Below are 72,089 nucleotides of genomic sequence, written 5' to 3'. Positions count from 1 at the left end.
TCAGTATAGACCAAAGGATTGTAACAAATAAACATTGGGTATCATCAGGAAGTTTAGAGTTAGGTTCAATAAGCCATAACAACAACTGTTCGGTGAAAGTGTGATTTCTGAAGGCCTGAGTATTGACACACAGAGAAGATAAGAATCAAACACGACTCGCAAAGGATCATAAGACCAAAACATGCATGGAAATTTCATTAGGATGAGACACCTATAACAATCAACCCTTAAAATAGGCATTCTAGTTTGAAGAAGGGTTATAGCAGGGCAGCTTTCCGAATAAAAGTTTGAATCCTATGGGTACTCTAATTTTCCATATGCACTTCCGAATTTTACTACATGGGGAGGTTCTAAGTCCTATTATTCCCAAGTAAGCAGATTTAGAAGTAAATGTGTCGTTCTTCGGAAGTTCCCAAGCCCTCCTATTAGGAGTGCACAACTGGCTTAAGGGAATAGTGACAATCTTCTTAATAGCAGCGTCATCAAAATGAGTGTTTAATATACTCATGTCCCAAGTTTTATCAGTAGGGTTAATGAAGTAGGAACTTTAATGCTGGGGTCAGGTGGAACTAGAGGATTGGGGGTGGCAGATCCTAAACTAGGGATCAATAAACTGAACATTCCCCACAATCCAGGAGATAAAAGGCTTAATAATCTCCTTTATAACATGTAAACATTTCCAAGTCCAAGAGATAGTACTAGGACACTTAGCATTAAGAAAATCAGTTTGAGGAAAATATTTAACTTTAAGAATCTGAGCTAATAAGAAATCAGGGTTTTCAATAATTTTCCAAGCATTTCTGGATAGCATGGCCAGATTATTCAACCCATCCTTCCTAAAGCCAAGGCCACCTTCATATTTAGTAGACCAAGAATATCCCAACCTAACATATGAATTTTTCTATCATTTGGATCCAGAGATTCCCTCACCAGAATTTACAAAGGTGAGAGTCAATTTTCTTACACAAATATTTTGGTATAAGAAAATCACCCGTATGGTATAGAGGGATAGATTGACCAACATGTTTGATAAGAGTAGATATAACAGCTTGAGATAACAACTTATGAAACCAGATAGAGATTCTGGCATCTACAACTTTCAAAATGCTCATGTGGGTCTGACTTTGGAATTTTGAAAAGAAGCAGGATTTCTTAAATATTGCTCACCTATATCTCCACAATGAATTCCCGGAGTATTATCCAAATTATTTTTCAAAGGTTCAGTAAAAAAAATCCTGAATGACTATATGATAAAAAGATAAGGAGACAGGGGTCTCCTTGTACCAAACCTCTTTCAGGTTTAATAATTCCAGAAGGACTACCATTCAGAAGGAAAGAATAAGAGACAGTTGACAAACACTGACCTATAAGGTTGACCCAGTGATTAGAGAGACCCATTTTTTTAAAACTTTTTTGAGGAAGGACTATTTCAGATTATCATAAGCTTTGGACATATCAATTTAATAACAACAATACCATCAATCACTGGTTAGCACCATAGATAGCCTCATTAGCCAGAGGAATGTTATCAGAAATACTCCTCTTAGGGATAAAAGCACTCTGGTTTTTGGAAATAAGATCATTCATAAAGGGTGAGTCTATTAGATAGGGTATTATAAAGGATTTTTTAAATAAAATTACATAGACTAATTGGTTTATAATGAAAGACTAATTCAGGGAGAGAAATCTTTGGGATGAGGGCTATATTGGTATTATTGAACACTTTAGCAATATATCACGTACGAAATAAAGTCTGAGTCATATCAATAACTTCCTTTCAAACATTATCCCAGTGCCTCTAGTAGTAAAGGCCAGTAAACCCATTAGGGCCCGGGGCCTTTTTACCACCCATTTGGAAGACTGCATTTTTTATTTCTTCAGCCGAAAGAGGGGTATTATAGATGCAAATTTTATTCATCATTGAATTTCACATGAAGTTATTGAAGAAATTCATCTTTGAGAAGAGCATGAGTTTTAAAAATAATCAACAAAGGAATATTCAATGCTTTCTTTTGCAGTAACAATAGTACCACTAGAGTTATTAACCCAACTTATCGCATTTCGTTTCCTTCCAAAAAGAGTGACTCTATGGAAATAAGGAGAATTCCTATCTTCTTCCATCACCCAAACTTCTCTAGATTTGTCCTTCCATTAAAACTAATCAAGGTTGTATATATACTTTTATCTGGCTTTAAGTCTAGAGATGAAAATAGAATCAGTAGGATTAGAATTTTGAATAACATCTAAGTCACTTCTAGTAGTTTGGATATTAGTTTGGATGTTACCAAAGGAATTTTATTCCAATCACGTAGGCCTTTTTTAGTGCTAAGAATCTTGTCTCTTAGCTTAAACGCATGAGAACCAACCATATTGATAGACCAAGAATTAGCTATGATGTCTCTACAGGTAGGGTCTTCAATCCACATAGACATAAAATGAAAATGTCGAGGCGTGCATAAATCATCATAATGAAAACCTATATGCATTGGGCAATGGTCATATGAGTCTCTAGGAAAATTATTGACATATAATTTACTGAACAATTGTTCAGCAATTTCATTAATAAGACATCTTCCTAATATTTCCAGAATCATATCATTTCCTTGTTGCATGTTAGACCAAGTGAATCTAGGACCAGAGAAGCCAGGGTCCTGAAGATGAAAAGCATCACAAAAATTACGCAGGTTACTAAAGTCGAAGTCTTCTACTTATAGACCACCATTCTTATCCTCAATATCTATCAAAGCATTGAAATCACCAACATTGAAAAGTTGTTCATTATGGATGAATGAGGTAATTGATATTAAGAGTCCTAAAAGGCTTGTCTAAGACCACTATTAATCTCACCATATATGAAGTGAACATGACAGGTTTTAGAGTGAATAATATCTTCAGTCGTGACATAGATGCCCCTAGAGTTGGAGGATAAAATAGCAAAACAAATTTATTTTTCCAAGCAAGCACCATACCACCACTTATCCCAATATAATGGACATTGAAAGTACAAGGAAAACCCATATTCTTCATTTTTCTAGCAGCCATGTCTTTCTTCATTTTGGTTTCCGATATGAAAACAATGTCAGGGTTGATATTCCTATAGAGAAGGTTGAGTTCCTTATTAGCCGATTTTTTTCTAGGCCTCTAACATTCCATAAGAGCATATTAACATTATTAACATGGAAGGATATTGAAGAATTAATTTTGGAGAATTGATAGTACGCAACTAGTATCAATTTTGGAGTTTTTGGCGAGTTGCGCTCTGAGAATCAGGCGACTAACTCGGAGATTTTTTTTTTCGTTTTCAACATCAATTTTTCGATCTTCATCCTCATTAATTCAGGTATTCTGGGGATTTCAAGGTTTAATTCAATGATTGGTGGTGATTTTAATTTGATATCTTGTCTGAATACAATTTTCTATTGAGATTTATTTCATTTTGGTTAGATTTTGAGATTTCTTCATGGAATATGGATCTACGATGAATAATAATAATTTTAATTTATTTCTTCTGAATCAAATCTGAAGAGGATTGATAATGAATTACCATATGTAGTACCATCGTGCTATATTTTTGATGAAGATATAGATGAGAGTTAGAATGAATGGTAGTTTAGTTTAATTGGGAGATTGGATTTAGTTAAGATGAAATTTGCTGCAGAAGAGTCTTTGAGAAGACAATGTAAAACTTCAGGAAATTATCAATTGATACCTCTTGGAAAGGCTTTTTATCATCAAGTTAACCAATAAAAATGATATGAAGTATATTTGGAATGGGTATTGGGAAGTTGAATCTCAAATTATCAAATTAAGATTTTGGGAACCAACTTTTAATCCTACAACTCAAAGAACTACTACTGCTTTTTTTTGGATTGATTTTTCTGGTTTAGGAATGGAGTACTGGAAGGAAAAAACTCTTATGTCTTTAAGTGATACTTTTGGTAGAGTTATAAAAGTTGATGAAACAACTCTTAAAAGAGAGGTAGGTTACTATACAAGTGTTCTTTTTGAAGTGGATTTAGCTAATACTATACCAAATCAAATATTGGTTAAATCTAAGTATGGCAGTTTTGAACATGATGTGCAAGTTCCAAATTCTGCAGGTTATTGCGGGCATTGCAAAATGATGGGGCATTGCAAAATATAGGTTGAAGAGGAAATAAGAGGAAAAGGAGGATAGTAATGAAGGTAACACTAATTTGGTAACAAGGAAAGTTTGGAATAAGAAAGATAAGAAACAATCACAGCAAGGTGGTTTTGATATTTGTAATTCTCCAAAAACTCCAAAGTTACCTGAAGTTGAGAAGATTATCTTAAGTAAAGATGGGATTAATGAAAACCCTGATTATTCTGGAAGTGGAGGTACAATTTTTCTCATGATGAATTTCCACCATTATCAGCAGAAGGTTTGCTTAAGGTTTCTACAAGCATTCCATCATTGATGACCTCTGAATTGCATAACCAAGATAAGTTGGTAACTCCAGTTTTTAAATTTACAAAACAATCATGTTGTACATTTTTGTACATTGGAATCTTTTGCTTCTGTAAGTAAATTTCAAGTACTGGTTGAAGTACCTGAGGAACAAAGTTCAGAAGAAATTTTGAAAGCTTTAAAGCAAAGTACAAAAAGTGTAGTAAATGGAAAAGAAGCTAAGGATTGTAAAGCAGCTCAGTCTAAAGGTATATCTCTTATAACTACAAGGAAACTTGCTGGGAAAAATTTAGTTAAAAATAAAGGTATGAGAGGACCTGAACCTTATAAATTTAATTCTTCTCAATGAGAGTGGCCTACTGGAATATCATAGGTCTTAAAATAATAAGAGAAAAAAATAAATTAAGATCTTTAGTGAATCAATTTAGTCCTTATTTGATGTGGTTAGCTGAGTCTAAAATAAGAGTCAATTTTGTTAAAAATTTGAGATTATATGGAATGAGTTATATGTTGATTCATAATTCAAATGATACTGGTAAAGAGAACATTTGTTTATTATGGAATTCTTCTTTGTCAACACCAAGAGTAGTATGTAGTACTAAAACAAGCAATTACTGTCATAATTAGAGAGGTTTTGGTTACAGGTATTCATGTTGCATGTCTAACAGTTGATAAAAGAATTCTTTGGGGAGAATTAATGAAGATCAGTCAAATGAATTTTCCATGGCTTGTAATTGGAGATTTTAACACTGTTTTAAACTGTGATGAGAAAGTTGGAGGTAGAAGTCCTTTAAGAGTTTCAGTTTCAGATTTCAACAAGTGTTTAGATTACTGTGGTCTTTTACAACCTCAAAGATCAGGAATTAAATACTCTTGGTTCAACAATAGAGTGGGTAAGAAGAGGATATTATGCGATCTGGATAAAGCTTTTTTCAATGTTAAATGGATGGAAAAGTATGCTGATTGGAGATATAAAGTTGGAGTTAGGGGAATCTCACATCATGGTGCATTGCTGGGAAGGACTAATGAATTTCCTAAGCCAAATAATATACCTTTAAAGTATAAAAATGTATGGACTTCTCATCCTGATTTTAAAAAACTTATACAAATATCTTGGGAAAAAGAATGTTCAGGAAATCCAGCTTTTAGATTTATGAGCAAGCTTAAAAGATTTAAAGTATTTGTTAAGAAATTGAATTGGGACGTTTTTGGAAACTTAAGAACTAAAATTAAAGAAACTGAAGAGGAAGTGCTCAATGCTTCCTTACTCCCAGATGCTTAGCCAGAAAATTTGGAATTACTTAATAAGTTGGTTACTGCAAGAGGCAAGCATGAGTTAGTATCTAATCAGTATAATGAATTGATGAGGTCAAAGTCAAGAAAAAAATGGGTGAAAGAAGTTGGTGCAAATACTGATTTTTTTCATACTTCAATGAAGATTAGAAGAGCACATAATAATATTGTTGAACTTGAAGATGTTTCTGGTAATATTGTAACAAAACAAGAAAACATGGCAGAGTTACTAGTACGTCATTTTAAGAAGAAATTTGAATATAACGAAGTCATACTAGAGGAAGAACTTTTGACACTATTCCAAGAGTAATAACAAATGAAGATAATGCTCAAATGGATAAGCTGCCATCAGATCAAGCAATTAAAGAAGCTGCATTCTCAATGGATCAGAATAGCTCTCCTGGTCCTGATGGCTTTCTCGGGAGCTTCTATAGATTTCATGGGACATTATTGGTAAGGATTTGATAGAGGCAATACAATTTTGTTGGAGATGCAGATTCATACCAAAAGGGATGAGTTCTAGTTTTTTATTCTTATTACCTAAAGTTCTAGGAGCCAAAAGAACTGAGCAATTTAGACCAATTGGTTTGTAAAATTTTATCTTTAAAATCATTGCAACAAGAATGCATGGTGTGCTACATAAAGTGATATCTAATCAATAAGGAGCTTTTATCAAAGGAAGAAATATTCAAGAAAAGATTGTTCTAGCTTCTGAGTTAGTAAATGAGTTTGATACTAAAAGAAGAGGTGGTAATATTGGTTTGAAGCTAGACATCACACAATCCTTTGATTACATGAGCTGGGAATTCATCTTCAAAACACTTAAGCATTTTGGTTTTTTTGAAGTTGGTATACAATGGCTGAAGACTATTGTTGAGTGTGCAATAATTTCAATTTTAGTTAATGGTGGGCCATTTGGAATCTTTGATATAGGAAGAGGGCTCAGACAAGGAGACCCACTTTCTCCCATGCTATTTGTGATTGCAGAGGAGGTATTGAGTAGGAATATAACAAAAATGGTTCAAGATGGTCTAGTAAAAGAAATGGTTAATAGAAATGGTTGTCATACATCTCATCTGATGTTTGCTGATGACATTTTTATTTTTTGTAATGGACATAAAAGATATTTGGAAAATCTAATGAAACTACTAATGAGATATCAAACAGCTTCAGGGAAAACAATTAACAGAGAAAAAAGTAAGTGTTTTGTAGGTAGAGTTACTGAAGACAGAAGACATGCTATAGCTGAAAATCTGCAAATGAAAATTTCTGAATTCCCAGACAAATACTTGGGAGTAATGTTGAAACCTGGAAGAGTTAAATCTGTTCACGTTTGGGGAATAGTTGAAATGTTACCAAAGAAATTGGCAGGTTGGATTGGAAAACTGCTTGCATTCTCAGCCAGATCAACATTAGTGAAGTTTGTGCTATGTAGCATACCACTTTATACTATGTCAGTATATAAATGGCCCAAAACAATGATAAAGGAATGTGAGAGGATAATAAGAAATTTTTATGGACTGGTGATCCATCAGTGAAGAAGCTAATAACAATAAAATGGGAAGAAGTTAATCCACCGTTTAAGGAAGGAGGGCTTGACATAAGGAGATTAGAGATGATGAATAAGGCTCTGTTACTGAAATTACTTTGGAAGATTGAAACTGAAAATGAAGAGTGGACCAGATTTATGAAGAAAAAGTATAAGAACAAGAAGGGTGAATGGACAACTAGTTACAAAAAATCATCAATTTGGCCTGGGTTGAAATGGGTTATAAATGAGCTCAAAAAAGGGAGTCGATGGCTGGTGGTGGATGGAAAGAATATATAGTCTTGGAAGAGAAGTGGGTGAAAGATTATGCACTCATAGAGCATTATAGTTATGACATATTTGTACAACAATACAAAGACTTAAAAGTAAGTGATCTAATAACAGATGGTGAATGGAATGTTCCTGAAGAAATGAAGAAATTTTTTGATCTAAAAGAGTTGCCAAATTTAGGGAAAGGAGGTGATAAAAGGATATTTGATGCTGATTTAACTGGAAAATTTTCTATTGCAAATGCAGTGCAACAGATAAGAGTGAAGTATCAAAAGGTGCAATGAGCTAAATATGTTTGGAGTCCTTACATACATCCTTATACATCTTGTAATGTTTGGAATATTCTCAGAGGAGCTTGTGCAACTGAAGAGAGTGTCAGAAAGATAGGGTATGGCACAGTATCCAAATGCTACTTATGTGGAAATGGTCAAGACAATATGAATCATATTTTATGGGAATTCTCTTTCAGTAAAGAAATTTGGAATTGGCTGGGAGGTATGTTTACTCTTAATGCTCCTACACAGTTTGATGAATTAATAGCATGTGTAAAGAATCAAAGCTCTGCAATTAGACAGATATGGTAAATAAGTTCATTTTTAGTGATGGTGTAGTTGTGGATGACAAGAAACTTGAAAGTATATGAGAATATCAATCCCAATGCTATGAAGTTATAAAACAAGATCAAGAACTTTACTAAGGAGTGTGGAGTCAGAGTAAATGGGTTCATGAAGAACATTATGTACGATCTGAGCATTATAGTAATTTTTAGTATAAAAGGAATTCAGAGCAAATGTGTTGCTATGAAGAAAGTGTTTTCCAGACTTCCTCAAGTAAACTAAACTCTAATGTGTTGTGATGGTGCTGCAAAAGGTAACCCTGGAGCTGCAGAATTGGTTTTATTGCAAGAAAAAGTGAGGAAGTTGCTTGGGAGCTGGAAGTGGAGGACTGAGAACTGCAACAAATTATATTGCAGAGTTAATGGCACTGATAAAAACAGGTGAATGGGATGTGAACAAGAAATTATTGGATATATGTTTCAGCCTAGACTTTAAAGCAGTCATTTTGGTGTTCAGTAGTAGAAAAATTATTTGGATAGTAAAGAACAGATGGGAGAAAATTACTGCAATTCTATGGGGTATCACTTTCAGACATGCATACAGGGAAATAAAATTTTCAGCTGACCAACTTGCAAAAGATGGAACTAAACTTGGTAGAGGAGTACTAATATTATATGAGGGAAGGCTTGATTCTTTGAGAATAATGGAGCATGAGGATGCACACTACTTCAGATTTTCTTGAATAACCTTGTAAAAGATATCTCCTGTTTCAGTTTTTTGTTTTTATTTTGTATTCTTTTAGTTAGTCTTGGTCTGTCAAGACTAACCTTATAACTTTCAGTTCCATTTTTGGTAATAAAATTTTATGATTGAGAAAAAAAAAGGATATTTGAGAATTAGGAATATGCATGTAAGTACTTAGAACAAGAGCATGAGAGATGTTTACCTGATTGGTAGGAGTAGACCCACCACCAAGCTGAGAATCCATAGAGCCACCATTTTAAGAAATATCTTGGGTAGAATTGAGACTCAAAGTAGCAGCATCGTGACGAGAATAATTGCGGACACCATCATTACTTGGAGAAGCATCAATAGGGATATTATAGTTACCATAGGTATCAACTAGTGAATGGATGTTGAGGGTTCAATTTTTTAAGTTGATAGATGGTAATTCACCCATATTAGTAATGGGAGGACATAATTTGGTGGAATCCGGTTCAGAAAGATCAACTTGCTCGGAACCACCACAATGCTAGTTAGTTGAGAATTGCTGGCTCTTACACACTTTCTAATATCCGATCTAGGATTGATTTTCCTTTTAAGATTATACATAGCATTATTCTCAGTTGCTAGCTATACCGCTTCATCTCTAGTAATATTATTATTATAAGATGGAGTCACACCCGATTTAAATCGTCCAGTTATGTTGGTGGTACGAATCAGTCCCCGATTTGGGTTTTCATAAGGGACATTTAAGACATCAACTGTAACATTCTGGGTATTGACTTTCTTGAAAATAACTGAAAGACCATTCTTTTGTTGGTTAGTATTATATTGAATCAGATCAACATCAAATTCTTGAGAGCGGCAGAACAGGTGACAAAAGGACTCATATGCAAATTACTTGACATACCTTTTTGGATAATATTATCAGAATTTTGGATAACTTCCTTTGCCTTTCCTTTATCATGAAGATTATCATTGGAAAAATCGATTTGTGAGTCAGGAAAAATATCAGTATGAGTCATGAGAGTATCCTCAGCAATAAGACCAGCCATTGAGGAAGTTGTTTTGACCATTATTTTTGGAGGCATCATGAGTTTTGAGATAGCAAGCAGAGTATACCTTGAACTGGATGAAGCTGCTTCTTGAATAACTTTCTGTTTGGACTTTCAAGATTGACAATTAGCATCTTTATGATCAATAACACGTCAAGAGTTGCGTAAATTCCTACGAACTTTGTTATAACGATATTCAGTGAGATATGGTTAATCTTTTCCACTAGTAAACAGATGAATGACAGTTGGTAAATCCATTTGCACTGGAATCATAACATATACTCTAATGTTTTTATTTAGAGGATGATTTCCAAAGGGTATTGAGGCATCAATAAACTCGCCAAACTTGAGGGTTAGCTTTTGAAGATCTTCAAATTCAGTGCATTCCTTTGGCACATTACAAAGAATCAACCGCATAAGTTCTTCAGTAAAATTAATTTTTTGATTAGCTGATTAGCCGGTTGGTGGGGAATGCTCTCATAACTATTACATAACTGATATACGCATTTATGTGTCTATTTTCATCTCTTTTGTGTATTTTGTTAGTACCTATTTTTGCTTATTGTGGTGCTTTTATGTTTGTTTAGGTGTTTTTGGAGAAATACCTTTGTGTAGAAAGAATTGCTCAATAAGTGATGTTTTACGCCCTGGAGAAAATTACTAAAGGCGCCCCAGAAATGTACCGGAGGCAGCCCAGAAATGCACCGGAAACGTCCCAGAAATGTACCGGAGGAACCCAGAAAAATTACCATTTCCACCCCAAAATTACTATTTCCACCCAAATTGATATTCGCACCCCAGCACTTTGGATAAGGGGTGACCTTCTTCCAAAATTCAAAATTTGTTTTGGCTGGAAAATATGCATGATAACTGGTAGATTTTCAATCAACATTTGGACGTGATTTTGTGCGATTCATTCGCTGAAATTTGGTGGAAAGTTGTGAAATGACATAATTAAGCTATTGTGGGTGTTCGTTTAGCCCAGAATTGGCTAGGATTGTCTAGTTAACTCACGGATTGAAAACAGGGAAAATATACAGGAGGAATTTATTCACGGGATTGGAGACGTTGTGAACGTGTCTGAGGGATCTATAAACTCTGTGTAACGTGTTTACAGTATCCAGGAAGGAAATATACGCGTGAAGAGCGAACTTTGGAAGAAATATATCCGAAAATATTTTCTTCATCAATGCCGAATAATGGAGGATTATACGAAGTTATGGCGATATTAAACGCGCCTGTTGGGTATAAAAGGACCCCTTGGGTCGAGTAGAAGAGGTGTGGAGAGTCTGGGAGTCTTAGCAGGAGTATAGAAGCCGTAAAAGTTGAGAGAAAAATTTCCAGAGAAAACTGTTGTTGCTGCTGCTCTGAAGAACAAGGAATCGGCCACGGTTTCTTCATCCGATTCGCAAGAGTTTCTTCATCTTCACAACAGTTTCTTTAACCGATTTGCAACAGCATATTTATCCAGAGAACCTTAGTTTCCGTCACCATTTGTTTCTTTGTAACAGTCCAACATCGTCTTCGCAACAGGAACTTCCGTTGCGACTTCTCTGTTGCATTGTTTACTCATTTGTAATCAACTTTGGAGCAATAATAATATATTTTGAGATGAATTACACCATGATGAGCTAATCTTAATCTCTGGGGCCACGGAGGAAGCAATTCCACCAATAATAAAAATTTGATAATTTCTATTTTTATTATTTATGCAATTAAATTTATTTAATTATTTGCCTTGAGTATATAGAATTTTTCCGAAGATTTTTTATTAAATAATTGTTATTTTGATTGATGGATTATGCTGGACTTAGAAGTTTTTGATACTCCATGCTTTTAACTTACAATTATTATTTTACAAAATCAATTTTTGCAATAATTAAAACTATTTAAAAAAGGAAAAATCTGCATAATGAATATTAGAAATCTCATTTTTATTTGGTAGAAAAGTGGAATCCTTATCCCCAGTTTCCCCCAAAAAGACTTCAATCACTTTGCTATTTTTGTGTTATTTATAAAATTTATTTAAATCTAAAAGAAAAAAAGTTACCTTCACAAGTTCGAAAGAACCTCTTTTACCACTATTACAAAACAACTTTGAGTCACATCAATAACCACTAGTGAACCAAGATGTTGGTACCCTGTTGAAATCATTCTCAGCTAAGAATCTTATAAGAACTTTGTTCCTTAATTAAATAAATGTTGTATCGTAGGAGTTTGATCAAGTGGACATTGAGTACACATGTGATAACGAATGGAAGAAGTAGAAACAAGGGTTTCACAACACATATAACCAACCATACACCATTTCCAATTGTTATCGGATTCAACTAGAGTAACAGTCTTATATATGAAAATTGGTTCAGATAGGGTAGTAGGTAAAGAGAGTTTTTCTACCATTTGCAGGGTAAGGTTTTGAATGTCTTGGTTTGTAGTTTGTGAAATATCTTGAGGTTTTGGAGAACCCATATAACGTATGAGATCAATAGAAATAACGAGAGAAAGTTGATGGTATTCGATTAAAATATGTATTTAAAAATGGAGAAAAATAACAAGGTTATCATTTTGACTTGTCACAGATATGTTCATTGATAGGCATATCTTATCTATGACCAAAGATTGAAACTTAAAAAGTAAGGTATATTTGGGTTGAAAAGTTTTCCTAGTATGAACCAAATCAAAAGTGTAAGCATGTGATACAAGATTTATTTATCTGTTGATATATGAGTACGTTGATAGTCTTTTTATCTAGTTCCATATAGCTTTTTTGATAAGCAAAAAGGGATTGAGGCTTGAGATTCGCGTGCGTATGATAGCAAAGCGACAAATCAACTAGGTGCGCTATAGACCAAACCTGATGATTTTTTCTTACATGTATCATATACGTAAGCATGGGGGAGGTAAAATTTGGTGAATATTTAAGGCGTTTGTTCTTTTTGGTAGAAACAAATTTGCATAACATTCCAAATGCAATTAAGGACAATTGGTGGTGGTGGGGTTTGGTTGCATTTTTGGTTTATTGAGTGTGAAGGTTAGGTTAAAATTTGGTGCGATAATTTTTTGTTTGGGATATTGAAGAAATATTTTATAGTGTAACCAAAGTAGTTAATATCGCGTATCAGTGTCGTATATGTTAGAGCATTACTCAGTCGAACTCGCATGTGTTTCTATCTCAAGCATTTTTGTCAAGTTTAGTTGTCAAAACTATATGTCTTGATTTCTAGACTACTTATAGATAAGTCTCAGACTAGGAAAGTTAAGTGTAGTTGAGCTCCAGACTCCACGGTGATCATCTTACGAAGAAGAATAACTACTCAAGAAACCAGTGGAACTTCATCCGACTAAAATGTATGTGGAGATTTGAACTTATATATCACTCAAAAGACTACCTCTCTATCTCTTACTCTTGAGACAAAGTCGAACGAGTATAATAGTTTATATACATGCACATTTTCTATTTCGAGCCGAGTTTACTCGCCTATCTTTTTCTCGAAATATGTGTTGGTAAGCTTTCGCTTTAACCAGTTTTCATCTTTACCCTTGACGAAAGTCATGATGACATTTCAATCTTGAAAATAACCTTCATGACATAGTTGTGAATAACGACTGTTACATCATTATAGAAGATGTTTCAATGATTGAAATGTAGAGTTCAGATTACGTAACCATCTATGGATATAAGCATATATAGTGTGTTCGAACATTAGTGCATAAATCCATGTGCTAAAAACCAAGTGTATGCATATGTGTGCATATTGTATTGGTAAAGGAGATAGGCTGGGTACACGTACCCGTACGCGTACCAGCGGAATTTTTCGAACCGAAAATTTTTCCTGAGTTTGTAATTTGCAAACTAGTAAACCAGACACCTTGGGTACACGTACTCACAGAAGTTTTCAAACCGAAATTTCTGCTGAGTTTGTAAACCCAAATCCGGTAGCTAAGGGTACCCAAGCTGGTTATATTTCTCAAATTAGAAGTTCATGAACTTAAACAATAATTCAATAAGGAATACAATCTTTGCAAACCATGGATATCTTGTTCACGAATTGATTCAAGTGAATCAAACCGATTTTGTTTCAATTGTGTCTATGCATAAAGACCTAAGAAATTGAAAAAATCTTCAACTAGTTCTTTTGAAGTCATTTGACCTAGATGTGAAGAAGATGAATACGGTTAGTATGAAAGTGCTCATATGGCTAACCATTGGTTAACTATTTGTGAACCAACTAAGTGTACACGTTTATGAGAACTCTAGCAACTGGAAAAAATAATCCCCATACCTCCTATGTGATACTAAATGATTTTGCTAGAGTCGGTTCTCCTTTAACCTTAGGTTTCTTCTAGAGACACCATAGTTTAACTGAAAGACTTCATTGGGATTGTGAAGCAATACGAAAATACTTCTCTTGTGGTTGTGCGATCTTATCTTGTCATCTTTTATTGTACGAGTTCAATCAAAAAATTGACTTGAGACTATATCTTCGATAGGGCAAGATAAAAAGAAATTACAAACATCTTCGTCTCATCGTTTGTGATTCCGAAATATCTAGTTTCGCTACCATACAATTTAGATTATTGTGAGGTGATTGATAATTCTTGGCTTTTCTTCTGGAATATAAGTCTGGGTTATTGATTGGTTCTTCTTCACCTTGATTTTATGAAAATTCGGAACAAAACTCTTAGGTTTATCTGTGGGAGACAGATTTATCTATTATCGTAGACTTTTCTGTGTGATACATATTTGTTTATTAAAGTCTTCGACTTTGGGTCGTATAAACCGTTAGTTGCGGGTGAGATCAGCTAAGGGCATCAAGTGTGTATCATCCTGCTGGGATCAGAGACGTAAGGAGAGAAAATGTACCTTGAATCAGTGTGAATGGGGTTCAACTACAGTCCAGATCGAAGTTAGTATGTAGTAAGCTAGTGTCTGTATCGGCTTAATACGGTGTGGTGTTCAATCTGAACTAGGTCCCAGGGTTTTTCTGCATTTGCAGTTTCCTCATTAACAAAACTTTTGGTGTCTGTGTTATTTATGTTCCGCGTTATATTTTGTTATATAATTGAAATATCACAGGTTGTGCGTTAAGATCAATCAATTAGAATATCCTACCTTTGGTTGTTGATTTAAAATTAATTGACACTTGGATATTGGTCTTTGGTACCATCCAAGTTATCTCTCTTGTATTTGATAAAGACTCGCAAATTTCTATTTGCTTGAGTATAGATCAAATCGAGAGATCGAGATAGTAACTCCTTGATTGAGTCTGTCTGTTTATTTGATTCTCTTGAAAGTATATTGGTGTTTGTCCATACAGATTGCTAATCAAAATATTGGGTGATCTTGTTAGACCCCCGCATTTTCAATTGGTATCAGAGCAGGCAAACACGTTCAAGACCTTAAAAGTCTGTGTTTGTGGCGATCTGACTCTATGGGCAGTAGTGATATCTCTATCTTCGAATAACCAAATCAGGATCCTCTTGATGATGATAAGTGTTCTGAGACCTCTAATAAATCTATCGTGACTTCCCACCCGTTAGAAACCGATGTCAACTGGGAAAATCGCCTAGACGAACAACTGGATGAACTTTCAGATGAAAGTGACTCATACGAGGGACCAAGTATTGATGAAGAAGTCTCACGGTATATTATACTCTTTGATGATATCATAGAAAAAAGGGATCAACTCCCTACTTCGCAGAATATCTGTTTCCTCTCTGTCGTGAAAACATAAACTAAAAAAAAAATTTAAGCGATACGATAGTGGTTATAAACTTTTACAATCCATCCTTAAAGATCGTGATGAAGAAGTCCATTCAAAGGTTGCTGAATGTGAAAAACTTCAGAAGAGTTTCTGTGTGCTGAGAGAAAGACTTGCTGAATCTGAGACAATGTATGACTCTCAACAGATCTACTATAATGACAGAGAATGTTTTTTCTTTCCAAAGAAAAAAAAATTGAAGAATGATCTAGTTACAACTGTCGACAAGGTAAAATCACTGGAAGAGAATCTGAAAAGATTCAGCACTGGCTCTACAAAATTATCTTCCCTGTTAGGAGCATGTAAAGAACATCGTGATACACGTGGTATGGGCTATAAAGGAATAGACACTTCAAGCACTGGAAAGATCAATTTTGTATCTGCTAGTGATAACTCGTTATGTGAAAATTCACCTACTACAACTGATGTTTCTGTAAAGAAAGATTGTCATACTTCAAAGACAGGGTATAGGAGAACCGTTAAAAACGTTACTTAACTGATACTATTGTGGAAACAAAGGTCATGTTGAACGGAAATTCCGCTTTCGGATAAGGAATTAAAAACATCATAACATTCTTATATGGATGTAAAAAGAAGTAATCAAGCATGTTTCTCTCCGTACTGAGAACATCCATGCCTAAAATCCGAAAGAGCATTGTGATAAGTACTCTCTTAGTTATATGTATGATACTAACTCCTTGTACAATTATAGAAGAAAGAAAGTCATATGGACAACTAAGTAGGTTGACGTTCCAGTAAAGAGACAAAGACGCCAAAGGAAGAAGGATAGTTCAATCAAGGAAGGAAAATTTTCTATTGGCAAAGATCACACTGTTTCTTAAGTATCGGGCTCTGATTATTTGCACATCAATAATCATGCATATGATCTAAGGACCAGTGTAAACAATCTCGGGCGGAAAATAAAAAAATTGAGAAAGAAAACATCTTCAGGTATGACTTGTCCTCCTTGTAATAATTCTTTTGAAAGTATTCTCGCTACTCCTCCTTGTATCCAGAGAAGGAAAACGATGATGAGCTACATGCTCAGATTACAACTTAACCAGTTTTTTAATTGTGCATTCTCATACCAACCTTAGGATAATGCAAATAAAGTTCAAGATATAACTTGTCTTGAAAAAAAATGGTTGTTGTAATACTCGTTTGATTCTTTAGAAATAATTCCTTCTATGGAGAATTCTTTTCTGGCCTTCTTTTGATAATAACGCATAGTTGATCAATCTAAACTCTTGAGAAAACCATCCCTTGTTAAAACAATTATTTTTTCAGTGATCCTTCCTTGCTTTAAAATCCTGTGACAAAGCCTTTTTTAAATAAGGCTCCCTTTCTTACACGGTTTAGAACCTAGTTCATAACCGTGAGTTTTTGCATACCTGGCCCATTACCGATTCTTAAACAAGTAACTCTAGGGTTTAACTATATATGTCCTACACATGTATATATATATATATATATATATATATATATATATATATATATATCATGAAGTTCTTCTTGGTATATACTCCCTCGGTAACTGAAATAGTCTCATGTGAGATAATGGTGCAAACTATGGATGAACGCGAAAAGGAAGTTGAAAATAAAAGAAACAACATTGCTGAGTTTTATGAGAACCCTGTTCTTATAAATTGCTATCATGCAATTGATCATGTAAACAAACAACCAGTTCAATTGCCGCAACAACTGGTTGGAAACCTTCTCCAAGATTTCGAGGTTGTACGTGAACAATTCGTGATTTCCATGAAGAATATCGAGTTTGTGAAGACTAAGCTGAAGGAAGCTAATGAGGAACTCGCTTGTGTTCGATCTCTTATTGCACGTCTTGGTTAGATGGTTTACTTTTGTCTAGAAAACTTCTTAAAAGAATTTTTATTCTTGTTTTTGTTTAAGAAGGATAACTAGGGTTTGGAATAGCCATTATTGTGAGTACACGTAGATATGTCCAACATTTTCATCTTGCAATGTTTTTAGATTTATTTATTTAAATTCTAAAGTGATTTGAAAGATAATTTCTGCAGTATTAATCTTTATGGTTTTATATATTGAAATATGTTATGGGATATGTGTGTTTGCGTCCATGAACTATTATTGTCCCATACAATGTCAAAAGTTATCTCTTTCATATGTCGATATGCATGTATTGATACAAGATCGATGAACTTTTGACAAACAAAAGTTAAGCCTATTATATCAATTCTTTGACGGAAGATAGGTTAAAATCTTTTGTTTACAAAGATTATGTCTATTATATGTCGTTATGCAAATAGTGATGAAGATAGAATGAATCTTTGTATATTCCGAAGTATTGATCTTCCCTGATCCATATTTTATGTATATACTGTGTGGCTCCATAAGTCTTCTTATGTGAGCATTTCCAACTAAACAAAGCATGAATTCGTTTATGATTAATTTGGTTGTGTATTCCGATTAAATTAATCATGGGTTCTTTTGTGATTAATTTAATTGAGAATTTTGGATACAAAATCATTTCTTTTGTGGTTTTTGGTGTCCAAAGAAATCCTTATTTTCTTGTAAAAGTAAGGTCGCTCTTGTTGTTCTTTCGGGAATGACATCAAATGGGGGAGAGTACTTTTGAACTTGCGCTTAATTTTCATATCTTTGTGGGGAGTGCGGCTGTGGAATATTTTAGGAGTTATCTTGTATTTTTATAAACTCCTCCGCTGAATACATTTACCTTAGGCTATTTGATTGAATATAAATAAAGTTTATATGTACTTTTCTTTGGTCTTGAAGCATCTCCGTGGAGATTTCATTAGGATCCCGTTTTCGTACCTTTGCCAATTTTATTGACAAAAAAGGGGAGAACTAATATTTAGTTCACACAACAAATACATATGGTTTGCGTGGTTTACAGATCATTATGTAAGAGGGAGTGTTTTCATGTTGAGATGAAAGTATTGACTAAGGGGTAGTGATACATATCACCATAGTATTGTTGTCAAAGTTGTGATACAATTGAACTTTGATACTGTGTAATAATATTATGACGCTGTATAAAAATGATCGAGATATTTTGTTTTCTCATTGTTATGGCTACGGATATTCAACAACTATGATGCTGAATTGCAAATCTATGGAATCATGGGAGTAATTGGAAAACACAAAGTTTTCGAGTAATGTTTAAGCACCAAGGAGATCAAGCATGCGGACGAGAAGCTACAAAGTTTTATTTATTTTGTAATCCATATGTATTGATAGTTTTGCCACTAAATTGACAAAGGGGGAGATTGTTAGAGAATTGCTCGGTCGAACTCGCATGCGTTGCTATCTCAACCCATGTTTGTCAATTTTAGTTCTCAAAACTATATTTCTTGATTTCTAGACTACTTATACCTAAATTTCGGTTTAGGACAGATTAGCGTAGTTGAGCTCCAGACTCCATTGCGATCATCTTACAAATACAAAGAACTATACAAGGAACCAGTGGAACTTCATCCGACTAAAAGGTATGTGGAGACTTGAACTTATATGTCACTCAAAAGTCTACCTCTCTATCTCCTACTCTTGAGACAAAGTCTTATAAGTATGATAATTTTCATACATGTGCATTTGCTATTTTGAGCCAAGTTTACTCGCCTATGTTTTTCTCGAAATATGTGTTGGTAAGATTTCACTTTAACCACTTTTCATCTTTACTCGTGACGAAATTCATGATGACGTTTCACTCTTGAAAATAGGTTTGATGACTATAGTTGTAAATAACGACTGTTATAAAATTATAGAAGAATGTCTCAATGATTGAAATGTAGAGTTGAGAGTACGTAACCATATTTGGGATAAACATATATAGTGTGTTCGCCATTAGTGTATAAATCCTTATGCCAGAAACAAAGTGTGTGCATATGTGTGCATACGATATTGGCAAAGGAGACAGGTTGGGTACCCGTACCCATTGAAGTTTTCGAACCGAAAATTTCTGCTGAGTTTGTAGTTTGCAAACTAGTAACCGGACACCTTAGGTACGCATACCTGTACGCATACTCACGGAAGTTTTCAAACCGAAAATTTCTGCTGAGTTTGTAAAAAAAATCCGGTAGCTAAGGGTACCCAAGCTGGTTATATTTCTCAAATCGGAAGTTCATGAACTTAAACAATAATTCAATAAGGAATGAAATCATTGCTGACCGTGGTTATATTTTTCATGAATTGATTCAAGTGAATCAAACCGATTTTGTTTCAATTGTGTCTATGTATAAATACCTAAGAAATCGAACAACTCTTCAACTAGTTATTTTGAAGTCATTTTAACTAGTTATGAAGAAGATGAATACATTTAATATGAAAGTGCTCATATGGCTAACCATTGGATAACTATTTGTGAACCAGCTAAGTGTACACGTTTAGGTACGGTTACTTAAACCTAAATGAAATACATTTCATTTGTGTATAACAAACTAATTTTCGATCTAACGGTTGAAAGATATTAGCTTGGTTAAATCAGTTTTTTCATCTAATGGTGAATATTGAATGCTTTGTTACCAAGGTAACTTAGATTGCAAACCCTGATTTGAAAACTATATGAAGGGGAACTCTAGCAACTGGAAAAACTAATCCCCACACCTCATGTGTGATAATAAATGGTTTTGCTAGAGTCGGTTCTCCTTTAACCATAGGTTTCTTCTCAGTACCCTGTAGGTTAACGACTGAAAGACTTCATTGGGATTGTGAAGCCAAACGAAACTACTTCTCTTGTAGTTGTGCGATCTGATCTTTCCATTTTTTATCGTACTAGTTCAATTTAATAATTGACTTGAGATTATATCTTCTATGGGGCAGGATAAAAAGAAATAATAAGCATCTTCGTCTCATCGTTTGTGATTCCGCAATATCTAGTTTCGCTACCATATGATTTAGATTATTGTGAGGTGATTGATAATTCTAGGTTGTTATTCAGGAATATAAGTCTGGATTATCGATTTTTCCTGTTCACCTTGATTTTATCAAAATACAGAACAAAACTCTTAGGTGTATCCGTGGGAGAAAAATTTATCTTTCATCGAAGACTTTTCTGTGTGATACAAATTTGTTTATTAAAGTCTTCGACTTTGGGTCGTAGCAACTCTTAGTTGTGGGTGAGATCATCTAAGGGAATCAATTGCATAATATCCTGCTAGGATCAGAGATGTGAGGAGCACAACTGTACCTTGAATCAGTGCGAGATTGATTGTGGTTCAACTACAGTCCAGACCGAAGTTAGTTTGTAGTAGGCTAATGTCTGTAGCGGCTTAATACAGTCTGGTATTCAATCTGGACTAGGTCCCAGGGTTTTTCTGCATTTTTGGTTTCCTCGTTAACAAAACTTCTGGTGTCTGTGTTATTTCTATTCCGCATTATATTTTGTTATATGATTGAAATATCACAGGTTGTGCGTTAAGATCAATAAATTAGAATATCCGACCTTTGGTTGTTGATTTAAATTGATTGGCACTTGGATATTGGTTTTTGGTACCATCCAAGTTATCTCTCTTGTATTTTATAAAGACTCGCATGTTTCTATTTGCTTGAGTATAGATCAAATCGAGAGATCGAGATCATAACTCCTTGATATAATTTTTATTAAGATTGAGTCTAACTTTCTAGTTGATTCTCTTAAAAGTATATTAGAGTTTGTCCATATAGATTGCTAATAGAAATATTGGGTGAGGTTGTTAGACCCTCGCACTTTCAAGATCGTGCGAGTCTGATACACCTATACAAAAGATATTATCGTTTTTTATCGGCGACATATCATTAAAATTATAATTTCAAATATATATAAAATTATAATAAAAAAATTATAATAATAAATATTTCTCAAACTTCCAAACAAGAGGAAGTTCTCATACCTAGAAATTTCCTATACACAATCAAAACTTAATGATAACACCCTAACAAGTTAAGGGTTGCATAAAACTTCTGAAACAAATAAGGCAATCAATTTTTCGCACCATTAATGATTATGGATCAATATGTTTTCCGAAACAAAAAAAATGTCCTAACTCGTTCGTGTTTAGTTTAGTGGATCTTTACCACATATGATACTGATATGCTTAATTTTCCTTTCATAGATTTCATCTTTACCAAAAATGATACTGGAACCGAGAATATCCGTGTATAGGTAAAACCGATATATCGGTCTGTACCGGCAAATACGAACGTTTTTTTATCGTTCCATCTAATACCCGATAAAAACCTGTAATATCGGCCTGTATAACCGATATTGACTACCTTGGGTGTAACACCAGGTTAGTCATTCTGATACAAATTATAATCTTCCTATCTGAAGTGCCCTAAAAATGGTGCCTCTCTCCAAGTGTTGTATTTTTTGAATCTGCAAAAAATCAATAGTTTCAATTAGACCCCCATTAATATTCACAAGAAATAGTGACCTACCGATAAACCTCTTATTGACAGTTCTAAAAATTATAACGATTAATGAAACGTCTAGAGTTAGGTTTTGAAAAAATGGTTTTTTAGTGTAATGACAGTCTTGAAATTGGTAAATGTGGCTTTGAAGGGGCTGTTAGAGCATTGCTCGGTCTAACTCGCATGCGTTTCTATCTCAAGCATGTTTGTCAATGTTAGTGATCAAAACTATAAGTCTTGATTTCTGGTCTACTATAGCTAAGTCTCGGACTAGGATAGAAAGTGTAGTTTAGCTCAAGAACTCCATGGCGATTCATCATACAAGACAAAGAACTATTCAAGGAACCGGTGGAACTTCATCAATAAAAAGGCATGTAGAGACTTGAACTTATCTATCACTCAAAAGTCTATCTACTCTATCTCCTACTCTTTGAGACGAAAGTCATTTGCTATATAGACTTTGATTATACACATTTGGTATTTAGAGCCGAGTATACCTCGCCTATCTATATCTCGAAATATTTGTTGGTAAGATTTCGCTACAACCGAGTTTATCTTAACCTAGTGACGAAAGTCATGTTATGTTTCAATCACTTTGAAAATTTCTTTGACGAGAAATGGTGTAATAACTATATAACGTCATCTAAGAATGTTTCAATGATTGAAATGAGAGTTTAGATTATATAACCAATGGTGGACATAAGCATTGTTGTGGAAACAAATATATGTATAAGTCATATTCCTTGAACCAAAGTTAACGAACTTTATTGATCAAGAGAAACGAAATGTGGCGTGAGCCAAGTCCACGAACTGGCGGAAGTTTTCGTCCGAGAATTTCTGCTGGAGTTTGTGAACTCCTTCCGTGAACTTAAATCTGTGAACCCAGTCCACGAACTTGAGTAGGTTATATCTAAAGATGATGATCATGAACTAATACTTATAAATACTAAGGAATGCAGTATACAAACCGTGGCTATAAAGTTCATGAACCGATTCAAGTGAATCTCATCATCTTTGCTTCAATTGTGTCTTGTGTAGTACATGAGATTTCCTTGCAATTGAACAACTCTCTAACTAGTTCATTTGAAGTCATTTGAATTACTTATGGTGAAGAAGAACATGGTTGATATGAAATGTTCATATGGCTAACCATTTGGTTAACTATTATTGAACCAACAAGTACATACATTTGGGTATGGTTAACAAACCTAGAAACGTGCATTTCATTTGTGTGTAACAAGCTAAGTTTTTGATCTAATGGTTGAAAGATATTGGCTTGAATCTAAATCGGGTTTTCATCCGGTGAATATTGAATGCTTTGTTACTAAGCTAACATTATTGCAAACCCTGATTTCAAAGACTATATAAGGGAAACTCTAGCATCTGTGCAAAACCAATCCCACACCTTACGTATGATGCTAGTTTGCATGTTAGAGTCGATTATCCTTTAATCTTTGGTTTTCTTCTTCTAAAACCAGGTTAACGACTTAAAGACTTCATTGGGATTGTGAAGCCATACCGATACTACTTTTATCATAGTTGTGGGATCAGATCTTGCATCTTCTATCGTACGAGTATAATCAAATTGATTGGCTTGAGATTGATATCTCTGATAGGCAAGATATAAAAGTAATCACAAACATCTTCGTCTCATTTTTTGTGATTCCGTAACATCTTGTTTCCCTACCATACGATTAAGAATGTTGTGACGTGATTGATAACTCTAGGATGTTCTTCGGGAATATAATACCAGATTATCAATTGGTTCATGTTCACCTTGATTTATCAAAAGCCGGAACAAAAACCTTTAGGGTTTATCTATGGGAGACAGATTGATCCTTTGATAGACTTGTCTGTGTGAGACAAATTTGTTTATTATCAAGTCTTCGACTTTGGGTAGTAGCAACTCTTAGTTGTGGGTGAGATCAGCTAAGGGAATCAAGTACGTAGTATCCTGCTGGGATCAGAGATGTAGGGAGTACAATTGTACCTTGAATCAGTGGGAGATTGATTGGGGTTCAACTACAGTCCAGTCCGAAGTTATATTGGAGTAGGCTAGTGTCTTTAGTGGGTTAATACAGTGTGTATTCAATCCGGGCTAGGTGGTTTTTCTGCATTTGTAGTTTCCTCGTTAACAAAATTCTGGTGTCTGTATTATTTCTATTTCCGCATTATATTGTTTATCTTTATAATTTAAATACTACAGGTTGTGCATTGTAGATCATCAATTAGAATATCCAACCTTTGGTCGTCGATTTAAATTGATTGATCCTGAGATATTGGCCTTTGGTACCATCCAAATTATTCCTTGTATTTGATAAAGACTCTCTGATTGTTATTAGCTTGAGTAAAGATCAAATCAAGAGAGAGATATTAACTCCTCGATATACTTTAATATAGATTGAGTCTGCTTGTCTAGTTGATTCTCTAGCAAAGTATATTGGAGTCAGTCCATACAGATTGCTAAGCGAAATATTGAGTGGTGTTGTTAGACCCCCGATTTTTCAGGGCGTGTATAGACCAGCGACAAAACACTTGACCAAAGGCCTTAGATGGCTATTAATGGGTTAAATGAGGTCTTTAAAAAGGGGTTTAGCAGAGAGATTATCATAACAAATATCAATTTTACCAGGAAAGGAAAAATGATAAGGGAAAGAGATATAAATGGAAAACTATGGTGATGGTATTTCATAAATTCCTCCATCTTCTGCAGAGTACAATCAAGCCAAGGGTCTTGCGATCTTACAAAGTGATCAAGAGATAAAGACTAAGGATTGAACTTATAAATGGTGGATCTTCGACAAAGGCTAAAATCGTAAAACCATAATTATACATACTCTTGATCCAGCAATCAGATGAGTATTGGGGATCATGTCTCTCATCGAAGCATGAAAGCTCATGCCACAAGAATCTCTGACTGAGAATACTATCTCTTAGAGTATACGTAGATGTGTAGTCTCTCAGACGAGGCAACGACATATCTCATGAATACTTAGCAATTTCAATAATTACTTATATATAGAATCGAAAGATTTGATGGCTCCTAGACATCCTGTCTTCTAGTATAGATCAATAACGTCTTCAGGATGTAACAATGTTTTCCCTGACTATATAAAAGAAATATGACGCTTCAACAAGTCCATATTTCTCAATTCTCAGATAATTAATGCTCCTACAAAGCATGCCTACTAATATATATCCATCAATTAATTATCTCTAATCCTTAAATTCATTAACTGAATATTCAGGAATATTCTATGTTCTTCAAATATTTCGTTACTTCAATTCGTGGTTCTTCCCAGCAGAATTCCATGGGTTAGTGATAAATGTTCAACGTACGGGCGTCTGAGCCGCTATAGAGTAAGCCCCGACCAAAATGGTGCAAGTGTACTCAGCAATAAGTGTAATTGAATATTTGTCCCTACTTTTGATAGTCTATATAAATATCCTTATCACACAATAAATATGTCCCTCTTCATCCCTAAGCCCATCATAGGTCTAATAAGGTTTTTATTTGTTCCAAAGTTTCCCTCTTATCTATTGTTTTTATCTATCCCGACTTACTTATTCTTCTTCTCCATTTAGCGGTGAACTCTCCATTTCTCCACCACCACCAACATCATCTTCATCGTCACCACCACCACCATCTCCATATCCATCACCACCAACATCGAACCCTCCATTGCTCCACCACCACCATCACCATAACTACCACCACCATCTTCTTAATCACGATATATATCTCCATCTTTCCAGATCGAAAATTACTTTCTCCTTCTCTTCTTAGAAAATCCATCCCCACCACCACCACCATCTCCGTCGTTTTTCCTGATTTTTTTCGCTGCTGTTACAATCGAATTATTCTTTGAGAGAGATTTCAATCGAAATATCGATTGAAATTTATTTTAGGTTTCATTTTAGGTTTCAGAGATTTTTCAAAATTGATTTTGTGTTGATTTCAGTTGGGAAGAAAACATAATATGGTGGATCTAAGATAACTCATGAAGGAAATGTCGTTGTTGTGTGTCGATTCAGCTTGATTTCATGACCTTGTGCTGAAGTTGAGAATGAAGCAGAAATGGTAATTTCGTGAAACTAGGATTTGATTTTGTGATTTTGAAGAAATTGAAGCTAGGGTTTGAGCTCATGGTGGTTCAGATGGTTCGAATTGGTGTTGAAGCTTCAGAGCAGACAATGGTGGTGCTGCTGTGGATTATAGATGGTGTTTGATGGATTTGTTGGTGGATCTGAAACTGCATTTTGTGGAAAAATGGGTCTGTGTTTTAGCATATATGAATTGCTGCTAATGTATGTCAGAATGGATTGGAGATAAATAGATGTATGTTAGGGTAAAGTTGAGCAGAGGATGATGTTGGTGGCTACTGCAATGAAGGAGATGAAACTGTTGTTATTTCTGAAGCTACAGGTGATGATCAATTTTTGTTTGTTTATATATTTTTATGGGATCAACTCCTGTTGTTAACCCAATTTTTTATTGGATAAACTATGGTTGTTGATCCATCTATGGGATCAACTCCTGTTGTTGATCCAATTTTTATTGGGTCAACTATGGTTGTTTATCCATCTATATGGATCAACTCTTGTTATTGACCCAATTTTTTATGGGATCAACTACTGTTGTTGATCCTTTGAACTCCTATTGTTGACGATATTTCCTTGGATAAGTATAATCATGCTTGTAGTTTAAATCATGCTTTGTAGTTTAAATCATGTAAATTTCTTCCGATGTTGAACTTCTGGTGCAATGGTAGCATGACTGACTCCATGTAATATGATGCATGTTCGACTCACGCCAAGTTCACTCCATTTTACATGGTTCAACTTCTACTGTTGATCCATTTTTTAGATCAACTATCGTTGTTAATCCCCTAAACTAGATCAACTTCTATTGTTGGTTCTATTTTTATTTGGATCAACTACTGTTGTTGATAGAAAAATATCTGAACCAGTGGTGGCGGCGGCGAAGGCGGTGACGGTGGCGTCGGCGACAAACTAGTGGTGGTGGAGACAACAGACTAGTGGTGGTGGAGGACTGGTGTTGGTGTAATGGTGGTTCTTAAGGAGTGGTGTTAAAATATTAGTGGTGGCGGCGGTTGGTAGGTGGTGGTTGTTGAACGGTGGTGGTGGAATGGTAGTTGAATGTTGGCGGTGGTGGTGAAGTGGTAGAGGAAGAAATTTGTTCCATTTTGAAATAAAGAAAAATATTATATTGGTGAGGGTATTAAGGTAATGTAATATTAAATAGATAAGGTTATAAAAAAGTAGGGACATATTTATTGTTGAATAAGGACATATTTATTGGGTGTCAAAAGTAGGGACATATAATTAATATACCCAAGCAATAATGCACAAACGAGCACCTGAATGCACGAACGAGCATTCCAAAACACGAAGGAACGATGAACCTATGCAAAATAAGAAGAAAAATAATAATAATAAAATATTAGAAAATGCGCTAGGGGACTAGGCCCACCGGCCGGCCAGTCACGCCGTGGCCAGTCCCACGCACAATTCTATACTTTATTATTTTTCCCCGATCTCATGAAAATCCTTTCATTTGAGCAAATCTCCTTAGTCTCAAGGAAACTGCTCAGTTTCATGGTGTTTCCTCGTATCAAAGAAATAATAAAAATTAGGAAAAGTATCGTGGACCACGCCTATTAGCCAGCTGGCCATGCCCTAGCGGTGGTCGGTCCCACACCCCATGACTCCTTATTATTTTATTATTATTTCCCTCATTCCATGGAAATTCCCTGATTTCATGATATTACCCTCAACTCATGAAAATTACATAAAATTAGGGAAAAGCTCACGGGACCGGGCTCATTGGCCAGCCGATCATGCCCTAGCCGTGGCCAGTCCCACATGCCCTTGTCTCATTATTTTAATATTATTTATTTTCTTCATCTCATGGAAACTCCTTCACTTAAAGGAAATTTCCTAGTTTCAGCAAACTCCTTGATTTCATGATATTTCCCTGAAATTATGAAAATAATATAAAATTAGGGAAAGTGTCATGGGACCGTGCTCATTGGATGGCCGACCATGACTTGGGCATACTCGGTCCCACACTTCATGACTCCCTATTTTATTATTATTATTTCCATAATCTCATGGAAAGTCCTTAACCTCATGAAATTCCTCAGTTTCATGGTATTTCCTTCACATCATGGAAAATACATAAAATTGGGAAAGGTGTTGCGGGACCGAGCTTGCTAGCTGTCCGGCCATGCCCTAGCCATGGACGGTCCGACACCTTGTAATTCCCTATTTTATTGATTATTTTTCATCATCTCATGAAGATTTCTCAGTTTCAGCAAAACCCTGAATCCTTCATATTTTCTCGAAATGTTGCTCAAACGCGCATCAGAAAATATCGAAACTCTCAGGACTGATACAAGGACATTATGGTAACGCAGACATGTCTCCTTGACCGACCAAGGTTGACCCTAGGACTTGCAAATAGCCGGTTCCACATGTTTTAACAATTTTGACATAATTTGCTCATATTGGGTCCAAACTCCTCAAACAACTTGGAGTTTTCTCAAACGACCATCATTTGTTCCCACGACCACCAAGAGCCGATCTCATGCTTTCTTGGACGGTCCCTTATCTCTTGATAATTAGGTATCATCATCTAAAGCTGAGACGAGCACTATTTTAATAAATGATTAAACCAGCATTTAATCATTCTTTCACCAACTGGTCTTCAAGAGACTTTGATATTTTGCTCATTTGAGCATCTGGGTGTTACATGGTCGACTCGTCATCCCATGTAGTCGGTTCCTCCCTCACTATGTGGTTGATTTTCAATAAATCATCAATTGATCAAAAATTAGAGTTTCGAATCCAAAGCTCTGCAAAAACATAATTCTGAGAAGATTCAAACACTAACAATTTTAAGTTGATCCCATGATCAATACTTTTATTATTATGCTCGGCCTAGTTGTCAGTATCTTAAACTAATATTTTATTTGGTCCTGCCACCAGCAATTCATCAAATGAGCAACATTTTCCCAGACGAGCAACATTTTCTCAGATTAAGGAATATTGGTTCAACTATCAATATTCAATGATTCAATAAAATTTTGATATGTTTATTCGATAATGATTCTTTCATCTCGACAGAGATGATCAATTCGTGATTCTTAGAACATTTGCAAATCACATTCGACTCAGCAATGCAGGGCCTCATCGTTCCATAAAGTCAGTAACTGACTCCACAATCAGGAGACATCAATCGTGTCACATGGGAGATATTAACTAGGGTTTTGGTCTGGCGGTCTACGGCACGTGTGTTCATACACACAGCGAGAATTTGAGCAAGTCTTGCAATTAGTTGAAGGAGTTATCAAAGTAGTGGGTGGAAAGTCAACCAAGTCTCCGCACGATGAGCAACTAGGTTTGACACGATTTCCCACTTCCCCACTCTTTGACTCTAGTAACTGTCACACTTCATGGGATCAAGGTGTTTACAATGCAATATAAATAAGTCTCTGAATCATGATTGAAAAAAATCAATATGTCGTCAAGCATACAAACAAGAGATTAAGAACTCAACGTTCAATCAATCGGAACTTATCTTATTTTCTTCACGCAAAATACACAACACACCTACAATCTTTGATCACCATTGATCCCACACATTTATCATCTTCCTTCCTACAGATCGACCCATCCTCTCTTGTGACTGAATTGACTCTGGAACGGCCATTGTCTTGGTTTAGACCGGAGTTTTACAGATTGATCTCTCGAACTTAAAGCACTCCCTTCTTGCAGTGCATCTGTGTGAGGTTGAGTAGTTGCACGGTTCAAGGAGTCTCCTCCGCACGGTCATCTCCTCAATTCCGTAAAAACCAGCAAATCATTTTTCCCCATCTACATATTGATGACCATAGTGGGAGATTAATCTCTCGGTTGCAATCCCACGTTTTCATAAAGATGGTCGATCTTAGGTCTGGTTCAGTTACCAACTCGGGTTTAACACCCAAACCTAACATTACAAGCTCTAGTGGTACCGGTAATACCACTCCTCTGGCGCAACCTTCCAATGATAATCCTCTGAATACTGGTGCTCCAGTGATCACCCCTACAAACGACGGTACTGGCACCATCAACAATCCTCTCTTCGGCCGGTCTCCTGAAAAAGCCAGAGAAAATTCGCTTACCATAGGTGATCTCATGAAGGTGTAAGAAAATCTTGCTAAGAATCAGGTTTACATGGATGCCACACATAATGAGCTATGAAATTATCTTAAAACTCTCACCGATAAGATGTCAGAGAAAACTCAAGAGAAAGGAAAAGGCAAAGAAACATCTTCGACTGCTGATCCTGAAGTCACTCCAATCAATGTATTATATGATGATGAAGTCCACAAGGATGCAAATAACCTACCAAAAAATGAACATATAAGTTTCATCACTTGAGAGGACCTGGAACGCTTTTTATAAGATCTAGGAAAAGACAAGGCATCATCTGTCTACCGTCACCAACCTCCATAATCTTGCTGCTATACAAAAGATTTCTCTGCCAAAAGAAAATACTTCTTCGTTTCAGAGCAAGTCACTCTCCATATCTAGGACGGATGTTTCAATGGAGAAATGAACATCCCAATGACTATGCAAATAGGTCCAGATTCTAAGCCCCGGACTGTCATGATCCAAATATCACATTATATCAACTTGTATACTTGTGCATCAATGGAATGATCCCGGTCTACAGAGCTGTACTATACTGGAAAATCTCTGATTTCAGACTTTCTCAGAACTTCATGAAGCAGCTAAGAAATCAGCAACTACCGCACCTGCTTTACTGGAGAGAGCTAAATCTACAAAAGATGAAGAACAGTACAGCCTCCAACCTTACACAAACATTGTTACAGACCAGAGTGCTTCTCCAACATCCCAGGATCCTCTGAAGGTGAGAATAAAATATAACCAATCCTGAAATGCACAAACCTCGACCCGGCATCAACGAACGAGGAAATGATCAGACATACTCAAACTTCTCTCTTCTCAAGGAGTGATCAGGTTACTGGAAGTATGGGCTCAATATGGTGCAATCAAATTGTCATTCATTCGGAGATAGCCAACTGAATAAGAAATAGAGAATCCCAGTTATCGTCGCCTTCATAGGTTCATCAATCATTCAACAACCAACTGCAATATTCTGAAGCACATATTCAAAGAGAAGGTTGATCCACAATAGCTGAAGGAGTACAAATAAATCCTCTCCCAGTCAGAACCTTTACTCTGAACAACCAGCCAAAGAAGTAGTTTCGTTGATCAGGCATATCTGTGAAATTGCTCTATCTATCTAAGGCACAAAGGAAAGACATGATCGCAACACCGAATTACATTGTGTCAGAGTCTGTCCATCCCGAAAATACTCCTTGAACCTTCATCCACAGACAAGGATATGCACGACTGGGGACTTCTTACCACAGTTCATCTTAGAATAAATGAATTCGGAAGAATGTTGATCAATGCTGACACCGCCATCAACATCATTCCACTGAAAACCCTCAGAGCCGCAGGGACAAGAAACTACTCGTGATACCATCTCAATCAGAGACCTTCAAGGAACGCTCGGAAATACTTATGGCTACATTACTCTCAGAGTAAACATAAGTTCAACCTAGGAAGAAACGAAGTTTCGCATAATCAGGAAGATCCAGGATATAAAATGTCCTTCAGACGAGCATGGATCCACGCTGAAAAGATGACTACTGAAAAAGCGCCTTTGGTTGCACATCTCTCCAACTAAGAAAGTTCTGATCCATAATATTTGAATGACGTTCCATCATCATAACACTTTGAAGAATTTAGAACTTTGAAAAAGTTGAAGCAATAACCTGCAAAATATGCATAGACATTCATCAATAGGTTCCACACTCAGGCATGTCTCATTCCTTACATGTCTATCCTAGCTTGTGGATCAATGCTAGAAACTCTGCAAGATGTTATGAGTGGATAGCTTCACCACATTAATATTTTACCAAGTGGTTAAATCTTACATCTCTCTAAATCGAGCATCTCAATGATACAATCATTGTTGAGATGATGTCCAATCATGGAAAAGAATATTTTGGGCGAGTCTCCATATCCTTTCAGGAGTGTCCATGTATTCCACAGAACCAAAAAGCTCTGATGTCTGCACAAGTGTTGAATCCACAATTGCAACGAAAGAAATGTTGAATCAACAGAAGATACTCAAGGCCAAGACGATCAAACCTAAGACATTCGATGCTTAAGGGATATGACGCTTCAATGCTCAAGAATTTAAGAAGCCTTCAAATTGTACTCCCAATCAAAGAGTACACCTTCTATAATGGCGACTCTATCTTCAACCAAAATATCTCGAAGATAATACACTGATTCAACACCAGCATCATCAAAGTGTAATTAAAATACAATCGATAAGTCTTCATTATCCCATGATAAGGCTTCTGAAGCAGATGCAACATCAATTATCCATGGATGACACAAACTCCTTCAACATACACTGGGGATTTGATCTTATTGGAGAAATTAATTCAAATCTATCAATAAATGTTATACACATAACAAGTTCTTGCGACCTAATATGATTCCATGAAACTTCATCAACGGAACCTCTCTACATCACAAATCTTGCACGATCAAGGAACTGTTCTCCTCACATCCAGAATGAGACTGTCGCTGCTATCAGCCACAACAACATCGATTCCCCGACGAAACTATTTCACAGTAAAGTCATACTCAGAAGAATTTTGGTTGAAATCCTAGTACACCTTCATCTTAGGAATGCTCAATACACTAATTAGTTCGTGCATGTAAAGGCTCAATGGATGGAGGAGCAAAGACCATGTCGATGATCTAGACTTTTCGGTTTTCTGGAGCAACTCCAACCATAATATCAGTATCAACAAGGATATGTGGAGGAAATCCATTCATGGTCTCATAATCCACAATAATTTATGGAGAAAAATTCAATCGTGATCTCAACATCAACAACGGTCTCAAGAGAAACATCCTCGTGACATGGCTTCATCAATTAACCATTCTCTGAAGTATTGCTCGATGAAGCGGAATTATCCAAGCACTAATGATTAATATCAAGATGTGTAGACATGAAATATGTTAAAATGAAAGTCTTTCCGAAACTTGCACAACGGGCGGGCATAATCCCAAGTCTTCTACAAGATGTTCTCATCACCTCTACAAATGAGACAAAACATACTTCAGCCCATGGGTTTACAAAAACGTACCAATGGGTGAGGAATGGGGAAATGCTTCCTCAACGAAAGATGTTCTTCCATGTCTTTTTTACAATATACCAAAAGGGTGCATCAATCTAACATATGACATGAAAGATATGACCTTTAATGTCAGGTCTATGAAATATGAAAATTTTATATGGGATTACAAATTACAAATGTGCACGCTTCGTTGGATGACCTCTACAACTCCAAATTGAGTGATTTTTTTCTCATGTGATAACATAGCCTTTCAGCTTCAATAATTTGGACCAAGCATTGATTTCCGACGTCGTATGAAGTTCCTAGAGCTTCCAGAGCAAACAACATGCAAGCAACAATTCTTAGACGTGATTCATAACTTCCACAGTCGATCGGTGTCCACCAGGTCTTTACACTAAGTATTTCATCAAGGTACATCCAACTTCAACCACCTAGGTCTTTTCATAAATTTATACCAGGTTCCTCTATCCAAGTCTCGCCAGAAGAAGAGAAAACGAAAAGGAGAGATTTAACAAAATACTGGGGACTGACGGTCCACTGATCATGACGATCAGTTTCAAGTCCAAGACCCATGGCACCAGACTCTCATGTGCTAATAATTCATCACAAAAGGAATGATACCACCTGGACATGAATCCATGGTCATTACATCATCCCCTCTCGAGAGCAACCTCAGCTATGGTCCCGTGACCAGGGTTTCAGAAGTGATGTTTCTATGACTGACAGAAACAAGATGACACTGCAAGCACCATGCTCATGTATCAATCAAGGGGTTTATATTTCAAATTAATAAATGAAATTTAAATCCTTCATCAAGTGTTCAATACACAAGCAAATGGTCTAAAGACACAACAAGGGCGTTTTACAACAAGCTCGTCTTAGAATATTTTACATTGTCATGCACAAAGAGGAAATCTGGGAAAAATTGGTTAAGAATATAGGTATGGATCATATACCATTCTCTTCGCATGGATTTACTCTACAACATATCCAAAATTCATATAAATTGGATGAACGAGCAAAGAGATGTGATTGAAACATAGGATTACATGCCAGTTGAAAATTTCCTGGAAATCTCCTCGAAGTTTACTGTTTCGCCTAATTTGGACCATAAACATGCTCAAAACTGGAAATATTCTCCACTGAAGCTTGGAAATCTTCTAAGGATGAAAAAACATGGGTAGACCGCGAAAATCCGACATCGGACGAAGATTCTACAGCGTTTTTACTGAAAGACCGACTTCTGAATTTTCTGCTGACGAATTATGACAAATTTCTTTGTTCATCCACATCCGAATAAGGATCCACACCATCAAAGAAAATCCTGACTTTATCTTCAGCCGATAGTCTCATTTGATGAAGTCGGTGGTGTTTCTACTGATAAGGGACGACTCCTAGATGATCGAGAGACATACAAAGTACCATCTTTCCAGTGTATCTGAAAGGTTGATTCACCTCAGAATGAACATCTGCAAAAGTCTTCATCTTTGACTTGATGTTTCTGGAGCGTTCGCCGGAAGATCCAGAAGGGTGGTTGTAACCATAAGTCACCACTATCTGAGGCGAAAGACATGGAGTCATGGATATACCAATAACAAACATGCAACAAAAATGGTAACAATCCAACTGTTACATATTTACAATTTCACTAGCTGTAGTGATTATAACGTCAGAATTTCGAAGACTTTCTCGTTCCTTCAAACCTGCAAAGACGAGCAAAATTCATTATTCAAAATCATGACTTGATTTTCATAAAATTGTGAACAACCCACCCAAATTTTTACTGTGTGAACATTCACTGGTTTTTCAAAATTGGACAGACATCTATTCTACAATTGTGAAAACTCACATACAGACATTATTTCACCATTTATAATTATCTACTTTCAACAGTTGTTCAAAATCAAAACATTGATTTTACAAAAATATATACATATTTTAACGTGAAATTCACGTAAATTTGAACAATATATATATTTCGCTCCATCGCACGAGCATATGTCTTGAAATGAGAGTATATTTTCAAAGATTTCTGAAAGCTCGAAGATAAAAAATTTCATGAAAGCTCATAAACAAAATTTTTATTACTAAGAGACGCACGTCTATTTTTGTTTTTAAAAAAAAAAAAAAATTTCTCTCGTACGAGCATCCACCTTTGGAGCGGGAGTTTATTTCATTTTGTGGAATCTCACATATTTAAAAGATAAAATTTTGGTTTTCATGACAGCTCATAAACAAATTTTTTATCATTAGACGCAAGTATACTAAAAAAATTCTCTCCTACATTAGGTATTATTTGTAGTTTCTTGAACTAACGATCGAATGAACGTCCGTTCCTAAAACAAGGGTTTTTACAAAAAACTCACGTCTATACATGCATATGTATATATAATTTTAACATGAAAAACTCATGAACAAGTTATCTAGTTCTGGAAAAAAAATAAAAAAAAAGAGCGGCGCTACACCAATTTACGCTCGTCAGACGATGTTCTATCATGCTACTGGGATCTTCGTTCAATCCAAGGTTTGCTCGTACAATCGAAAATCCGGTAACATTCTATCTTACGACTAAGTTCAATTACTTATTTCATTTGTAACTAGAAAATCACCATCCAGTGCTGACTGAGGAACATGATTGTTCCTTACTAATCAGGGGACTTAATGTAGATGGTGGATTTTCAACAAAGACAAAAATCGTAAGAACATAATTATACATACTCATGATCCAGTAATAACATGAGTATTGAGGCTCATGTCTCTCTTCAAAGCATGAAAGTTCATGCCACAAGAATCTCTGACTGAGAATACCTTCTCTCAGAGTATACGTAGATGTGTAGTCTCTCAGCTGGGGAAACGACATATCTCATGAATGCTGAGTAATTTCAATAATTACTTCTATATAGAATCGAAAGATTGGACGGCTCCTAAACAACCTTCCTTCTAGTATAGAGCAATAACGTCTTCAGGATGTAACAATGTTTTCCCTGACTATATAAAAGAAATATGACGCTTCAACAAGTCCATATTTCTCAATTCTCAGGTAATTAATGCTCCTAGAAAACATGCCTAATAGTATAGAGCCATCAATTAATTATTTCTAATCCTTAAATTCATTAACTGAATATTCAGGAATATTCTACGTTCTTCATAATATTTTGCTACTTCAATTCGTGGTTCTTCCCAGCAGAATTCCATGAGTTAGTGATAAATGTTCAATGTAAGGGGGTCGGAGCCATTATCGAGTAAGCCCCGACCAAAATGGTTCAAGTGTCCACAACAATAATGCACAAACGAGCACCTGAATGCACGAACGAGCATTTCAAAACAGGAAGGAACGATGAACCTATGCAAAATAGGAAGAAAAAAAATAATTATAAAATATTAGCAAAGGCGCTTGGGGACTGGGCCCACTGGCTGGCCAGTCACGCCGTGGCCAGTCTCACGCCCAATTCTATATTTTATCATATTTTATTATTTTTCCTTGATCTCATGAAAATCCCTTCATTTGAGAAAATCTCATTCGTCTCAGGGAAACTCCTCAGTTTTATGGTGTTTCCTCGTATCAAAGAAATAATAAAAATTAGAAAAAGTATCGTGGGACCACGCCTACTAGACGGCCGGCCATGCCCTATCCGTGGTCGGTCCCACACCTCATGACTCCTTATTATTTTATTATTATTTCCATCATCCCATGAAAAATACATAAAATCAAGGAAAAGCTCACGGGACCAGGCTCATTGGACGGTCGGCCATGCCCTAGCCGTGGCCGGTCCCACACACCCCTGTCTCATTATTTTAATAATATTTGTTTCCCTCATCTCATGTAAACTCCTTCACTTCAAGGAAATTCCCTAGTTTCAGCAAATTCCTTGATTTCATGATATTTCCCTAAAATCATGAATATAAAATTAGGGAAAGTGTCATGGGACCGTGCTCATTGGTTGGTCGTCCATGCCTTGGCCATATCCGGTCCCACACTTCATGACTCCCTATTTTATTATTATTATTTCCATAATCTCATGGAAATTCCCTAACCTCATGAAATTCCTCAGTTTCATGGTATTTCCTCCACATCAGGGAAAATACATAAAATTGGGAAAGGTGCTGCGGGACGGAGCTTGATAGTTGTCCGTCCATGCCCTAGCCGTGGCCGGTCGGACACCTTGTAATTCCCTATTTTATTAATTATTTTTCATCATCTTATGAAGATTCCCCAGTTTCAGCAAAACCCTGAATCCTTCATATTTTCTAAAAATGTTGCTCAAACGCGCATCATAAAATATCGAAACTCTTAGGAATGAGACACGGATATTATGATGACGCGGGCACGTCTCCTTGACCGACCAAGGTTGAACCTAGGGCTTGTAAATAGCTGGTCCCACATGTTTTAACAATTTTGACCTAATTTGCTCAATTGCTCTTATTGGGTCCAAACTCTTCTCAAACAACTTGGAGTTTGCTCAAACGACCATCAACTGGTCCCACGACCACCAAGGGACGGTCTCATGACCTCTTGGTCGGTCCCTCATCTATTCATAATTAGGTTTCATCATCTAAAGCTGAGACGAGCACTATTTTAATAAATTATTAAATCAGCATTTAATCATCCTTTCACCAACTGATCTTCAAGAGGATTTGGTATTTTGCTCATTTGAGCATCTGGGCGTTACATGGTCGACTCTTCATCCCATTTATACGGTCCCTCCTTCACTCTGTGGTTGATTTTCAATAAATCATCAATTGATCAAAAAATTAGGGTTTCGAATCCAGAGCTCTGCAAAAACATAATCCTGAGCAGATTCAAACACTAATAATTTTACGTTCATCCCATGATCAATACTTTTATTATTATGCTTGGCCTAGTTGTCAGTATCTTAAATTAATATTTTATTTGGTCCTGCCACCAACATTTCATCAAATGAGCAATATTTTCTCAGACGAGCAACATTTCCTCAGATGAACAATATTTGCTCAGATTAAGGAATATTGGTTCAACTATCAATATTCAACGATTCAGCAACAGTTTGCTTGTTTTAAGTTATCAATATTTATTCTACAATGATACCTTCGTCTCAACAGACATGATCAATTCGTGATTCTCAGAACATTTGCAAATCACGTTCGACTTAGCAATGCAGGGACTCATCGTTCCATAAATTCATCAACTGACTCCACAATCACGAGACATCAATCGTGCCATATGAGAGATATTAACTAGGGTTTTTGTCTGGAGGTCTACGGCACGTGTATTCATACACACGACGAGAATGTGAGAAAGTCATGCAATCAGTTGAAGGAGTTAGAAAAGTAGTGGGTGAAAAATCAACCAAGTCTTCGCACGATAAGAAACTGGTTTTGACATGATTTCCCACTTTCCCACTCTTTGACTCCAGCAACTGTCACACTTCATGGGATCAAGGTGTTTACAATGCAACATAAATAAGTCTATGAATCATGATTGAAAAAAAAAGACAATCTCTCGTCAAGCAGACAAACAAGAGATTAAGAACTCAGCGTTCAACCAGTAGAAACTTATCTTATTTTCTTCACGTAAAATACACAACACACCTACAATCTTTGATTACCATTGATCCCACACATTTATCAGCTTCCCTCATACCGATCGACCCATCCTCTCTAGTGATAGATGGAACGACCATTGTCTTGGTTTAGGCCGGAGTCTTACAGACTGATCTCTCAAACTTAAAGCACTCCCTTCTTGCAGTGCTTTTGTGTGAGGTTGATCATTTGATCGGTTCAGGGAGTCTCCTCCGCACGGTCATCTCCTCAATTCTGTAGAAACCAGCAAATCGTTTTTCCCCATCTACAGAACTGCAAGAGGAGATAAATAGGCGAGCACAAGATAAGGCTCGAAAGGATGAAGAAAATGATATAATGTATGTTGTATGGAAAGACAAACATTTTGATATGGTTGCCAGAAAGGAAGAAAAGAGATCAGTAAAGGTTAAGAGACATGGAGTGCAACTGAGAGTGATTCAGAAGGGTCAGAGAATGGTCTTGAGTCTCTAGTAGAAGAGATTGATACATACGAAGAGAATTCAAATGTTGCAGATGAGAAGAAAAGGATGAGGGAGTATCATGAGAGGAAGCTTCGCAGGAGGTTTGAAGATGAAAGAGAAAACCCAAAGATCTTTGCCGGGACCATGCGTGAAGGAGTATCAATCGATAAAGATGAAGAACTTCTGGAAGATAGACATACGAGGAGAGGGATAGTGATGAGAGTTCATTGTCATATGATAGTGATACTTCTCATGCATCTTCAGGCAGTGACTATAACGCACAATATAGTGACCAGGAGAATTGAAGCTACGACGGAGATGACTTTTAGAAGTCCATCTTGGGGTACCGAACGCAGCCAATTTTTCAGACTTTGAGAAGAGTTTGAAAATGATTAACAAGTTTATCCGGAATTGGCTTTCTCGATACTTGCTCCTAGTCTTATTGTTCTTCCTGTAGAAATTGGCAAGGTTGATCTTCTGGTTCTTCTCTTTTCGTCTAACTTTTTTGTGAAATTTCCTTGTATTTTGGTGGTGATATGAAGTAGTACTTGTGGAAAAATTTATGAATTTTTTATGGTTAATAAAGCCCGTGGTATTTTCCTGTTTTTAAGGGCTGTGAACCTCTGAATAGTCAATGAACTAAATTTGTTGGTGGTGTTTACTCTTTTTTTTTTGTTCAATTTGGGTGATAGTAATGTGATATTATGGAAAGTACTAGTTTGATAATCTTGAGTGTGGTGGTTGGTGTTTTTTCTTTTGTTTATTTCAGTAGTAATGGATGTTATAGTGTAGGTGCAAGAACTGATGACAATCTTGAGAAAAGAACTTAGAAATCCAATGATCGACACTAGCAGGTAAATGATTTGGAAAGAACTAGAATTGTTAAGAGGAATTAGGGTTGCATCAGAGACAATGTTTTTTACAAAAATGGAGATACAAAACTTGCTTACGTCATGCTGATTTAGCATGAATAACACATGATTCGCTGATACTTAATTTTTCTTAAGCCAAGCTTTATAGGAAATCGCTTGACATCCTCTATGTCTAAAACCATTTTTGGGGTGTTTCAATAGTGTATGAAAAATTATATGAAAATCAAAAAATCAAAGTCAGTTTAGGTTGAATTTCAAATCGATTTCTAAGAATTCATAAATTAATTTTTAACGAAGCAAAATAATTTTGGTTTTGACTTTTTAATTTTTCTTTTGATTTTTACTTCGAACTTCTGCTTTTAAAAGTTTCTAGTATTTAAGCACACTATAAGATTTTCCTTTTTCTTTTTTGCTTCATGACACATGGAGTGAAACAGCCCGGTTCGGTTAGCATTTTTTAATAAAACGGAACGACAAGCCATTGCGAGCACAAGATTTATGAAAAGATCTAATGGACAAAAGTGAATGAAGAGTGATTAGAAACGAGGACACTCCATTAAATGGCCCAAGATTTTAGCGTTATATATTAGTACCACTGCCAGAGATCGACAGCCTCTTCCACCAACAAACACAATAATCTTATTACGGCGGAAAGTAATTAAATAAAATCCACATACACGTGATAGGAGACGAACAACATGCACACACTCAAGCTGACCAGTGGTCACTGCCTAGTAGCAATACCACGTCGGACAACTAGCTGATTTTTTTTAAGTGAAGGAAGGTTTCTGTATGTTACTACAACAACAGTAGCATTGCAATTTGGGGCCGGCAACCGTATCGCAGTTGTTCTGTACGGTCGTGTATTTGCTTCTTCCACATTGACCGAGGCATCCGCTCTTGCAGCTCGGGCAAGATATCCTGCTCGTTGCCACTTTCACCACTCCGATGTATCCACCCGTAAATCCACAAGTTGCCGCATCACCTGAATCACTAGTCTTGGTCCATTAAACAGTCATTGGATATTATAATTAAGTACGAATCATCATTTCCTTAAAACGTTACGTACTTGCAAGAAGAAATTGACAAAATAATTTTATCATGATCCTAAAAGCATGATCTTTAAACGTTCGATAAAAACATGTTTCACGGTGAGGCGATTATGTTATATTCCCAAGCCTAACTAGACATGAATTCAGGAAAACTCAATGGTTAACCACTAACGAGGGCGTTTGTGAAAATCATGGATCCGTTTTTCATGAAAACCGAGCATTCATGAGACTCAAGCCTACCTAACCTTGAATCAGTTCCGACCCAAACTCTTCCGATGCATACAAAAGGAACAAAATATATAATTAAACTTACCAGAAGAAATGGATCCAGTAATCACCAACAAAAGATAAGCTGCAACAAAAATGAGTGAAGAACAAAATAGCTTAGCCATTATGATGTTAATTAGTTTCTTTATCAGTTTGCTGCAGATTCAGTGCATATGTACGTTTGAAGACTGATCGAAGTGAATAAGCTTTATATAAAGATAACTAGATAAGAGTGGATCACATTCAATGGATTGAATGGTATATCCTTTGCTCAACTTTGGGGGCCAACAGTGGCCCACATAACATGCCTTGCAACTTGCAGGCTGCTATTTTTTAAAATGGACCCGAGGAGGAAAGGGATTACAAAATCAGTCAATGCTAGTCTTGACTAGATGGTGAGGCTTTTTATTTTTATTTTCACTTCTTCTTTTTGTTGCAAACATGATGACTCTCTTTGTTGCTTGGTTCGAATAATTATGAACGAGGGGGGAGTAGTCATTATATGCGATTAGAATAACTGGTCTGATGTTTTCATGTTCCTTTTCACTGCGGAGGTCAGAGTTCAAATCCTTGTAATTGCTAAGATTTCTAAATGAATGAGATTTAGGAGTAGTCTAGAGACTACTTACCAAGTTATAAAAAAGAAAAGAAAAAGAAGGTGTCTTGGTTTGAATTATCTACAATTAGGATAATCTAGTCATTCCCTGGGGCCTTGGGCGATGATTTCAACGCAGTGCGAAGGTTAAAGAGGAAAGAAAGTTGTAATAGATATTTTCTTGAGTATATATATATTTGGAAAAAAAGGATTCCGTCATTTTATTAATAGGTTACTAGAAACCCCGGAAGGAAAATTCTGGTGGATCATTACATCTTATTCCAAGTTTAAATATTCAGATAATTTAGGATTATTCTCATGATTTATATCATATCCAATAGTTCTGCATTGCATACTTATTACAAAAAACTACTATTTAGCTGCCCATATTATATCTATTGTCCTCATTAAAGTAAAAGTATTCCCTTTAACTTGTGTATCAGCAACATGAAAATGTGTTGAGAATCGCTTCTGAAAGTTATTGTGTGGCAACTCCAATCTGCCGACCAACGGAAAGCCGCTTCTTCCCGTTCAATTGCTAACTGTTCTGTGGTGATACAATCTGTGTTGAGTCCTCTTGCTTTTCTAATGTTTCCTGCATAGTCACATAAAATCAGTGCAATAGTTGTATTTGAACCTGAACTGAATTTTCATTGTCATTGCTATGCTTATTTTTATGTCGAAATATTATGTCTACCTTTTCATTTCCATGTTTGTTATTGTTAAGGTTTAATCTTTTAAGGTTTTTTTTAGTATTGTTCCGGTATTACATTGTACCCTAATGTTGTTGCCATCTTATAGTTGAACCAATATGTTAAAGAAGATCCCAACTTATTCAGACTAGAATATTATTTTGTTACATTTAAATTCGAGATTAAATTAACAAAATTTCCCGGGAAGCTCTATCAAGCATGATTTCAAATCACGTTTCACTGTTGCATGACACTGTAGATGGCTCTAGGGAACTCTTGCCTTCCAGGTTTAGGTGGTTCCAATTACCCGGATTCATTAGGGATGTCAACGGATTGAATTCCGTCAAATTTTCACAAATCCGATTCCGATAGGTTAATTGTTATCGGATTTCCGAAATCCGATGACATCCGACATAATTTGAAGATTCGAATCTGATCCGATAGGTTAGCTTATCGGAAATCCGATAAATCTGATAATTTCTATGAATATGAAAAAATTGGAAAAAAAAAAGTGTTTGAAATTACTAATCTATATTATAAGAGATACTGATATTTTTTCATATCGACGGTTCTCTACAGTTTGGACACATAAAGAGCGTCTGGGATCACAATCTACATTTTAGTCACATAAAAGACGGTCATGATTGATCCAAGCTCGGTCGTTTTGTTAGCGCGTAGGCACTCAATAAAGTCATTGATTCTGAGTTATTACGTTATTCAATGCCAGCCGGTTCTCTTCTTCTCAATGAAACGTCTTTGTGCTATTTTCACCAATGCTACTGCGTCCAATTGCAAAAAAAATGTTTGATGCTTTTCTCTACCATTTTCCGAGAGAACTTCCTATTGATCTATGATTCCCAGTTCTTCAATATCTCTTTCGGTTGAATTTGCAAAGGTAAAGTAAACAAACCTAACCCTTTATAGCAGATCTCTAATTTCGGCATTTACTGCCATAGTGTTAAAATTTATTTCTTAACATAGTTATGCAGATGATTTTCTTTGTTTGTCAGAATTCTTTCACATGAGATTCCAGATTTTCATTTTATCAATATTTATGGACTAACGCACCAAGGTAAGGATGAAGAAACGGTGACTCATAGGGTTTTCTTACTTACACTCGATTTTGGTAGATTAGGATTAGGGTTTTCTTTCTCTGATGAATTTTTAAGTAATTCTGTTTGATTCGTTTTAATGTTTTTTTCCCAAAATATTTTATTTGATTGAGCATACTTAGCGTTTAACTTCTCATGTCTTTATCCTTCTGCTTCCTGAACGAAGTTATACCGGGAGAGCCTGAAATACTTGTTGGGGAAAATAATATGTAACTGAGAAGAAGATACTTATCTCAAACCGATGTTGCTGATGTTGCACAGAAAATGTAGAGGCACGTATACGATACGCTGTCCTAAAGGCAATATTACCTGCCACTCCTCTGAGATGCTACAACAGTTGGCGAGTCACCTCCAGGATACAACTACAGTTAGTACCCCTCAATGTAGAATACAATGAGGGTACCCTTGGAGCTTGGAAAAACTTAAACCAAGATAAGAGATGTTTACTGAAAACACAGAGGGAGAGGAGTTTACAGAAAACAGAGGGAGAGTAGAAGAGATGTTTATCTGTGTTGTGTATTCTGAGCTTAAAACTACTCTCTTATATAGTGTTTGTGTCGTTACAAACAAGAAGGAAAAACCCATGCTTATGACAGAAATATTGGTAATGTTGGGTTAAAGACAGTGCAAGAAATGTTGCTTTGTCAGGCATGGAGCAGTTTGTTGCTGCCAAGCCAAATACGTACAGACAAAGGAGCCAGGACAAAACACGTACAAACAAAGAAGCCAAGACAAGCACGCACATACAAGAAGTCAGGGGAAAACACGTACAGACAAAGAAAAGATTCTTCTACTTGTGTGGAAAACACGTACCAAAGGTTCCAGTAAAAAGATAGGACACACCCACACCCACACCCACACCCGAACCCGAGCCCGACCAACCGACCGTACGGACGGCGGCGGCGTGCGTGCTTCTGTGCGAAGCACCGCGCGTATGGGAAAGGCAACCTTGACCTAATCTAGGCCTTCCCCCCTCACACAAAAGTCTAATGACCCAAGGGTCATGCCCTTATAGCCAATTCTATGGTATTTAAGTCTAAAACTCTTTAGATTTTAGTCAATGTGAGACTATTGTTTTATCTATTCAAATGAAAAAACAATTAGTGGGCTATAGGTCTAGGGATCAAAACATAGTCCATGCAAAATTCGTATTTTAAAAAATGTTTTTTCTAACAATCCCCCACATAAATGATACAACATATCGACGAAATACGAGAAAACCTAATACATCAATATTAGGCTAAGGTATCCCAGAGATTGAACCTTAACTTAGTGAGAGGTTACCGGAACTGCTTGTTGTTACGGTGATCACAATGTATTGAACCGTCAACAGTGAGTGAAATTTAGAAATAACAACCACACTTTGATGTCTCAAAGAAAAAGAAAGCTGCCAAGCTCTTTCCGTTGTGCCCGTTTTGGCCGTGGGCTAAATCCCGGACTTAATGAATGTCTCTAGATAAAAAACTCAAATTCTCATAGGAAGCGGCCCCACTTCCAACATCCACATAGGTGAGTCCATTAAGAGTGTCCTGCCACACTCCGCTTTAAGAAAAGCCATGGAACTCATTAAAATGTTGACAGATCATCTTAATACATGCAGGCAGCACTATCATACGGTTACACCATAGGGAGGGACAAAGATAGTGCTCTCTTGACATCACCAAAAATTAGTTATCTCATTGAACCTTGATCTTGGAGCTCCATTCACAAGGTTGAGTGTCCTTCATGGCGATTTATTCTATGAACTTGAGTCCCATCCCCTTCGATGTGGATCTAACTACCTCTCTAGATAACCCTTTCGTCAAAGGATCTGCAATATTCTGTTTAGACCCCACAAAGTCTATAGAGATGATGCCAGTAAAGAGTAGTTGTTTCACTGTCTTGTGTCTTCTTTGAAGATGTATAGACTTTCCGTTGTATACAATATTCTTTGCGCATCCAATAGCAGCTTGACTGTCACAGTGGATTGCGTTCGAAGACACAGGCTTGGGCCAGAGTGGAATTCCTCCCAAGAAACCTCGTATCCATTCAGCTTCCTCTCCAGCTTTCTCCAAGGCTATAAACTCAGACTCCATGGTGGATCGAGCTATACATGTCTGTTTGGAAGACTTCTATGACACAGACGCACCACCAAGTGTGAAAATGTACCCACTAGTGGATTTGCACTCATCTAAGTCTGATATCCAGTTAGAATCACAATACCCTTCTAGCACAGCAGGATACTTCCCAAAACTTAAGCAATATTTTGAAGTTCCTCTCAGGTACCGTAGAACTCTGTAGAGAGCATTCCAATGATCCTTCCCAGGGTTGCAAGTGTACCTGCTTAATCTACTCACAGTGTAGGAAATATCAGGTCTTGTACAGTTCATCAAATACATAAGACTGCCAATAACTCGAGAATACTCAAGTTGATAAATACCCTCACCCTTGTTCTTTTTCAATTTACAATTAGGATCATAAGGAGTAGTTGCAGGTTTAGCATTTTCATGATTAAATCTCTTAAGCACAGTTTCAACATAATGAGATTGACTAAGACTATATCCATCAGACATCTTTCTGATCTTCATCCCTAAGATTACATCAGCAGGGCCTAAGTCTTTCATGTCAAAGTTTTCGTTAAGAATGCTTTTAGTGGTGTTAATACTATCAAGGTTACTACCTAAGATGAGCATAACATCAACATATAGGCACACAATAACATGAGAATCATCCACAGATTTAATGTAAACACATTTATCAGATTCATTAACCTTGAAGCCATTAGATATCATTACATGATTAAATTTTTCATGCCACTGTTTAGGTGCTTGTTTTAAACCATACAGAGATTTTTTCAGTTTGCATACTTTATCTTCAAAACCTTTCACAACAAAACCTTCAGGTTGGTCCATATAAATTTCTTCATTCAATTCACCATATAAAAATGCAGTTTTAACATCCATCTGATGTATATGCAAATCATAAATAGAAGCAATAGCAATCAGCATCCGGATAGAAGTGATTCTTGTGACCGGTGAATAGGTATCAAAGAAATCTAATCCTTCCTGTTGTCTATACCCCTTAGCTACCAACCTAGCTTTGTGTTTTTCTATAGTTCCATCTGTTCTAAGTTTCCTTTTGAAGACACACTTGCAACCTATGGTTTTACTACCAGGAGGTAAGTCTACAAGCTCCCAAGTTTCATTTTTTTGAATGGAATCTCACTCATTATTCGAAGCTTCTTCCCAGAAGGGAGCTTCCGGAGAAGTCATAGCTTCCTTATAGGTTTGGGGTTCAGACTCTATCGTAAGAGTCACAAAATCTGGACCGAAACTTTTCTCGGTTCTAGACCTCTTACTTCTTCTAGGTTCGTTTTAAGCATCTAGAGACGGGGGTTGACTGGTCGAAGGAACATCTGTGAGATCATCGCGGACCCTTTTGCGAGGTTCATACCCTAAAGGGAAAATGTGTTCGAAGAACACTGCATCTCTAGATTCCATTATGGTGTTCTCACCAATGACCATGAACCTATAAGTACTAGTGTGCTCAGGATATCCTAGGAAAACACAATCCACAGTTTTAGGTCCTAATTTGGTTTTCTTGGAACGAGGAACGACCACCTTGGCCAAACACCCCCACACTTTAAAGTATGCATAGGAAGGTTGTCTACCTCTCCATAACTCATATGGAGTTTTGTCTGATTTCTTAAATGGAACTCTGTTCAAGATATAGCAAGCTAAGAGAATTGCTTCCCCCCACAGGCTCGAAGGTAGCCCTGAACTAGCTAACATAGCGTTCACCATATCTATGAGTGTTCGGTTTTTCCTTTCAGCTACTCCATTCGACTCAGGTGAAGAAGGTGCAGTAGTTTCATGAATGATGCCATTAAGTTTGCAGAATTCTCCTATAGGTATCACATACTCACCGCCTCATCTGACCTAAGAGTTTTAATAGTAACACCTCTTTGGTTTTCTACTTCAAGTTTATATAATTTGAAAGAGTCTAAGGCTTCATCTTTACTTCTAAGAAGATAAACCTGGCAGTATCTTGAGTGATCATCTATAAAAGTGATGTACCATTTTTTACCACCTCTAGTTGGTGTTGATTTCAAATCTCCCAAATCTGAGTGGATTAGTTCTAGGGGAGTTGTACTACGTTCAACCTTTTTGTTAAAGGGTTTTCTTGCATATTTAGATTCAACACAAATTTCACATTTATGACCCCTGTCAATGTTTATTTTAGGAATGCAGCCTAATTTAGCAAGTCTTTCAATGGATTTGAAATTAACATGTCCTAGTCTATCATGTCAAACATGTGAGGAGTAACAAACATAAGCAGAAGAAGATGCATTATCATTCAAGTTCAAAGAAATTACACTAAGCTTAATCATGTTTTCAGTGACATATCCTTTTCCTACGAAGTCACCACCCTTAGAGATTACAACTTCGTTAGACTCAGCTACAAATTTAAAACCTTTCCCAAGTAAGATGGTTTCTGAGATAAGATTCTTGCATATGTCCGGGACGTGATACACGTCATTCAATTTGAGAGCTTTTCCTGAAGTGAGCTTCAATTCAACCTTGCCTTTTCCTACCACTTTAGAGGTAGAAGAGTTTCCTATAAATAATTTCTCATCGTCTCCTACTTTGTTATAGGAGGAGAAAGCATTTCTGAACTTACAGACATGCCTGGTGGCTCCAGAATCAAGCCACCAGTCTCTCACATTGGTCACATTAGAGACAAGGTTGACTTCAGACACCATGCCAGTAAAATATCCAGAATCATCTACTACGTTTGCCTTATTTTTCTGTTTAGGATCATTTTTGGTCTTTTTAGGTGCCCTACAGTCTTTGGCCATATGACCAGTTTTTCCACAGTTATAGCAGTCACCTTTGATGGTGTTTTTGGAGACACCACCCTTTGGCTTAAGATGGTTACCTTTGGAGTTAAGTTGTTTGTTACGTTTACCATTTTTGCTGCATTCTCTGTGCCTTTTCTTTGACACAGCATTATCGTCCAGGACATGAGCTTTGTTGGACATGTCTTTGCTCAGCATCAGGCTCTTGTCCTTGCAGCACAGAAGTTCCTCCACCTGGATCTTTTTCCCCAGCTCCACCATGGTGATTTCACGATTCTTGTGTCGCAGCCTCCTCTTGTACTCGTTTCATGAGGGCGGTAGCTTTTCAATCACTGCGGATACTTGTAGAGATTCATCAATATGCATTCCTTCAGCAAGAATTTCGTTGATGCGTAGCTGGAGTTCGACGAATTGTTCTACAACACGCTTTTCATCAGTCATCTTATATTCCAGGAACCTAGCCACCAAGAACTTCTTGCTTCCAGCAGCCTCAGCAAGATATTTTTCTTCTAGGGCTTCCCATAAATCAAAAGCAGTAAAATTCTCTTTTGCATTATAAAAGTCGTACAAGGAGTCATCTGGACTGTTAAGAATATGGTTTTTGCACATGTAATTCTTCCTAGTCCACCTATCCAGTCTATTTTCATAACCACGGTCATGAATCCTTCTTGAGGGTCTTTCTAAGGCAACGGTCATGAAGCCTTCTTGAGGGTCTTTCTAAGACAACTTCATCTAGCCTTTGGTATTTTAAGAAGAATAACATTTTGGACTGCCATCGTTTAAAGTATTTGCCACTAAACTTTGGGGGTTTGTCTACAATACTCTTTCCCATGTTGTTACAAAAAATATAGTAAAGAGGATATTTCCTTTAGATTGTTGGGGAAAAATAATATGTAACTGAGAAGAAGATACTTAGCTCAAACCGATGTTGCTGATGTTGCACAGAAAATGTAGAGGCACGTATACGATACGCTGTCCTAAAGGCAATATCGCCTGCCACTCCTCTGAGATGCTACAACAGTTGGCGAGTCACCTCCAGGATAAAAATACAGTTAGTACCCCTCAATGTAGCATACAATGAGAGTACCCTTAGAGATTGGCAAAACTTAAAACAAGATAAGAGATCTTTACTGAAAACACAGGGGGAGAGGAGTTTACAGAAAACAGAGGGAGAGTAGAATAGATGTTTCTCTGTGTTGTGTATTCTGGGCTTAACTACTCTCTTATATAGTGTTTGTGTCGTTACAAACAAGAAGGAAAAACCCATGCTTATGACAGAAATACTAGTAATGTTGGGTTAAAGACAGTGCAAGAAAATACAAGCACGTACAGAAAAAGAAAAGATTCTTCTACTTGTGTGGAAAACACGTACCAAAATTTTCAATAGGATATACCCACAGCCAAGCCCGACCGGTTGCGGCTTGCGTACGAGGCAAGCTTGCCCTAGTCTAGGCCTTCCCCCTCACGCAAAAGTCTAATGACCCAAGGGCCATGCCCTTATAGCCAATTCTATGGTATTTAAGTCTAAAGCTCTTTAGATTTTAGTCAATATGGGACTATTGTTTTATCTATTCAAATGAAAAAACAATTAATGGGCAATAGGTCTAGGGATCAAAACATAGTCCATGCAAAATTGGTATTTTAAAAAACGTTTTTTCTAACAATACTATCTGTGGATAACTTGATAAGGCAAAGCTAATTGTGTTTCTATACTTCGTGCATATTGAGATATTTGTGGCGAGCCATTATCTTTTCCATTGAAGGTTATCACACAGTTGGGTTAATGCCTCTCTTTCTATAACATTAAATTCATTAGTGGCGGCTTTATATTCGTAGGAGAGGGTGCTCCTAACTACTGTATACTGTATTTTTCATTATACATGGTTCAAGCTCAGATTCATCGTTATGTATGCCAATTTTGGAATTATACCTCGGGCTTTCTTACAAGCGATAAATTTGAAGTTATGAGGTCAGTTTGTTAAGATTTTTTGTTTAGTTATTATGTTGATCATATTTAAGTTCTCACAGGACTGAGTTAGTTCATGATGTTAACATTGTAGATATTTATGTTAGCCGTTACCTTTATTTCTTAGTCGGCTTATGCATCTACCAAATTTTGGGAATTTTTTATCTTACATTTTTGTGTCTTCACTCTATAGATTCAATACACCTATTCTAGATACTGTATTTTCAGCTTGATGCTTCGGAATTTGAAACAAAGGAAATCTGCGCACAAGATATGCTGTTTTGCAATTTTTTGTGCACATCTTTTGGCTTGATAAGTATCACTCTTTTAAGATGTAGTAGGGGTACACTCAGAATTTACTCAAAGTGTTAGTAAGATTGGGTAACACTCTGACCTACCATCCTTTTAAGATGTGGTATAGTTGATTGGGACAAGTCCTACAGTAGTGGGTTCAATGGTGGACTTATGGATTACATATATAAATGGGTCATGAAGAATGGAGGGATGACACCAGTGGAGATTATTCATGAAAAGCGGGGGTTTAACAACACCACCCAATATTTCGCTTAACAATATGTATGGACTAACTCCGATATGCTTTCTAGAATCATTAGACAGTCAGACTCAATATACATAAAAGTATATCAAGGAGTTATTATCTCTTCTCTTGATTTGATCTTTACTCAAGTTAATAAAAATCAGCGAGTCTTTATCACATACAAGGATAACTTGGATGGTACCGAAGACCAATATCCAAGGATCAATCAATTTAAATCAACAACCAAAGGTTGGATATTCTAATTGATGAACTTCAACGCACAACCTATATTATTTCAATTATAAATATAAACGATATAATGCGGAAATTGAAATAACACAGATACCAGAAGTTTTGTTAATGAGGAAACCGCAAATGCAGAAAAACCTCGGGACCTAGTCCAGATTGAACACACACTGTACTAAGCCGCTACAGACACTAGCCTACTACAAACTAACTTCGATCTGGACTGTAGTTGAACCCTAATCAATATCACATTGATCCAAGGTACAGTTGCTCTCCTTGTTGTATATTTACATCAAATTAAAAACAGAAATCGAAGAAATGATAGATAAATCAAGATTTGGACCAAATCTAGCTGTAAAAAACGCAACCAATAAGTTCATTTATTTCTCATCACAAACAGATAAGAGTTTCTCTTACAATATTTAACCAATCAATAACCCTAGAGAGACACAATGGATGTACGACATGTGACGAGAATCAAATGGACATGACTGATTATATTAAGGCACTCGACAGATATAAGGGCAACCTAAATCTATTCGTTACAGCTTAAGTATACAACATTGCCTCCCCCTGAGCAGGATCCTTGTCCTCAAGGATGAATCTTGGATAGTGTGTTCTGATATTGGTGATGGCCTCCCAAGTAGCATTCTCTGGTGATGAATTGGTCCACTGGATTAGGACCTGGCGTATCAATTTGCTGCCAATCAGCACAGTCCTCTGCTGCAACACTCTTTCAGGAACCATAATGATATCACCATGAAGACCCACCACTGGCATAGTAAGAGAAGGAATAAGCTGAGTACCAATGTGTTTTTTCAGTTGAGAGACATAGAGTACTGGGTGTATCCGTGAATGAGAAGGTAACTCAATCTTGTAAGCTACTGGACCAATTTTCTGCAGTATAGGAAAGGGTCCATAATATTTTGCATAAAGCTTAAAATTTCTTCTAACTGTTACAGATGCCTGCCTGTAAGGTTGCAGTTTAAGGTACACCAGATCACCCGCATTGAAGGATCTTTCAACTCTAGTGGTGTCTGCATGCAACTTCATCATCTTTTGAGCTCCGTGGAGTGACTCCTTAAGTAGGTCCTTCTTTTGAGCTCCTTCTTTAAGATAAGTTTCAACAACTGCTATAGATGTGGTGGAAGAAGTAGGAAATGCCATGTGAGGTGGTACATAGCCATAGAGAGCTTGAAAATGGGACATTCTTAAGCCTCTATGGAAACTGGTATTATACAATCATTCATCAAGAGCAATCCATTGACTAGGTTTGTGACCAGTGATGCATCTTAAATAGTTTTCCAAACAAGCATTGACCCTTTCAGTTTGGCCATCTGTTTGTGGGTGATAAGTTGTGCTTAAGTTCAAGCTAGTGCCTAGTGCCTTGAATAAGTCTTGCCAAAAATTGTTTGTAAACACCTTATCTCTGTTAGATACAATTGACGATGGTAAGCCATGAAGTTTTAATACCTGATTGAGAAATGCCTTGGCCACAGATGCAACTGTATAAGGATGTTGTAGAGGTATGAAGTGTGCATACTTGGTGAGTCTATCCACAATGACCAAAATCACACTCTTCCTGTCACTGATAGGTAATCCTTCAATAAAATCCATAGTAATGTGCTGCCAAGAATGATCTGGAACATGTAGAGGTTGGCGAAGACCATCATAAGTGGTGGAATCACTCTTATTTCTCTGACATATATCACAGTGAGACACAAAAAGTAGGATATCCTTCTTTATTCCTGGCCAATAGAAATGGTGTTTGGCTCTCACATAAGTAGCCTGAATGCCAGAATGGCCATCCACAGTGGAGGCATGTAAAGAATCCAAAGCCTTTGTTCTGATATCATGACCAGAACAAAGATAGATTTCGGTTTTATATCTCAAGATACCTTTAGAAATTGTAAAGGAAGGAGTGGAGTTTGGATGTAGCAGTAATTGTGAAGTGAGCTGTTGAGCTTTAGAATCATTTTCATAGATGAGTAACACCACCTGCATCCATGTTGGGGTAGAGAGTGACAGAGAATTGCATTGTGCAGAAGGAGATGGAATTCTGGAGAGAGCATCAGCCACCACATTGTCAGAGCCCTTCTTGTACTGGATTTCATAATCAAAGACAAACAGTTTAATGAGCCATTTTTGTTGTAAAGTGGTGGTGATCTTCTGATTGAGGAGTACTGAATGCTTTGATGATCACTCTTGATGATAAATTTCTTATCCTGTAAATAATACCTCCATCTTTGCACTTCCATTACAATTGCTAAAAACTCCTTCTCATAGGTGGACATGCCTGAGCTCTTGGGCCCAATGGTTTGCTATAATAAGCAATTGGTTTATTGTCTTGAAGTAGAACAGCTCCAATGCAAGCATCACTGGCATCACTCTCAACCAAAAATGGTTTAGGTTAATCTGGTAGAGCTAATATTGGGGTTTGAGTCATTGCTTCCTTGAGTTTATTGAATGCAGTAGTAGCTTCTTGACTCCGGATGAATGAATTCTTCTTAAGTAAATCAGTTAATGGTTTACTAATGGCACCATATCCTCTTAAAAACTTCATATAATACCCAGTAAGACCAAGAAATCCTCTGAGTTCTTTAATAGTTGTAGGAGTTTGTTATTGTTGCATACGAGAAATCTTGTTAGGATCTGCAGAAACTCCTTCAGTTGTAATTATATGCCCCAAATATTCTAAAGAATGTTGATCAAAACAACATTTAGACTGCTTTGAAAATAGTTGGTGTTGTCTGAGGAGAGAAAAAACCAACCTGAGATGTTCCACATGCTCAGACATATTATAACTGTAAATGAGGATATCATCAAAGAACACCAAAACAAATTTTCTGAGATATGGTTGAAAGATTTCATTCATGAGTGCTTGGAATATGGCAGGGGCATTGGTAAGCCCAAAAGTCATGACTTTGAATTCATAATGACCTTGATGTGTCCTAAATGCAGTTTTGAAAATGTCCAAATCATGGACTCTGATTTGAAAATAGCCAGCTCTAAGATCAATCTTTGTGAAAATAACTGCACCTTTTAGCTCATCTAATAACTCATCAATAATGGGTATAGGAAATTTTCCTTTAATAGTAATGTTGTTGAGCTCCGGTAATTTTACGTAGACGGGTTGAGTGATTCAATAAATGTGCTAGTGGTGGGGGTGACGTCATGTCTGATGCAAGGTTTACGATTTTAACCCTAAGCTAAAAACTCTCAATAGATTTGCATTATTAATAAAGCTTCACGCTTATAACATTGAATTCATCCATAATCAACAAAGGTTTAGTTTCTCATGATTATACAATTACCCGGTTTTCCTTTGTTGATTCATCCTTAATCAACAAAGGTTTAGTTTCTCATGATTATACAATTACCCGATTTTCCTTTAAAGGGGTAAACCCTAAAATATTAATGAAGAACAAAAGTATAATATGAGATTCGATGATATTCTTTTACATAACCCGATACCTTTTTATAGGTTTACATTACTTGGCTTCCAAGTATTTAGTTTGATTCAAGAACCCGACCCAAAATAACGAAATAACGTTGCCAAACGTGCCCTTAGGCCTTCCAAGGTAGTCGTACACGTTTTCATACTTGTTGAGTATGCGTACCTCAAATTCCAGTAGATATTTTCGGAACTAAGGTATGCATACCTTACTGTCTCCAATATTCAATAAAACTCGATTTGGCCACAACGTCTTCATCCGAACTCGTAATGACCTCATTCTTTTTGCATTCTTTTTATATTTTAATTATCTTAAAGATGGTGATGGGAAATCCTTAATTTGAACGAGTTAAGATCGGCCGTTTTGCTCTTTTTCGTCGCACTTCTTCCACTTCTCTTGGACTTGGGCACTTGGAATACTTCTCTTCTTAGATCTTTTCAGCACTTTGTAGCTCATATTTGGATGATTTACCTATTGGATACAAATAAGAGAAAACAAGAGTAATAATACAAATACATGCAAGAATAATAACTAAAACAAGTATGGAATGAATACTAAAATCTTATGAATTATGCACTTATCATCAATATGTAACCGTTCAAGATAGTTTGGATTCGAAATTTGAGTGTTGTTGATCATCATCATAGGAGATTCAGGTGGAACAGTTCCATCAACAAAACCATAAAGGTTTATACAGATAAGAATGAAGGAGATCTGATCTTTCCATACAAGATAATTTGAGCCAATCTAGTTATCATAAACAAAATTATTTATGTTTTGAAAAGGAATTGTAAATCTTAGCTGAAAAACAAAATGATTGTAGAGGGAAGATTGTAATTGAGGTTGTTTTGGTTGTATTCGAGGTTGTGGTGTTTTTATTTGACGGAAGTAAAAACGATGAAGGTTTTGAGGAGGTAATGTATGTTGTGGAACCTGTATTGGCCTGTGATGAATATGGTGTTGCTGTGGTGTAGTAGAAGACGTTCGTGGTGATGATTGTTGAGTTACAGGTGGTGGTGGTTGAGAAGAAGAAGAAGAAGGTAAAGAAGTTTGTTGTTGAGGTTGTGGTGATGTTAATGGTGAAAACAATTGTGAATTGTTGATGTTGAGAGTGTTGCTGTTGACAGTGGAAGACGATGCAGTGTGTTTTTAAGTGGTTCTCACCATTTTTAGGGTTAAGTTGCAGGTTTAATGATGGTTTGAAGGTTGTTACAGGTGAAGATCAGAGAGAGAAGTCAAGATTCCCTTTTGGTATCTGATACCATATAAACACAAATCCAAGTTTTTATTGGTCATTTCAAGGTTTAACACTTTTTTGTCAAGACGGTCAACTCAAGTCATGGGACCCAAACTCTAATATTGAATTTTCTAGGACCCAAACGCTATACTGGTCATATTTTTGGGACTCAAAGTCAAAAAATCCCATGTTTTTTTCGGTCTATATTAATATAGTAATTCAAAAGTTTGGTCTTTTCCTTCGGTGTGTCATAAAGAAGTTCTGAGACAAGGTATATATTTAAAAAAGAGAAATCTTACTTTCTCCATTGTGGCCTTATGCTATGCAATGCACTCACTGCATGCATATAGGGGAACCCCTTCAACTGCCACTGCAAACAACAGCAAGTCTTGGCAAGGATGTTCATTGTGAACACAGAATTCTTTGGACTAGTCACCATATATAACTCTCCAGCCACACAAGGGTCAACACCATGGTCAGTCACAAATTCAAACATTTTCTTAATCAATTTAACAGCAGTAGGAACCAAATTACCATCTACCCATGATGCAGATTCAGTCCTCCTATTGTACCATGTACCCATCACTAAGTTAGCATACATTATTCCTATCATTATAATTGGTTTATTTCTCATCTTGTTAAAATACTCTGAAAAGTTGTTGTTCATATGTTCATAACAGTGAATAGGGTTAAAAAAAGGCCCTGGACCATGTAGCAGGATCTTCTCTACCGAGATAAGCACCAGCTGTAGCACTCTGTTTCACAATATTGTCAAAATGTTCCTGCACAACCAATCAAACACTAGCTTAATTTGACTGTCAAACAGTGTATAAAACCAATAACAAAGAAATGTTGTGAACTATCAAACCTGAAAATGCCTTTCTTTGTATGATTTTGCTGCATTCCACAAAGAACTATATAATTCAAGACCCTTGTGATCCTTCTTGAAGTTTTTGTATAAATGTCTGCATTTTAACACATTGCAATTAACATAAGGCCTTTAGCTGATCTGACAAACAAAAGAAACAAGAAAAAAATTTACACAAGAAAGTTACCTCCAACAGTATCTGTGGTGATGGCCAGGGAACACTATATGAACAACTTCCAATAAACCTTTTTGCCTATATGAAATGAAAGCCACTTTCACTGGATGTGCTAATATTTCATCCTTCAAATGCTTCAAGAAAATGATCCAGTTTTCCTTTGTTTCAGCTCTGCATACCATAATTCCTAACATTACTAACCCATTATGTCCATCAAGTGCAGCCATCAATACTCCCCCATATTCCCCTGTTAGATGGCAGGCATCAAGCCCTATAACTCCCCTGCATGCTTTACGCTAACCGCTCATTGCAGGTTCAAATGAGAGTGTCATGCTTTCAAAGGTGGTATTCACTGTGTCAAAAGTGAACTTAGCAACAGACCCATCATTGCATTTAGTAAACATCTTACAGAATGCTGGTACTTCATTGTAACTCTCTTTATAGTTCCCGTATAATGACTCTAAAACTAGATTCCTAGCCTTCCATGCACACTGATATGGTATATTTATACATTATCCCCTCTGTTTAGCCTTGGAGATCTTCCAGGTGTAGTTTTCTTAGTAACTGTCTTCTTTGGTGTAGTCTTTGGAGTCCCAAACTCTGTACCCTTTATCCCCATCCACAAACATTACGCCCATCATCATTCACATAAGAATCCTCCCAAAAATCATCAAAATCATCATTATTTAGCAGTGGTTGTGCCATACGTGGTTCCTTAAACCAGTATAAACAATACCTCTCCTTAGATAAATCCACAGACAATCTAGAATACACCATATACTCAACCATCCTTAAATCTGTTTCATCTATATGACACTCAGGAAATACCAAAGTCTCATTCTTTGGCTCCACATATACGCTAATATTCCTCAATTTGAATAGACTGCAACACAAACAAAAAAAGGGAAAAAATCAAATAAAGCCCCACTAAATCTAAAATTGAAAAGCAATAAAAGTATACAAAAGCAATAATTCATAAAAATAAACACTCAATCACGAAATTTATAACCTAATTAACCAATAAAGGAACTCGTGCATTTCAAATAAACCCTAATTACAATAGGGGAAAAACCGATACCCTAAAAATACAAATCCATCGATCAATCATTGATTTTCATCATATATTAAGTCCCGGGTTATGTTAATCTCACCTTGATTCATATTTTTTGAATCCCAATTTGTACCTCATCTTCTATCGTCTCTGAAACCCTGGTCTTCCAAATACGACCTGGTTCTTCACCTGCTATTGCTTCTTCTATGGAACCCTAGATATCTACGTCTTCAACTGCTACCGTTTATTCTTTTCTCTGTAATACAAATCAATCGAAAATCAATCGATTTCACTAACTAAAAATGATTTTTTATCAAATACTAAGTTAAATAATATGTGGGTTCTAAAAAATTTACATGGATTCTGATTTGTTCATCCTTGATTTGTACTTCCTCTTCACTGCATCAAAGGAAACCCTAAAACTTCAAAATTTCCAAACATCACTAATCTTCCACTTCACTAATAATCATGTCTTTACTGCGAATCACTTCTTGCTCACCGATAACCTAATTTCTAACCCTAGTTTCGACGGAAGAGTTGTGAGAGACAGGAACAAGAAGAAGAAGAATAAACGAGAAGAGAGTCTGGAATCGTAAGATAATGGGGTGAGGACACCATGGTAATATTGAACCAAAATATTGACTAAGTCAATTGGTTGGACCATTTTGGTGGGACCAGGTGAAAAAACTAACAGAAAGACCAGTTTATAAAAAACCTAAATATTCTGGCCGGTTTATGAATTATATGGTTTGAAGCTGGACACTTCGTTAATTTACCCTTCTTTATAAACAAGGATCATGAAAAAAAGTCAGAAGAACCCGAGGACTTTGTTTGTGGATTCATGTTCCATAACTTGTTCCTAAATTCCTTGATAGTGCTTCAAAGATCAATTATAATTTTTTTCCATTTCTCTTGACAAGTCTGTCTCTTTTGAATTTAGAGATATTTTCCTCATTCCAGGGTGAAGTACATAAACTATGATTCCTCTGAGTACTCATAACATAGTCATTATTTGAATGGCCCCATTCTTTACACAAGCAGCATTAAGATATAGGTTATTACAGGTGCTTTTGATGTTTCATTAACTTCGCAAGGAGTTCGCGTACACAGTGAGTTCATTTGGCACTAATCATATTGTTTCTCTTCATGTTATTCCAGGTGTTTTTGATGTTTTTCGCTTGAAAAAGATATTATCATACAAATTAATTTAAACCTCAAAAATATATACCTTAAATTAATGAAATTGTATTCCCCATCAACACTTAAAATGGAAACCATTGATGAATCACAAAATTACAAAAAGGTTTTTCAATGTCGTCCTTTGATGAGCTGCAATTTAATCCAACTGGATCATTTTGATCTACACACAGGGGACTGAAGGAAGGAATGATCTAATGCTTCAATTATACTCCCAGGGAATGATCTAATGTTTAAATTAGTAGAAATAACCCGTGCTGTAACGGCATGGCATGAGACAAAATATTTTTTGGTTAGAATGATATTAATAATTACCACACACTATGAGGCTTAATTCACCCATGAGAACCTGTAGACATTAAATCTTAATCCAAACACTTATAACTTCGGTCACATTTAAATAATAATTTAATAATTTTTCACAATATTTTTTAGATTTCAAATAATAGTCTTTGATAAAAATTCCTCGTTGATCATTCTTTGAAGGACGAAATCTGGTTTTCTCCATCCCGGTATTGAACTTAGAGAGTTCGTCGCTATGAAATCGATCTCTTCCCATTTTCTTGCAACACGAAACTTGAGATCCGAAGGTTTGTTTTCATCACAATCATGCATTCTCGAAAAGGTAGCAAACACGTTTTGGGTAACGCTTTTCTTGGGGCTGCAACTAATCATGTTTGACATGTTGATACTCTTAAGCTAAAAATTTCACTAAAAAAAAGTTGAGAATAAGTGAATGAATGAGAAATGTGTGAATGAGTGGATGGGTGTGGTTGAAGAAATACATTCTTTTATTTATATACACGCTCATTGAACAATTGTAATAAGTGTACCTTTTAATTTATTGGGCATTTTTTTTTCTTACTTATTATAGATGAATAATTAGGAGCAGCCGTTTAGTTGCATGATATTCATGATGGTGGGAGGATAATTAATTCTTAAGGTTTAATTCTACCTATTATTTGGTAAATATTTCAGGCATGAATGGTAAGCTTTAATTCTACCTGTTATTTGGTAAGTATTTCAGGCATGCATGGTAAGCTTTAATTCTTAAATCTGTAACATTTTCCGAGTTGAAATGGTGAGATTAATCCTAAATCTTAGCCGTCTAGGCCCATATACTATCTGATTAGGTAAGTATTTCAAAAAATATAAATTTAGCCATGCAAGCCCCCATAAAATTAGGTAAGTATTTCAAATGGTGAGATTTAATCCTTACTTAACGTGCATGTCCTAAGTGTTAGCCCCGTTTATTATGAGTACAAATTCATATCTTTTAATAACGTTTCCTTTTCAGTCTCTCTTCCTTTGAAAAACTATTCTTATTCTTATATTATTCCAAAAAATAATCTTTATCAATTAGAATGAGAAATTGGTTTGAAAAAATATAAAAGTTTTTAAAATGTGTTTTTGAAGATCATCCATTCTTCCTCTTTCTAGCTGCAAAGTTTCTTCGAAATAGTCTGCGAACATATATTTATTTCCGAAGAGATTTCTGTAGCGTTTCCTTTTTAACTATATATTTTCTAAAGTTCTTTGTTCTTTGGGTTTATATACGTCAACTCTAATGTTACTTTTGTTTTGCAGGTTGATTAAAGTTTGGCTTATTCGGTTGCCATTTTTTAGGGCTTTACATATTACACCTCCCAAGGTATTGCACTCCATGTAACTTTCCTCACCTTACTCGATTGTTCCATTTTTCTAAAGTTCTTTGTTCTTTGGATTTTACATATAGCAACTCTAATGTTGTTTTTATTTTGCAGGTTGATTAATGTTGGCTTATTCGATTGCAATTTTTTTTTTGGTTTTACATGTTACAACTCCCAAGGTATCACACTCCACATAATTTTCCTCACCTTACTCGATTGTTCCATTTGTTCAATGAGTACAACGGAAATTTTTCATGAGTAGAATAAAAAAATTTCCTATTATTTATAAAAACAAAATATTGTTTCTATTTTGCAGATTATTGAAGATTGACACCCGTTTTTTTTTTTTAAAGACATGGATAAAAGTTATTGTAGAAGTTGAAGATTGGCACCCTTTTTTTTTGAATACATGGTTAAAAGTAGGGATGTCAATGGGTACCCATTACCCGGACCCGGAACCGGATCCGGTATATTTGGGTCCGGTTCCGGGTCCTAAAGTTGGACCCATTAGCTACTTAGGACCCGACGGGTAATTACCCGATTGGACCCGAATTTACACGGGTCCAAACGGGTAATACCCGTTGGGTACCCGCGGGTATCGGGTACCCGTTTATTCATTCTTTTATTCATATTTTTAGCAAAATTACAAGTATTTTTGCTAGTTTTAGCTTTGATATTTTACTCATTTAAATTTTTTCTCTTACATTTAATCTTTATTTAGTACATTAATAAGAAATAATAATAAATTTTTATAAAAATTATTTAAATCCAAGCCAAAAAGAGAAATATATTAAGTTTTTGAGATTTTTTAAATAGTTTTATTAAGACCCAATGGGTACCCGGAACCGACGGGTACCCGGGTATTTAAACGGGTCCGATTCTGGGTCCACAAGTTTAGGAACCGGACCCGAAACCGTTAGGAACCGGACACGACCATTATAAGTAGGGTACGGGTCCGGGTCTAGTGATACCCGGGAGGACCCGGACCCGTTGACACCCCTGGTTAAAAGTTATTGTAGCATTTATATTTTAATTTTTTTTTTGCTTGTAATGCTACCATTTAATGGTTGTAACGTTTAATTAAAGAGGAAGTAACTAAGAGGGCTAGAGGGGGTTACAAACACCACAGCCGCTAGATGTTTTTTGATAGGATGGGACTGGAGTGGTCGGATCACATGTTTGTCTCTCAAAATGTTATCCGGCCGTCCAATGCTCAAAAATATATGTCGTTTTGTATTATAGATACTTTGGGATCGATATATTAATTGGACCGATCGAACGGAAGGCCCGAAGGGAGGGAGTCCCTTTTATGACCATTTTTTTGTAAAATGAAGCATAACGCAAATGTACAATTTGATAAAAGGATTGGAAATTTTTACCATTAAAAAACGAAAATTCCCATCAACTTATGTATCCTATTGTTCAGGGGTATGATTGGCAAGAAAATTAGAATATACCATATCTAAAACTTCGTGCCTTGGAATTTTACAAATTTTATCTCGTTGAAAATATTTTTAAGAGATCTGCAAAATGAGTACAAACAACAATATCAAATTTAGAGTTACGAAAAATTCGGAGGTGTTTATCCTTTCAGGCACAATTTTCGAAAATTAAATGCATAACCATTATGCAAACCACCGCAAATGATGCGTAACACATTATGCCTCAAAAACGGTGGGTTGAATGAATATAGTTTTTTTTTCTCTCTCCATTTTAATGGCATAAAAGACACACTTAAAATGGTGGGTTGAATGAATATAGTTTTTTTTCTCTCTCCATTTTGACAAAGTCACGAATAGTTGAAAAATCAGCAACAGTGAAAAATATAAGAAAATGGTTGAAAACGAAATCGTTTTCTAAGAAATAATATGTTGGGAGTTGGAAAATACAATAATAATTTTAATATGTTATATACATGTTAATCTCATGTAATCAGTAAAATGGAAATGAAGATAAAAGAAGATGAAGATAAGCATAAAAAGGAGTTAGATAAAGCTGGTAAGAGAAATATGGTTATGGAATGAATGTTAAAACACTCAATCACTGTTAAATTGAGTGAGAGACCGAGTAAAAGAGTGTTTCCAATCATAGGATAGGCTAAAAATACACACCAAGAGGCATATGATCAGACGCTGGGGGCGGGGGTGGGGTGTGTGATTACCCAAGCGACTGATTATGTGCCTCCCCAACCTGATTTTAGTTATTTTAAAATATCTTTTTTTGTTTTTCTATCTACAAGAGGCACAAGATCAACCTTCTAGCATAAATTTTATTAGTTAATTGAAGACTAATTATTTCCTAAATTAGCCATGACTGTTTTGGAAAAGGGGTTTCCTAAAACGGCTAGAATTCTTGGTGGCCAAGTTTGTAACCTATATAAATAGGTAATTAGGCCTTGTAGAATTGCGTGAAGAAAATTGTTTTAGAAAGAAAAGAGGGTTCTTTCTTGTATATCTTTTAGGGTAAAAAGCTAGGGTTTCGTTGTGAGAGCATATTGGTGAGGAACAAGAGACAAGGTTATCGTATCGGGTAATTGTTGCGGTGTAACCAAGAGTTTGCTGGGATTCACATGACATTTTAATCGTTTTTCTTCATAGTGGATTTGAGTTGGTGCGGCTCAAAGTGGACGTAGAAAATATATACAAGTTGTGTGTATTGGTTGAACCACTATAAATCTCGTGTCTTGTGAGTTGATTTATCTTTCTCGTATTATTATAGTTACTTGTGCTTGGTTTACTTATTATTCATCATAATATCTCAAGATCCGTTATTTTGCGATTGTCAGTGATTCCATAAGAAAATCCGGACAACTGGTATCAGAGCTCGAGTTAGAGATTTAGGGTTCGTAGTACGATTGGAGTGGGAGTTATGTGTGATAATAACGAAAGTACGATAGGTATGGTTAAAGTTTTTAATGGGAACAACTTTGCATTTTGGAAGTCTCAGATGGAAAACTATCTATATGAGAAAGACCTTGCTGATCCATTGGGTGGAGTTGCGAAAAAGGGAGCACGCAAAGACAATGAATAAAAAACTCTTGATCGCAAGTGTGTAGCCGTGATCCGTAGATGTCTAACAGAGGAAGTCTACAATAGCGTACAATAGGAAACTAGTACGAAGGATCTTATGGATAAACTTGAGAAGTTGTATCAAAAATCATCAGCCTCGGGGAAGATTATGTTGTGTGAACAATTATTTAATCTGAAGATGCAAGAAGGTGAAGCGATTTCAGCACATCTTGGGAAGTTTAAATCAATTATTTCTCAGCTTTCAAAAGTTAGTATTACTTTTGGTGATGAAGTTTAAGCTTTAAGGTTGTTTTCGTCATACCGAAGTTGGGAAACCGCAAGAACAACTATTAGTAATTCTGCAGGGAGCGAGAAGTTGAAGCTTGATGATGTGCAACAAAGGTTAATTGCTGAAGAGGAAAGAAGAATAGAACAAGGTTATGGTTCTAGTACTTCAAGCTCGACCTTAAGTTTGCAGGAAGAAGATAGAGGCAGGAGTTCAAATTGGAACAACAACAAAAAATCTAGATGGAAGTCTAGAGGAAAGTCTAGGGGGAGATCTCAATCCCGGACTAGAGGTGTTTTTGACTGTTGGGCGTGTAAGAAAGTAGGACACTTCAAGCGAGATTGTCCGGAAAACAAAGGTTCTTGGTGGAAACAAAGGTAATCAAGAAGAGGTCAATGTAGTTACAGCTGCGGAACCGGTGAAGATCCTTGTTGATAACAAGAATGTGATTACGGAAGGTTTTCTACTACTCTTTGAGGACAAGCATGATGAGTCTTGGATTATAGAATCGGGAGCTTCTTTCCATGCAACGGGTGATAAGAGTATTATGACCTCTTATAATGAAGGATATTATGGCCAAGTATTCTTAGGTGACGGTGAAGCATGCGTCATCATTGGTTTGGGTGATGTGATCTTGAATGTCAACGGTTCGACATGGAAATTGAAGGATGTAAGACAGGTTCCAAATTTGAAGAAGAACTTGGTGTATGTGGGACAAGTTTGTGATGATGACTGTGAAGTTGCGCTTACCAAACACAATTGGAAAGTGAAGAAAGGATCTATGGTATTACCTCGTGGATTTAGATTCGGTACTCTATACGCACTTCAGATGGAACTAGTTTAGCAGTGGCTAGTAGTGGTGAAGACACTAACTTATGGCATAGAATATTATGGCACATGAGTGAGAAGAACATGAAGATTCTATGCTCGGGAGGATATCTACCTAAGGTGAAGTCTGTTGATATGAGTTTTTGTGAAGACTATGTTCTTGGAAATAAAAAAACTGGTTAGTTTCATCATATGCGGCAGAGCCTTGAAAAGTGAGAAACTTGATTAGGTTCATATTGATGTATGGGGACCAATTGATGTTGCATCTCATAGCGGGTTCCAATATTATGTCACCTTTATTGATGATCACTCAAGGAAGGTGTGGATTTACTTCGTGAAGAATAAGTTTGAGGTGTATGAAGTGTTTAAGAAGTGTAAAGCTTTGGTTGAAACGGAAATTGGTCTGAAGTTGAAGTGTCTAAGGTCAGATGATAGACGCATTTATGTGTCTATTTTTCATCTCCTTTGTGTATTTTGTTAGTACCTATTTTTGCTTATTGTGGTGTTTTTATGTGTTTTTGGAGAAATACCCTTGTGTAGAAAGAGTTGCTCAATAAGTGATGTTTTACACCCCGGAGAGAAGTACTAAAGGCACCCCAGAAATGTACCGGAAACGTCCCAGAAATATCCCGGAGGAACCCAGAAAAATTACTATTTCCACCAAAAATTACTATTTCAGCCCAAATTGTTATTCGCACCCCATCTATGGTTAAGGGGCACCTTCATCTTCGTTTGAAAACTGGAAATTGGCGGGAAAATGGGAAAACAGTTCTGTTGAATTTCGATTGAGAAATTGGACAAGTTTTAGGTCGATTCAATGGCTGAAATTTGGTAGAGAGATGAGATATGGCATAGGGAACACAAAATGGGTGGTGGTTTCGGTCAATTTTGGCTAGAATTACTGTTTCGATTCACAGACCCGAAACAGAGTTACACGTACTGTACACGAGTTTTGTTGTGTTTCTGCTGATCATAGCGAGGCTTTGAGGCGTAGGAAAAGTCCTGAGGCATGTAGAAGCTAATTTGAATCGTGATGGACCGAATTTAACGTGTGCATGAGCTAAAAATGGAAATTATCGGTTTTTATGGCAGCAAAGAAATAACGGATTAATGGAAGATTATACGCTGTTATGGTCGAAGATTGAGGCTCAAAAACACTATAAATACATATCTAAGAAGTATAGAAGAGAAGGAGAGTCTTTGGAGGAGTTTAGGAGGTCGAAATAATCACGAGAAAAGTTGACAGAGAAGTGTGGTCTGCTGCTGCCCGTGAAGAACAAAGAAACGGCGACGCTTTCTCCAACAAGTTGCAACATTTTCTTCAACTATTTTGCAACGTATATTTTCGCTGTAATAGTTTCTTCATCCTAGTTTGCAACTTTTATCAACATTGTAACAGTTTCTTCATATTATTCTGCAACATTTATCTTCGGATTTGTACGAATATCTTCATCATAACAGTTGAGAATTGAAACAGTCGGTCTGTAACGCTTTTCCGCTGTTGCAGATTTCCTGTTTCATTATTTTCTCTTCTTGTTAAGCGCTCATTAATACAATATTTTGAGTGTTTTTCCAACATGATGAGATAAACCCAATCCCAGGGGTGACGGAGGAAGCCTTTCTCGCAATATTTATGTGGTAATATTTATTTGATTAATTTTTGCAATATGTATATGATTAATTGCATTGAAAATAAATGAATTTTATTAATCAAATATATTTTGTCTTTGATAATACATGCTTAGTTTTATACTCTTGATGTATTATGCTTGCGATTAATCTTTGATATTTTGAGAATCTGCTTTTGGCAATAGTTAGAATCAAAAGAATTATTTAATTTGCATAATAAAAAATAAATAAAATTACATAAATATTGTTGAATGGTGGAATCATCACCCCTATTTTCTCCATAAAAATTCACATCACTTTGTTTAATTTTGCTACATTTCTAAGTTTTAAAAAAAAATCTATCTTCACAAGTCTGAAAACAATTTTTTTTTTTGGTTTAATATTTTTTTTAAATTGTTTGTTCCTTTTTACGTTTCTTTTTGTCTTTATTTTGCAGGTTCGAAGTGAAAACTAAGGACTTGGAGAGGAAAAGCTTAAAGCGAAAAGCGAAAAGAGAAGAAAGGAAGACAGTTTTAGGATTTAATTTTTAATAAATTTTTTTTTAGATATTTTTTTTATTTATTTTTTAGAGTGTTGCGTGAGGATTTGAACTTTAAATTGGACACTTTGACGTTATTATTTTAACCCTATGGAAGGGTCTTAAAAATATATATTAAATTATGTGCAGAGAAGGACGGTGATTACAATATCACCTCGGCCCCTCGGGTTCGCACACGGCATAGGAGTCGTGGTCCGAGTCGACGACAACGGTTCATCCCCCGTCTAGTACGGAAGGTAAGTCCATTCGAAACACTCGCGAATCCCCTGTTAGCGAGTTACTGTACTCCTTAAGGTGATAATTGTTTGAGGACTAATTGGACTGTATTTATTTTCCTAGTAAAGGGCAAGGCCTGGTCTAAACAAGATAAGGGTTTGGATTTCATCACCGCTCCCTTCTTGCCCGCCTTAGGAGAACAAAACCTAACGCGAACCCAAGCTTTAAAATCTGATTAGAAAGAGACCTATAGGGTATCGAGCTTGTTAGGAAAATTTTTCGAAGGATATTGGTTATTTTTTTTAGCATACTTCGAAGTTCATGATGGTTTCTGTGAGTTGAATGCCTGACTGCGCCGCCTTGTGATGCGGTGAGGCCTTGGGTATCAAAGCTCCACTAAGCTTCCCTCGCCTCGATTCAACTTACTTTGACTCTGATTGATTCCAGAGGGGTTTGCTTAAACTATAACGAATTCCCCTTCGAGAGATAGAAGCTAGTCTAGAAACAATCTAAGTGAGCCATCATGCTTGTTGTTTGCTAGAAATCTCTAGGTTTGCTGTGGTGAAGTCGAGTCAGCCTGCTGTGTGATTGCTAGAACCTTCTTGTTAGGATTTTTATTTATTTTTGATATTTTTAGTGTATGCAAGATTTTGTTAATAGGGCTTGGAAAAGAGATACTCTAGGTCGATTGATTAGCGAAAAACCTAGTAGTTCTTCTGATATAAGCAGGGAGCTCGAAGATTGTTCTTTTGAGAGCCCTGTTTTTGGAAACTTCAGTTTTGAGAATTTATCTCTGAGTGAGAGGAGTACCCCTAGTACTCCAGTTGTGCCAACGATGGCAACTTTGAAAGCTTTGTTAAACCCAACTAGGACCTCTCGTCCATCTTGTATCAAGTTAGCTGAAACTGAGGTAACTTATGAACTGAAACCTGGGACCTTGCAGATGCTCCCATTCTTTTTAGGAAAAGAAAATGAAAACCCCTATTTTCATATTAGGGAATTTGAGGAAATTTGTAGTACTCTACGAATTAAAAACCTAGATGATGATGCTCTGAAACTAAGGTTATTTCCCTTTTCCTTAAAAGACAAATCCAAATCGTGGCTATATAGTTTGGCTTCTGAGTCAATTGAAACCTATGACCAACTTACTTCTGCCTTTATACAGAAGTTTTTCCCAATGCACAAAACATCGTCTGTTAGGACACAAATATGTACTTTTGCCCAACAAGAGGGAGAATCCTTATATAGGTATTTAGAAAGGTTCAATGACTTAATATCTCAGTGTCCTCATCATGGTTTAGAGAAAGTTAGGTTAGTTCAGATCCTCTACGAGGGTTTAGATTATTCAACAATAACCATGGTTGAATCCTTATGCACATGTGGGTTTGAGAATAAACTGTTGATAAAGCGATGACATTTTTGAATGAAATCGCCGATAAGATCCAACAATGGGAACATAGTATGGAACCCCAGAAAAAAATTCTTCTAAGTAGAGGAAATGTCAATAGGGTAGAAGGATCTTATGAGTCAGATGCTAAAATAGCTGCTATAGACAAAAGGTTAGAAGCCTTAGAATTAGGTCATTCTTGTGGTAGAGTGGAGCCTTTTTGGGAAGGCCAGAATACTGAAGAGCAAGCCAATGCTCTCTATAACAACACTAGATTTGAAAACCACCAGAAATTTGACCCGTACTCAGAAACCTACAATCCTGGTTGGAGGAACCATCCGAATTTCTCTTGGTCTAAAGGACAGAATCAAGGCAAATCTAGTAATTCTCAACCTCCCCAGGATTTGGTTTTAAGAACTCTTCAGGTCAAACTCAGTTTCAGAACCCTTCAGATAAAAAGATCACAAGTTTGGAAGAAGTTCTCTCCTCGTTTATTAAAAACTCGGAAAAGAACTACCAAGTGATTACTCAAGGAATAGAAGAGAGTAAGAATTTAGGTTATGCCAATTCCCAAGCCATTTCCGAGTTAAAAACCCAGGTTAGCCAGATAAACGAGACTTTGAGAGCAAAAGGCAAGTTTCCTAGTCAGACTCAACCTAATCCTAGGGGAGTTCATGAAATAAGAGGAAGATCATCTGATCATGTGAATGCTATTACAACCCTTAGAAGTGGGAAGAAAGTTGACAACAAGGTTGCCATGCCTGATAGTGAACATACTGTAGTTCACCCTGCTGAGCCAGATAATGAAGAGACTGATAGAGTCTCTAAAGAGACCAATGAGGGTTTTGTTAAGCCTGGTTTCGTTCCCAGAGCCCCATTCCCACGGCTTCTAGCACCAACGAAAAATGAATCCAACTTCAATGACATAATGGAGGTTTTTAAGAAAGTTACTATAAACCTTCCGTTGCTAGAGGCAATTAGGCAACTACCGGCTTATTCCAAGTTCCTCAAGGATATGTGTACGCGAAAGCGAAAGCTTAGTGTCCCTAAAAATGCTTTCTAGCTTGTCATGTAAGTTCGATTATTCAGAACGCCACTCCTAAGTATAAGGACCCAGGTGCACCTACCATTGCTTGCACGATAGGGAAATACCGGGTAGAAAGAGCTTTACTTGACTTAGGAGCAAGTATGAATTTATTACCATACCATGTGTACTTAAAGCTAGGACTTGGAGAATTGAAACCTACTAAGATAACACTCCAGTTAGCTGATAGGTCTGTTAAAATCCCTCGTGGTGTGATAGAGGATGTTCTTATTGAGGTCGACAAGTTTATTTGTCCTGTGGATTTCGTTATCCTAGATACCCAACATGTCCCTGACCCAGAGAACCAGATACCGGTGATTTTAGGTCGCCCATTTTTGGCTACGTCTAATGCAATCATAAATTGTCGAAATGGTATCATGAACCTATCTTTTGGTAATATGACCTATTGAGCTGAATATTTTTAATGTGAACAAGATACATTCTGAGATAGATAACACATATATTGAAGAAGTGAACATGATAGGAACCTTAGATCAGGAGGCATTACCAAACATCGTATCGGAAGATCCGTTAGAGAGTTTTCTATCCCATTTGAGCCTGGATTTCGACAATGATAGTAACATCGAACGAGTAAATGCTATGTTGGAGTCTTTTCCTGGGATTATAGTTTCCGATTTGGATAGTGATCAGAAGATTAGGCTAGAGACCGTGCTTCAAGAAAATAAGGAAACTTTAGAGTGGACCATAGCGGATATGAAGCAAGCTAAAGATGAACCACCTGATTACAACTTAGAGAAAACAATTGACCTTTTTCAAGAACCCGATGGTCTAGAAATTAGGAATAGTGTGACTAGTCTATGTAGAGGCAGCCAGAATCCTAAGTTTGGGGGTAGCGAACTAGAAAAATCTCTTGAGTATTTTAAGGATTGGGATGATCCGGAAATTCAAGCAATAATTAGAGGCTTGTCGGAGGGTAGTGAAAACCCTAAGTTTGGGGGTAGCGAACTAGAAAAATCTCTTGAGTATTTTAAGGACTGGGATGATCCGGAAATTCAAACAATAATTAGAGTCTTGTCTGAGGGTAGTGATGATTCTTGTGATCGACAAGTATCCCTAAGTCGAGTCCCTAACTTGGGACTCGAGTCTTGTACGTCTGAGATATTACTAGAGTCTGTTCAGACTCCACAACCTGATCCTCCTGATACTGTCCAGGAGGTAACCCAGGTATTAGAGACCCATTTTGCGGATGATTCTAGTTATCAAGACACACATATGAAGCTCAATCATGAGAACCCAGTTGTCTTGACAGAAACCTTAGATGAGGACGTACTCCTTCTGTTCATTTTTCTAATCTAGTGCAGTTGTCTCATACTTGTGTTAGCTCTGTTTGGTCTTATGGACCCACAATTATTTCCACTGTTGGTATACGACTTTGGAAGGTGACAATTCTTTTAGAGGTACTTGATGTCTAGCTAATGACTATAAATTTAACATTTAATGGGAGGCTCCCGCACTCATGTGATTCGATAATATCCTTCCTTATTTCTTTCCCTCAAGTGGTATCAATTTCTCCTTGTTCATGATTTTAATTTCATCTTTAGAACATTGAGGACAATGTTAAATTTAAGTTTGGGGGTGGGGAAGAAACTTTTTGTTAGCTTAAACTCCAGAACCTAGAAAATTTATGCTTATTAAGGAGGGCACTAACAAATCTAAGTGTATGGAAGCATTTTGGTTTTAGGAGTTGAGGAACCAATCTGACTAGATGGAAACATCTATAGAGTCTATTCATAAAAGCACAGAGCTCAGGTGTTACAAATAACATGATAGTTTAGCCATATCTTGTCGAGTCCTTTTCACTTTCTATTTTTACTTTTCATTTTCAAGTGATTCGGTGGGGCACACGATTCAAGTTGTTACCATTGCTAGGGTGAAATAGAGTGACTGAGTACCTTTTCAAAAAATAAAAATAAATAATAACTATTATTATTTTAGACCAGACCAATAGACCAATTGGAATAAATACTAACACTTGGATAG

The 72,089-nt window shown here is 36.3% G+C and overlaps 1 protein-coding gene, 1 long non-coding RNA gene and 1 pseudogene across 2 annotated transcripts; all 3 read right to left on the bottom strand.

Moving 5' to 3' along the window:
• Nucleotides 1–40,701: 40,701 nt before the first annotated feature.
• On the bottom strand, nt 40,702–41,702 carry LOC113323910. The gene is made up of 2 exons (XR_003347902.1): nt 41,541–41,702; nt 40,702–41,160 (listed from the first exon to the last, which is right to left on the bottom strand). It is a non-coding gene; the product is annotated as an uncharacterized LOC113323910 (long non-coding RNA).
• Nucleotides 41,703–52,029: 10,327 nt separating this feature from the next.
• On the bottom strand, nt 52,030–52,689 carry LOC113324898. Its single transcript, XM_026573175.1, has one exon. The coding sequence runs from the start codon at nt 52,687–52,689 to the stop codon at nt 52,030–52,032; it is 660 nt and encodes a 219-aa protein (XP_026428960.1).
• Nucleotides 52,690–68,816: 16,127 nt separating this feature from the next.
• On the bottom strand, nt 68,817–68,916 carry LOC113325597 (annotated as a pseudogene).
• Between the last annotated feature and the right edge of the window lie 3,173 nt (nt 68,917–72,089).

This window comes from Papaver somniferum, chromosome 11, assembly GCF_003573695.1.
Source record: "Papaver somniferum cultivar HN1 chromosome 11, ASM357369v1, whole genome shotgun sequence".
Classification (NCBI taxonomy): domain Eukaryota; kingdom Viridiplantae; phylum Streptophyta; class Magnoliopsida; order Ranunculales; family Papaveraceae; genus Papaver; species Papaver somniferum.
This window is presented reverse-complemented; position numbering and strand designations above follow the sequence as displayed.

Bases quoted from the DNA above. Each gene is read 5' to 3' on its own strand.
- LOC113324898 (XM_026573175.1), bottom strand. From the start codon at position 52,689: ATGTCCCATTTTCAAGCTCTCTATGGCTATGTACCACCTCACATGGCA.